This window comes from Cicer arietinum, chromosome 2 (genome assembly GCF_000331145.2).
Source record: "Cicer arietinum cultivar CDC Frontier isolate Library 1 chromosome 2, Cicar.CDCFrontier_v2.0, whole genome shotgun sequence".
Taxonomy (NCBI): Eukaryota; Viridiplantae; Streptophyta; class Magnoliopsida; order Fabales; family Fabaceae; genus Cicer; species Cicer arietinum.
Window position 1 is genome coordinate 43,132,624 of NC_021161.2, and position 70,753 is coordinate 43,203,376.

Here is a 70,753-nt window from a genome sequence, read left to right on the forward strand (position 1 = left end):
TTACAAAAACAAGACTAACACCAACATATCACTCAAAATACAAAAAAAACAACGAATGTTAATAGAAACTCAATTAGCTATTTAAGTCAGGTAGAATTCCGTCAACACAAAATTCACCCGCCAACCCTTTTTATTACTAATGCATTCAACACATCAAACTTATTTAATTCATCTATATAAGGATAAAATATTATTTTAATTTATATTAGTTCTTAAAATTATAGGACATATCACTTTAGTCTTTTATTCAACCATAAATTTAGTATTTCTCAAATCATCAAATTAAACCTTAAAAAAAGAGAATAAGGAATGATTAGTAATTGTTATCCTTATTGCTATTAGGTTTGTTGTTAGAAAGAAAGTGAAATGATTGAGAGAGTAGAAATAGAGGAAAGGGGAAAGAGCAAAGGTAGATAGATTGAGCGGTTAACACAAAACTAGGTACTACTATAATACAAAAACAAAACAACACACAAACTTTTATGTTTTATGTTTATGCCGTTTAGTATCGGCATTTTACATTCCAAACATATTTTTCCTCCTTCCTTAAACATTCCCATTTATTGTTCCGCGAACTTTCTTCTTTCTTTCCTTCTACCCTATCACCAATTCTCAAATGGGTCTCTGGGATTCCCTTCTCAATTGGCTCCGCAGGTTATTTTTTACTTCTTTATTATTAACTTTTTATTTTTCTCTTTTTCTCTATTCAAATTTCATTTCTGCTACTACTACTATATGCTTTTTCTTACAGTTTTAATTATTAATTGATTGAGAGATTGAAAAACCCTTTAAACTTAAACCTCTAAAATCATTACTCTTTATCATATATCTTTGTTAGTTTAAGGTTTTTGCATCCAAATTAAAAAAATTTATTTAATTGATATATAAATTTGTATCAAAGTACCCTTAATAAGTTCTAATTTTTTTGATAATCTGTATTGCAAATTCTCACTTTTCAATCCAAAGAGGATGAACACTCTAAGGGTATAGTTGGAAAATAAATGATAATTATATCTTTGGTAGTTTTGGCATTTTATTTTTTGTTTTCTATGGAAGGAGTGTGTGATTTTTGTATGGATATAGGTTAATTGAATGATTGTGAATTTGTGTGTTTTTGCAGTTTATTTTTCAAACAAGAGATGGAGCTTTCTCTTGTTGGGCTTCAAAATGCTGGAAAAACTTCTCTTGTCAATTCAATTGCTGTGAGTTAATTAATGTTTTTGTTGCTTGCTCTCATGACTATGGTTTAATAGTTTTGACATTGATTTTTTATTATTTTGTTTTGTTTGCCAGACAGGAGGATACAGTGAGGACATGATTCCAACGGTTGGTATCTTTTCTTTTTTGTTAAATCTTGAATTGTAAATTTTAAGATTGTATTGTACGCGTTCATTGGTTTTATTGAAAAACGAATTTTGGTATTAACCTAGGTTGGATTCAACATGCGAAAAGTTACAAAGGGAAATGTCACAATAAAGCTTTGGGACCTTGGTGGACAAAGGAGGTTCCGAACTATGTGGGAGCGTTACTGTCGTGGTGTCTCTGCTATTGTGTACTGTCTCTCTTTTGATGTTTCTCTTACTGACATATGTATGCGTATATCGACACACATGCATATCTTTCTTTGTCAAGTTTTGGTGTTGGATCACAAATTTCATGTAGTTGATGTTTTTTTCTTTCCTGTTTATCTTTCTGTTAGTGCCTAAAGTTAGGTTCTGGATCATGCAGAAAACAAGCCTAAAATATGGCTTGTGTACTCCAGGAAAAGTAAGAAAATAATAAGGTTAAATTAGTAATATAGAATTTAAATGGTTGGACAGCTATGTAGTAGTTGTTTAATGTGCAATAGGGAAGATATATGATAGGAAAATTATGCAGAAATCATTTAATTATGCAGAAATCATTATAAGGAGGATTTGTGATTCTTATTGGTGCGCATTCTAATTTTCTTGGGTGAGCCCTTATAGGAGAGTCTTGGTTCTAACGCTAATAGGGAAGTTTGTCTACCATATCTGTAATCTGTGTTTGTGTACTCTGTGGAGTTCAACGAAGTTTGTTTGAAACCCTATCATTGGTCCAACTTTCACGATCCGAGAGGGGAGTGGTGTGAAATTACAAAGTAGTCATTATAAGGCCTAGACAATCTTAATTCCATGAGGTAGCTTCTAGGATTAAGTTAAACCTACTCCATACTTCAACATGGTATCAAAACTTATTCTAGATCTAATATTGGGCCCACTCGTATTTGTCAACACTTCACCTGTCCAATATTGGACGTGAGGGGGCGGCGCTGAGATCACACATCGACTTGAAATATGACCAATTTGACTGAACTAGCTTATGGGGTTAAGTTAAGCCTAGTCCAAATTATAAGAATGAAAAGTAGGGTTGATGTGCTAAGAGGGCAACATGGAGGACATATGTGGCACAATGCTGAGGGTGATGGATGAAATGCAGGGTTGAAACTGCTTCGGTTTGAGATTCATCTTTTGTTTGTAGGTCTTATCAACTAGAGTCAACAAAACCACAAGGTGATTATTCGGATGAGTATAAAACGATCCTTAAAAATGTGGAGTTTCCTATGTTTGCCTGAACAATTGGTCCAAATATCATGTTTGATAGAAAAAAACGTAGCATGAATCACTAGGAATGAAATTTATTTTCAAGTTTAAAACACAATTGAATAAGTCAAGGCGAGAGTTACCCAGAGGGAAGAACAACTCATTAGTATGATCATCTTAAAGGGACCGAAGAAAACTTAACTTGGGATAAGTTGCAGATGACACTTGTAGAACAGTATGGGAAACAGGTGCATGAGAATCCCTTTGAAGAATTGTTAGCTTTATAATAGTTTAGTACTTTTGAAGAGTATAGAGGCTTTTGAGTTGATTTCCTCCTAGGTACCAAAATTACCTTAACAACTATACGCGGGGAGAAATTATAAGTTCTGGGGATTGGGGAACCAGTGGGGGTGGGTGGAGGGATCCAGTTGGTTTTTTGGCCTAATGATTTAGGTTAATTAGTTAGTACAATTAGGTCAAAACAAGGGTCAATTCGACATGGATTTTCTCAATTACATACGCCGGATTTTTAGAATGTAGAGCTAAAAGGTGGTGCTTCAAGTGTGGTGAAAAAAAATCCAATTCCCATCCACTGTGCCAACGCATAGACAAAAATAATTGAGGTTGTTAGTCTTAGAGGAGAATGAAACATTGAATGAACGATGGTGGTGAGATAGTGAACATAGAAGTAGAAAATGTCAAAGAGGAAGAGATAATTGAGAGTAAAATTATGGGGCAATTTGGTTTGAATTGTGGTAGTAGACTCGTTGTCTAGATATCCGTATGTATGTGTACATTGACAGACATGCATATATTTTTTTTCCTTAAGTTTTAGTTTTGACTTACAAATTACATGTAGTTGATGTTGTCTACTTTCCTATTTAATTATGCTTTTGTTAGAGCCTCCCAAAGTCAAAATGTGGATCAGGCAGAAAACAAGCATAAAATGTGGCTTGTGTACTTTGGGAGAAACAAAAAGAAAATAATGGCAGAATTAGTAATATGGTAGGACACTTGTGTAGTAGTTAATTAACTGTGTAAAAGGTAGATTCGTGTATTTTTGCGATTTCAACTAGTAATTAGGAGTGGCATTTTTTGGTGTTTATACAGCTGTGTTTGCTTTAATTGATGGATGCAATGGCAGGTATGTGGTAGATGCTGCTGACAGAGACAGTGTTCCAATATCTCGAAGCGAATTAAATGAGCTTTTAACAAAACCTTCCTTGACTGGAATTCCTTTGCTTGTTCTTGGAAACAAAATTGACAAGTCAGAAGCTCTTTCCAAGCAAGCATTGGTAGATCAGCTGTGAGTTCATTCTTATAGTAAATTGATCAAGAAATCATTATTATTATTTTTGTGAATGTTGTTGTGTGTATTTATTATCTAATTAAACCTTTGATTTTTTTACTTTGGGTGATTTCAGAGGACTTGAGTCAATTAAAGACAGAGAAGTATGTTGCTATATGATTTCATGCAAGGATTCTGTAAACATAGATGTGGTTATCGACTGGCTTATCAAACACTCGAAAACTGCGAAATGATCCGATCAACCAGTATTTCATCTTTGCTCATATATGCGACATGTCGATGAAATTACTTCCCAGTGTAATGCATTGTTCTTAATTTTAGTTTATGGGTCAAGTATGTGTATGTGTACAGTAATCAAACTTGGTCAAATCTTCCATGCAATGTTGTGTAAACTGCTATTACTTGATGTTGTACCAAGTTTTGGATGATTTCTGTTTATAACTAGATTTTAGTCCAGTAACTTTATTTGTTTAAAAAAATATTGAAAATTATTGTGATCCTTAAGTAGGGGAAAAAGTTCAATATTGAGGTTTGCTTCCCAAATAAAACTTATTCACCATTTGAAAGTGTAGTAATACTTGAAATACTTGGAATCTAGTTTTATGATTGATGAATTGCATTATGGTTGTGTTTGCAACTCTAATAAAAATGTTTTGATATTTCATTTCTCATAGTTCAGATGAACTAGCTTACAGCTGAGATTAAAAGATGAATGAAACTACTTTTACTCGATTCTGAATCTAATTGAAACATAGATATATTATAATTATACTTTCCTCCATCAGTTGTTGCATACTAGAAGTAAGAAACCTCATTTCAGTAAGACAAAATTCAAACGCGCATTCCGTAACAGTTGTGTTCAGTGTTCATTTGTAAACACTATCAAAACAAAGATATGTATTTAGCATTGATTATAACAGCTCAATCATATTTTATAACCCTGCAATTTTTCCTATAGTTGATAACTGCTCGGTTAACTACTTTACATATAACAATATATGCATTAATTGGGCCTCTTCTAGCTTAATTAGTAAACTATCATTTTTTTTCTTGTTACATGTGTGTGACGTTCTAACATTTATTAAAATTACAAATTTTGCTTAAATATATATTTTGTTAGTCATTTTGATAATCGAATATGTCTTTAGTTACTTACATATATTTTTCATTGATTAATTAATCAATAATTTTTTTTTATAAAAAAGACATTGAAGATATATTGGTAATTCTGATATATTTAAGAATTATAGTAACAACATTTCATACATTTAAGAATTAAAGTAGGTGTTTTTACTCTTTAATGAGAAATGTTAGTTTCAAATTTGGCTCTAAGAATGCAGTAGCTATACTGTGTTTACAAGAATGAAATAAATTGATAGTGGTCCACATGAGGGCCTATTTTGATTCCAGAACTAACTGGTAACTGTCATAGAAACTGGTATATATTATGACATTTTGGTCCCCTTTGAATTTGTGACACAACGCGCTTTAAAGTTTTGGTAGATGGAATCCAATCTTCTGTATAAAAGAAGATAAATATCATATAAATTGTTTGATTTAAGAAAATATTTTCTGTTTTTATATATAAAAAATAACATGTCATTTATTCTTACTTCAATAATGTTTGGTAAACAATTGTAAACATAAAATGTTATTGTTTGGTAAATAGTTTAGAACAGAACCCAAAATAATAGTTTAGAACAGAACCAAAAAAGTTGGTTGTAACTTTGGCGTTATATTAAAAAGCAAGATATGTCTATAAGAATTAAGAAGAAAATAAAAAGGTACATTTTCGTTTCATTAAAAAATCATAGAATCATTAAAAAGATGATTCTATCAAGAAATGCTTGTACAAAAAAAAAATGATTGAATCAAGGAAAACATAACAAAAAGGAATTATGTTATTCCAAAATAAATTCTTTTTACTTTTAAAGATTTTTTCTAGTCAACAATAAAAATAGATTTTTATTATCTTAACCTTTCTCCTATAATGAATATTTCAAAAACAAAATATATTTATTAGATGAATGTTATGATAATCATGATATGTATATTTACTAGTATCACTTAACTTGGATAATCCCTTCTAAAACTAACTGAAACAACTAAGTTTCAACTAATCAAAATTGCATTAGAAGCTAAAGCAAGCTACATTTCACTTTTATCTGTCCCTTTCTTTCTCTTTTTAATTAGATGGCCATGTAAGTTAGAAAGCATAATTCTTTACACCTAAGTATCAACAAATCGAAGTTGTGTCTAAAAGCAAAAGTAACTCAATAAACATTTACAAATACAATTAAATATACTTATTTGGGTATAGTCTTAAATATTTATAAAAAGAATATGAATGCCCTCCTTGTCACTCAAAAAGATGTGCAACAAAGATTACATGTCAATTTTCAAGATCAATATGCCTCAAAATAATCAAGAAACACTATTATTTTCCTTATATAATTGAAAGCACGTAGCATAAAATTTTCTATATGTTAACATAATAACTGTTTTTCTTAAGCCCAAGAAGATGTTGCAAAAGAATAGAACAGAACCAAAGGAGCATCGGTGTAAAGTCTTGCTATAGTGTTTAATTTTACTTTATTAATTAAAACACAAAAATGAAGAATAGAATAATATAAACAAGTACAAAAGAGAAAGAATAAACATATACTCAATGAATAATTATTAAGTTATTTTTAGTGTGACTTGAAATGTTAAATAGGTTAATAGGTTTAGACAAATGAGGTAATTTAGTACTAGTTATGAAATACTATAAACTCAATTTGAATGATTGAGTTTTGAACTTTAGCTTGTTTTTGTTGATAGTTTTTGTACTTTAGCAATCATCTAAAAAAACAAAAACCAAAAACAAACATTTTTTAAGCATATACTTCATTAATCATTATATGAAGGATGTGTGTTTTAGTAAAGTGTGCCAGGTGAATTTTTTTTCTTTCAATTTTTTAACATTTGTTATTATCTGAAAAAACAATCAAACATTTTTTGAACATATGCCCCATCATAGTGTGGAAGGTGAATGTGTTTCATTTTCTTCAATTTTTAGAAAATTTTGTGTAAGTTACCCACTAACACTTAAAAACTTTACTAACTTTATTTTTTTAGAATTTTAGGTCTAACTTATATACTAAACATTATACCAGATAATCTGAAAAATGATTGTTTCAATCATACATAAAATAGAAAGAAAAAAAAAACCTTGCTCAAACCCCTTATATAAAAAACCCACAATATTATAAAAATAATTGTGTCTGAATTATAGTTTGCAAATTATGATTTGATCCAAACTACACGTTTTTTTTAACAAAAATCATGTTTCAATCATATTCAATTATAACCAATGTGGTTGTGCCAAACATATTTATAGACAAAACTCAGTTTACAAGCAATTGGGGTTTGGAAGATAATATAATCATGCACTCAGAACTATGATATGTTGGACTTTGGGAAAAGTAGAAAACCTTGTTTCAAGGCTTAAAAAAAACTATGATAAAAATCAATCCCCTAAAGATAAAACTATAAAAGGATATAAATATCAACCAAGTATCCAAACAAATTATTCACATTTCACACATAATTCAGTAAAAATGAACAAAATTCATGAATATAAATGTAGCTATAATAATAATCCTTCAATGGATAAACAACCAACCATATAATATGCATGCAAAAAACATGCCAATGGTGAAATAATGAGGGCTCTCTCTTTAACTCTATATTCTAGATTATGATGCACCCAAATCAACAGAAAAGTACTATTGGGAAAATCAATTATCTCCATCTTTAGACAAATCACTCTTTCTCTAAACTAGAATGACAAATTTTCTCAATCCTATTTGCCACCACATCCATTGAAGGTCTCTTATCAGGATATTGAGCAGTACATTCAAGAGCAAGCTGCAAAAGATTCACCATTTCCTCCTCAACATTTTGGTACCTTAGAAGCTCCATGTCAAATACTTCAGTGTTCCACTCGTCTTGAACAACGGACTGGACCCATCTTGGTAGGTCTACTCCTTCTTCGTTCAGCGAAGAATGAGTAGGAGCCTTCCCGGTAAGAAGCTCCAATAGCATAATGCCAAAGCTGTAGACATCAGCCTTTTGTGATACTTTGCGGGCGTCGGTGACTTCTGGTGCACGGTAGCCGGAGACTCGGTTCGGTGTAGCGGTCGGAAGTGCGAGATATGCGAGGCCGAAGTCAGAGACACGAGGTTCAAATGATTTGGTGAGAAGGATGTTTGAGGACTTGATGTTTCCATGGGAAGATGTTGGACCTTGTGAGTGTAGGTATGCAATTCCATGGGCAGCACCCAAGGCAATGGATGACCTAGTTTCCCAATTCAGGGGAGTCCTTCCAGTTCCATTATTTGCTACAACATGAAAGTAGGAGGACAAATATAATAAGTAAACAATGTCAAAATAATGTGCCTAAATGTCAAAATCTAGCAATTTCATTCAACAAAAACTTGTAAAAGAACATAAATTCTTTGCAGCAGCATTTTATCAGATACTACTATAGAGCATAAACTAATCCAAATTAAAATATCTGAAGAACAGTCACTAAAACGAATTGGATATGTATCTTTAGATCAGATGGCGCAGGTTTCGACTTTGTAAGTTGGATGGGATCCAAATCAAATCCTAGAGTCTTGTGCAGTCACATTACTTCAGAAGAATTATGCATGCTAGAACAATTTAGAGTTCTGCCAAGCCTAAGAGGCAAATAAACTTCAGATTTCTCATATAATGCATTAGACATCAAAAGTCTCAACACTTGATGCTAAGATTCCGTCTCACATAGACATAGACATCGAAACCAGAATTCTATCAATCCAACAAACAGAAATCAGACAAACACAAGACATAATCAAATGAAGCCATACACAGTAACACAGTCAGTGGAACCCAAAAAACAAGAAACTAAAGCAAAAGCATCAAAAGAAGAAAAAAAACAGTAATTCCATAAAAATCCAACATGGAGTATACTAGTGTTGTCAATCGCTAATCGCGCAAAATAGTGGTTTGCCCAAATATCGCTATGACGCTATGCTACAGTGCCACTGTAGCTATTTGACAACACTTCATACTAAATAAAGCATTGTCGAACAATGGCAAGTTGTTCAAATTCTGCTATAACCTAAAACGATGTCATAGCGGCTATTTGACAACATAAGTAGAGACAAGAACAGCCACAATAATTTATTTATAAACAAAAGAAAAGGAAGCATACAAACATCACAGCACACACATCAAAGATAAAAAAACACAAACAATGTACAAAAAAAAAACGACAAAGAATTCAAAAAAAGACAAACACATACCATGCAAGAGTGCAGATAAGCTTCCCATTGGCATATAATCATAGACAATAAGTTTCTCATCTTTATTAAAATAATATCCCCTAAGTGGGACCAAATTCTCATGAACCAATTTTCCAACCTCCTCAATTTTCTCCCTGAATTCTCTCTCCATTGCTGTTACATCCTTCAACCTCTTCACAGCCACACTCATTCCCATCTCCAATGTTGCCTTATAAGTTGTCCCAAATGTCCCTTTCCCTAAAACCTCGGCAGAAGCTCTTAACAAATCATCCAAACTGAATTTTCTCTCCACTTTCCCAATAAAAATCAAACTTTTACTATCTAATGATGAAACACCCGAAGCCGAAACCGAAGCCGAAGCCATCGCCGAATCCGAAGCCAAACCTGAATTACCACCACCACCACCACCACCATTCTCAACTTCTCTACTCATTTTCTCACGTGACAACTCCCCTTCACCACTCTTGGCACGTTCCAATTCAACAGAATCACTTTTTCTTCTTTTCCTTAACAATAAGACCAAAAGAACCAGAATCAACAAAAAACCGAAAACAGAACCGATTACAATACCAGCAATGGCACCACCGGATAATTTATTGTTACCAGGACACGGTTGAAGTGGCTTCCCACAAAGCGAGTTTCCTTCAAAAGCGCTTATGTTTAAACGCGAAAATATTTTCGGAATTGACCCGTTTAACCGGTTAAACGAGACGTTGAATTGAGTTAAAGGTGGTACGTTAAGGTCAGGAACTGAACCGGTAAACACGTTTTCATCCAAAAAGAGTGTATCCAAACGAGTTAAGTTGTTGTAATTAGATGAAATTTCACCGCTGAAATTGTTTTTACCTAAATTTAACCGCACCAAGTTCTGCAAAGTGTACATAAATTCAGGAACCTCACCGGAGAAAAAGTTACTATGAAGATAAAGGTTACGAAGTGAAACAAGTTTTGCGAAATCGGAAGGGATTGGTCCGGTTAGTGCGTTGAACCGGAGAGAGAGTGTCTGCAGTTCGGTAAGATTACCTAAACCTAAAGGAAGGTTACCGGTTAAACCCATCGCCGGTAATCTTAACGCCGTTACTCTTTTGTTGTTGCAGAAAACGCCTGTCCATAAACACGGGTTTGTTTCCTTCGTGTTCCATAGAAGAGTTCTTCCTCCTACTGCGGCGCGTAGTGTTAATAGACTTGACCTGTCGGAAGCTAGATCGGCGTCGGAAACAATGGCGATTAAAAACGCCGTGAAAAAAACCAGAACGGTGGTTTTTTCCAGCTTCAGAGTTTTCATGTTATTGAGATGAATTTGGGGGATTGGAGTGAATGGTAGATTAATGAAGCAGTGTCATAATGAATATTTGATGAGGGAAAGATGGAGAGAAAATAGAGAGGAAAAGGAAAGAAAAGAGAAGAAAAGAATTTAGGTGTGAAGTGAGAAAATGAGAGTGGCGTGAAAAAGAGTGGTGGGTGTCACGTATTATATCAAAACCCTTTCTGAGGTTTGGAAATAGAGAATCAGATTCGATTTGTTAGAGGAATGTTACTCTACGGTTATGTGTTGGGAACTACCAATGTTCTGCAAGGGTGACCAATGCTCATTGGTTACTTCTTATAACTACTACCTCTTATTGTTTTTTCAACTCTAATTAATGAAAATTGGTAGGGTATTTAATGTCTTTATTTTATATGTAAATATTTTTTAAATAACATTTCAATTTTAATGTTTTAATTTTTTTTTATATTTCAAATCAAATTAATAGTTTTAATCACCTATTTGAAAAAATAAAATAAATATACTTAATAAATTGAAAAGATATTTATATTTAAATATATTTTTTTTTCTACAATGGACTTATAATTAGAGACATATGTGTATTAATTATTTCGTTTTTATTTTAAGTGTCTCATTTAATTCATGGAATTTTGTTAAGAAAATAATAAATTGTGTTATTTTTAATATTAAAATAAATTTTATTTGTTCAAATACATTTATTAATTATAATTAAAAGATAAATTTTATGAAATACAATACAATAAATAAATATATATTAGTAAAAAAATATTATTAATATTGTATTGATATTATAAAATAATAAATAATTTAAAAAAATAATAAATAAGACATTTATTGTGTGACACGAAAACTAAAACATAAATAACACATTACCTTTTCGGTGTAAATATTAACTATGAATATATAACATAAAATCAATCATGTAAAATAAATTTTCTTTTTCTTATTTTAAGTTTTTCAAACAGAAACATATACTAAAAATGATTTAAAAATAATTTAAAAGGATAAAATTAAATTTTTATTAAAATATGAAGATAGGAATATAAATTTGAAGATATAAAATAATTTTTATAATTTATAATCAATGACAGTTGTTATCTAAATAATTAAATCTATAAAAAATTAAATAATTAAATTTTTTAAGTTTTTCACACACAAATATATACTAAAAAAGATAAAATTTATTTTTTATAAAAAGAATAAAATTAAATTTCTATTAAAATATGACAATAGGAATATAAATTTGAATATATAAAATAAATTTTTTATAATTTATAATCAATGACAGTTGTTATTTAAATAATTAAATCTATAAAGCATTAAAAAGTGTTAGAAACACAATCTTAACATACATTTCTTTATTATACTTTTTCAATTGATTAAAATTTATAGATCTATTTGAATTTTAATGAATGAAATATTTGGAAAATATAGATTAACAATGTGTCCTTATTATTATACCAAAAAATTCAGTGAAGGTTCTTAGTGGACCCCACATGTTGTATTGTCCAGTGAGAAGGGCTCTGATTCGGTGGTGTTTCCCAGATTTTCTAGAAAAAAAACCTTATAATATTGATGTGGGTCCGATATATTTTTTAAAATATTTTTTATTTACAAAAAGAACGTATAATCCTTCTGGTGTTTAGAATTGAGAAAAACAGAAAAGAAGTGTCTAAAGGACAAAATCCCTTTTGCCGTTTCCTTTTGCCTCATGTAATGGGTCATATTTGAAGCAATGAGTTTTTTTATATGGTTATCTATTTTCTTTAATGAAATATTACTTTTTTTCTTTACCACAAACTCCTACCAACTAAAATCGTTTCATGTTTGCCTTTATTTTAAATAAATAATGTTTCATGTTTACTTTATCTTTCGATTTACTGAAAAGGTTAATTGAAAATGTAACTGGTATTCCATTGCTCCTGCATTATTGAAGTCTATGCACACATTAACTAATTATAAGTAAATAAATATACTTGAGTACCCCTCAAATAAAGTATCTTGAGTAAGTTAATTTTTTGTCTTTTTTTATAGATTTAAGTCCATAACATCAAAATTAATATCCAAATAGATATCTTCATTAATATCACCACAAAAAAAAAAAAAAAATCTTCATTAAGTCCAGGATTTAATTTTATAAGTAGTAAAATTCTAGTTGATATATATTTTTATTGGCTTTTTTTGTTGTTGAGTTTAGTATTATTAAATCAATAAATTATTTTCACTATAATTTCAATATTTAGAATTTTAAAATATATTGTATCGCAAAATCGATTGTGATTTAAAATATTTGATATATTGAATTATAAGTTAAGATTTTAACATTCTATTCTGTATTGAATTGTGCCAAATAAAATTACACCAATTATTTTTTTAGTCAATATTAAATTTTTATTCATATAAAAAATATTTGACTCATATGTTTAATAATAATATATGATTTTATTTAAATTATTATGTCAAATATAATAATATTTTTAAATGATAATGTAATGTTAAAATAATTCATTTTTATTTAGTAGTACAGATATAATATAATACTTTTATTTTGGTATAACTATGTGATATAATACTGATATGTATTGATTGATTCTCTTTAATATTCAATATTTAATTTCATATTCTAATTACAATATTTAATTTTATAGTCCAGTTAAAGTAGACATGGTCTAATAAGGAATAAAACTTTGTGCAAGAGTTTGGAAAATATAGTGGTTGTTAGGGTTTTCAACTCCTTCGATCATGAAGATGAAAATGAAAAAAGTAAAGTTAGTGAAGAAAGAAGAGTTGCTAATGATTGAAGATTTATAAAACAATACGGTGCTCTTTTCATAGTAAATTTTGTTAAAAATTATCTATTATGGAAATTTTGATTTATTAACATCATTTTTAATACTTCTATATTAAAAACATTATATCACATAATAGTCTCAAACTATGTCTTTCTTTTTCCTTTTAGAATTTTATTTTAATTCTCTTTTGCATTATTATTTGACACGCTTCTCTACTTTTAAAATCAAGGTTGCAAATGTCTCAACCTTAATTTGTATGATATTATTAAAACTTAAGATATATTATACTTTTTGATATGGTTTGAAATATAAATTTAATTATAATGCATTGTCAATGTAAAAAATATAAAAAAAAATTATATTATCAATATATCACAATTATCCATATATATGCCTTTAAAAGTAAATATTAAAAAAGTCAAACAATATTAATATTTAGAATAAATTTGACTTATACAAAAAATATTCAGAATCAATTTGACTTACACAAAAAATATTAATTTTAAAATTTGAAGCTTATGCAAATAACATGATTAATAAATAAATTATATACGTCCACTATTTTATCTATATCTTTTTTTTTTTGAATATAGTATCTTATTTTTTGTTCTCCTTAAATATATTCTATATAAAAAAATTCTGTTAACAAAAAATATGTGTTTTTAGGAAAGTAAAAGGCAAGTCCCAAGAAAAAAAATAAATCTCTCTAGAAGGAGAAATCATGAAGACAACTCATAATTTGATATACCAAAGTGTAATTAAGATTTTGAATACTACACTCATTGAAAATAAGATTAACAAATACTAAAGAGTGTCAATCAATCTCAACTTTAGCAAATAATCTATTAACAATAAGTTGAATGTCACAAAGAGTACTACAAAACACCACCATGACAACATTACGAGCAAAAATATCATAAGAGTACCCTACCAAAAATCTACCATAATCATATTGCACCACTCCACCACACACTGCAATAGAACAATGAGTGGTGACAACATCGTCACTATTAAGCTTCACACAACCACGAATAGGTACACGCCGCACAAAATACAAAGTACTAGTGGAGCTTAATGACCTAAAGGAACCATATTCCTGTTATAAGTATTACATGACACCAAAAAAACTAATTGATGGTTAAAACCAATGATGAACATATATATATGAGAAACTACATTCCGGAATATATACTTGTTTTATTGTGGACCAATTATCTTTATCACGAATACAAGTTTCACGAAAATTACTAATAATCTAGTTGAGAATATCATCAGTCTAAATTTAAGGTTGCAAATGACTATTCGAAATTGAATCCCAAACATATCAAGTGATCATAAAAAATCACTAAGAACGTGCATAATAGACTCATCACTAGTATCATAATAAGCACAAATTGGAGTAGATGTCATACCTCTTCGAACTCGATTGATACTAGTACGCAATCTTGTGCCACTTTCCACAAGAAACAACGAAGTCATTCCGGACCAACCCATTTCCAAATCAACTTGTAAACATCTTTGTTGTTCTTCCCATGCAAATTCTGCACATCAACATACACTTCTTTATATGTAAAACACCCATCAGGAGCTCCCACACAAGTAGTGCACTTATTCAAATCATAGTCCAATATCCTACCTCCATTTTTGACTCTACACTTCCAACCAGAAAATTAACATGGATGCCATTTCCAAGGCGTTGCCCAAGATTACCATAAAATTCGGTCCAAATATTACACATGCCCCTCCAAAAATTAAGCCCAAATTTGAAGGAATTAACATCAGGAACAATGTCATTCCCACACTTGTACATACGACGTACCACTTGGACCCTTAAGTCTTGAGAACGAGAAAAATATCCCAAGTCGCTTTCATCATACAAACTTTGTTAATATCCCTAGTCTTGTGAAACCCTAAGCCACCAAACATTTTAACTGTCTATAAACTCTAGTGACACCATGAAAATATATAAGGTTCCATTCCCCACGATTAAACCACTTCGTGCTGGATTTTTTAAACCACAACAAAAGTATGGAAAGTTTGTTTTGTTGACAATATTATTTATAATATACAAATGACTAAAGTTTAAAAGTATTTGTATAATATTGTTTAGGACTTACAAACAAATACTCCTGCAATAGAATTAAAAATTAAACTTTCAAAAAATTAAATAAATAATTTTTAATACACTTTCACATAAGTATCTCTAATATTTTCCATGTCATGTGTCAATTATGAATTGATGTCTTAATTTTGTATAAGTCATATATATTGATAATCAAATATAGACTATTTTTAACATAAAATATGTGTAAAAAAAAACTCATCATCAATTGTTTAAATACACCATTAAGTGAAATAAAATATTGCTGAAGAAAAGTAAAAATTATATAAGCATTGAAAAATTCAAAATATCCAAAACCACAATTTCGGTAAAAAAAAATCCAATACTTTATCCGAACATATAGCAGTAACATTAAACGCTAGCAAAAATGTCCATTCACCTATTAATATGTGAATAAGAGTGAGTTGGTGCTTTTGGTTTTTTTAAGAGTGTATGATATTTGGGTTAACACTTTTTTTCATAGAAAATTATTTTAATATAACAATTTAATTTTATGTTACATCTCTCAACCTAAAAAACGAGTGTGTTAAGTATATAATGTTTTTTTATTTAAATATATATGTGTGTGTTGCATATATCAAATGAGATGATGTGTTATAATGAAAGATGAGAGAAATAAATATTTGTCATGATCAAATCGTGAAAGATTAAGATTAAAATAAAAAATCATATAATTTTTTAAGTGGTATATGCTACTTAAATTAGGGGTGTATTAGATTAGGATTTTAAAAGACTTTTTTACATTAAAAAAAAAAGTCATGCAAATTTTAAAAGACAAAATGTAAGATTTTATAAGATATTTTGAAAGACTTTTGTAATTAAGAATTTGAAGTTTAGATTTTAATGGATTTCTATCATAAAAATTAGTAGTACTTGAAGAGACTTTGTAGATTTATAAAACTTCAAATTATCCTATAATTTTTTAAGAAACGTTCGGAGTTATCAAAAGCGAACTAAATAAATAAAAACGGTTAAAAAATGTAAAATCAAAACAATTTTTTTAAGATATTTAAAGTTAATTACTAATCTTCATTATCACATGGGTTAAATTTTTTAGGATGTATTGAGAAGGTTATAAACTCCTTTTTATTTTGAATGTCATTATAATATTTTTGGAGTTGCATGTCATTATAATGATATGCATTACTTTATAAATCATATCACACATATCAAATTATAGTATTACATATCTTAAATTAGAGCTTAAAAGACGACACATTCCGCTATTTTTTTTTTAATTTATTTCATATACAATACATATACATATAAATATGACACGAGTCAAATAATATAAGGTTAATAGTCACATTAATAATTATAACATAGATACTAATATATTATCTATAAAAAAATATTGGTTTGCTTGATAAAAAGTGAAAAGATTATTTTGATTCTTGATATTTTTTTTGTAATGATTTTTTAAAAGATTAATTAAAGTTTTAATTCTCTTATTTCCATCGATTTGTGAAATTGATTCTTAATTTAAAACTCGATAATTTTGATGCTTCATATTTTTAGTTAAAAAAGTGATAATTTAACATGTTTTAAATGATGTTGCATGTGATGTCATAATGTAACACTATCTAGATGCATTAATTATTATATTTTCTTAAATAAATTATAAAAATAAAAAATTTCAGAAGTTGAAACTTAAGTGTTTAGAGAGTTTTATTGCAATTTAATGAGTATTAATCATCAAATATTATCTCATCATATATCATGTTGTTTAAAATATGTTACATCGCTATTATTAAGTTAAAAAATATGATTGAAGAACCAAAACTTCATATTTTAAAATAATAGGATCAATTTCACAAATTGATGAAATTATAAAGGACTAAAATTACAATTAAATATTCTTTAATATATTATTTGAACATACGTTAAGCTAAAAATCATAACTACATATTTTTGTAAAAATTAGAAGAGGTAAAAAATAATAATTTTATTTGTGTTAGAGAAAGAGAGCGTACGAAAAATAGGAGAGATAGAGAAAGAATAGAGAGTTTTAAATATATTAAAGAATTAAGGAGAAATATGTGAAAATCTATAAACGAGAGATGATAGAGATGGAGAGGAGATGAAGGGATATATGTATGTATGTGTGAGAATAAAACAAAGTGAGAAATGACATGTATAAATGGAGGAGAGAGAGATGATAATTGATGACGAAATAAAAAATGAAAATTTATATGAATCTCATGTAGTAGAGAAATACTTTTTTCTACTAAAAAATCACAAAAAAATCTAACGAAAATAAATTTAGAAAACAATCCATAAAAATTTGAATTTTTTTTAATACCACACAACTTTTTATAAGTTGCAAAAAGTCTTGATTTAATACCACTAAATTCCATAATTTGTAAACAATCCTAGTTAAATACCCAAGACTTATTTTAATTATATTAAAATCTTGATTTAATACTTAAGAATTTTCCATCACAATTTTTAAAAAAATTATTTCTAACTTTAATCGAATATACTCTTTTACTTTTACTTTCAATCATGATTATTCTGATTGTATTGTATAAATTTAATCATTTCATCTGTCATTATAACACAACCTTTTACTTGATATCTGCTACATATATACACTTAATAATAATAAAATAATTTGGCGTCCTTAAACATTTGGAACTCTATGCGGTCATTCCTTCTGCACAACTGTAAAGACCTTTTGCACTTTCAATATAATACTATCTCTAGTTTTAAATATAATATAAAATTAAGTCTAAATTATACATCTATATTTATTGATACAACTCTCCCTTATGTTTAACGATGGAGGAGTATTTCTAAATACATATTCTTTTTAGATGTGATCTTAACAAGGTGACATTTGGCTATTTTTTTCGAATTTTTTATTTTATAAATTTGATTCATCCAAATTTAAAAGTTGATAAATGAATGAATAATTAATATTAAACTAATCATGAATAGTTATGTACATACACATATCTTCAACGGTTAATAGTATTCATTTTATTATCTAAAGTGAGTTGTTCAATTTAAAGAAATCAAATCTATATATAATATAAATTATTCATTTGATCATTAATGACTAATATTTTTTTAAAATTAAAATATAAATAAAAGTAATAGTTAAAATGACGTATCAGATTAAAAATTTAATTAAAATATATTATTTTTTCAATTATTATTTTTATTTTATTTTAAAGAAAATATTATTTATTTTATTTTTTAAAGTACATTTTTATTAAAAAATAATTTGTTCATTTTAAATGAGTTAATTTGTTTTTTATACTTTTAGTTAACACGTATAAAACACAAGTAATTATGCTATATCCTCGTTTTCCTTCCCCTAACAACTCCTTTCAAATTTCAAAGAAACAAAAGAGACCTTCACCGTCATATTATGACTGTTGAATCGGTCCCGCCGGCCAATTAATTATTAAGATTAGTTGCAATTTTTATGTTGGATTTTCATCCGTTCACAAAGTTGATATCTTTATTTTAGAAAAGATGATGTTTTTATTTATTTTTTGAAACTTTTGAATTAAAAAATATAATATTTTAAATAATATAACATATAATTTGAAAACTATATAAATTTATTAGTTACATTTATTTATATATTATTAATTAAATTATAAAATTAATAATTTAATACGTTTTTAAAAAAATTTATTACAAATTCTTAAATATTAAAATATATTACATCATCATAACACTATATTTTAATTAAAAAATTTAAAAGACGTCAAAATTATTAAATTTTTAAAAGGGAAATTACATTTATCTCTTATAAAATTATTTTAATTGACATTAATACCCTTTTTAATTTTAAAAAACATTTATCTTTTTTATACTCATTAAAACAAATTATATATAATATTTATTTTTTTTCACTTTTTCAATATTATCTTCTTTTACTTTTTCAATGTTATCTGTTATTTATCAAAAATACACTAAAATATATACTTTAATTATGCGAGAATTTAATTAAAATTTTTAAAATTGAAACGGAAATTCCAATTATGTAATATAATAAATAAATATAAGTATAACAAAAAAATATTTGACAATTTTTTAAAATAAAAGAGAAATTGATGTTTTTTCAAAATTAACCATAATACTTAAAAGATAAATAAATGTAGCTGTCACTGACGTATTCACGATCGATTGACATGTGTTAGCTTATATTGGTTTAGCTTGATAACGATAACTAACATCTTGGCTCCACCATTTTGTCAATTTAACAATAGGATCTTTTCATTAAATCAAGGTGGTCCAACAGATATAATATTTAAAAATAATTTGACACTTAAACGACGATGGACGATAATCCTCATAAGTGTATTTTTGTGATCTTTATATATAAAATAATTAGTAAATTAATGTCAATTTAATTAAAAAAGAACAGCTAATAACACACTCTCTATTATGATTAAAATTTACATAAATTTTATAATCTGTAGATCTCGTATGAATTTGTATAAGTTATATAAATTTTAACTAATAAAAATAAATATATTAAAAACTGTATGTCAAATAATACATTGTTAATATTATTTTTAATTATAATAAATAAAAACGAATATATTATTCAAAAACTGGACGAATCAACATTAATAATAATATTATTATCTCAATGTTAAAGACAATAATAGTTATTAATTTATACATCTCAAAAGCATTATTAACTATTGTCTAAAATATTAAATGTTGAAATGAATTTTTGACAGTCTGAATTTTACCATCTGACAATTTAACCACGTATTTTGAAAATAGCAAATTTATCTCCTTAATAATCAATACAGATTTGACTAATTTTTAAAAACTTGAACGACATAAAATTTAATTAGCAATAAAAAATATATTGGCATGTGACCTGCTATCCAACAACAACAATTGATCAACATCACATATATTTTATTATGTGATTTTTTCTTCTATCTATCAAGAATTTATTTCTATGGGAAGTCCTCACTGTGATTTATGCCAATATCTCTTAATATATTTTTTTCATATACATGAATCAACTCTTATATATTTTTTTTCATACACATGAATCAAACTCCTTACTAAATGGATAAAGAATTCAAATATTTATCATTTATGTCACTATGTTGGTACTTAGAAACATAATGTATTTATTTATTTATCTGAATATTCAATTCTCAATTGTAGTCAACCTCTTGACCATATAGATAAAAAAATCTAAACATTTATCATAATTCTGATAATTCCAATGTGATATTATATATATAAACTTCAGCACACTTTCATCGATAATACTATTCACCAATTTAATAAATATATCTAATTTATGCATTTTAGAATATCATATAGACGGCAGTTATTTCTATGGACGAAATTAATTTAAATATTTTTAATTATTTATCAATTGCCTTCCATACATTGGATTAGACTAAACAAATTTTAAAGTTAAAACCAATTATAATCAAATTATATTTACAAAAGTCAAAGAAATTACCCATAAGTAAATTAGTGTAAAGACTATGCATAAAAGAAGTTGATAGGACTGTAATTAGGATGTACAAATTGGTTTGATGCCCTTTGACTTTTCCACATTGTTTACACTAAAATAGTTACATTGTTCAAGTTTGTTTAGATAGACAAATATTAGTGGTAAATTTATAAAAGGGAGAGATAATTTATTAGCACCAAAATATAAAACTTTTTGTATCTTCTTCTCAATACTTTTTAAAATATTGTTAGAGTTGGCTCTTTAAATTAAATAAAAGTTACTTCTTGGCAGTTTTCTCTTTTTCTAGCAATTGAATGAAGTTATTTTCACGTTTAAAAAAAAGCAGTGTAAATAGATTGTAATGAAACACTATGCATCCCATATGGTTTATATAGTAAACCATAGTTCAATGTTCCATTTATTAAAATTTCAACTACTAGACACCAATTATTAAAATATATAATGTACTCAAATGTACTCCATCTTACCACAAATATAATAAAGGAAAATACTAGCATGTATCTTAAGAGCACATGTTAGTATACTAAAGATAAAAATCTACATTAAAAACTGTGTATTTTTTAAAAAAAATTGTATATTCTATGTGTTTAAGATACAAATACTATTTATGGAATGTTTAAGACGTGACCTTAAGACACATGTTAATTAACTTTTGTTTATATTTGTGACATGAAGAATTATGGGTTAAGAGTAAAAATAAAATACAGTATTCGTCTATTTAATCACACATTAATTATTCATCACATGATGTAATTGCTTACATCATAGGAAACATTTTTTTTTACTCTCCATTCTTATTGATATCAACACAATTATGATTTTCCAAAGCTCAAAGCCTACTAGTGATGTTAATGTTTCGGACTTTAGGCAATTTAGGTGCTGCATCTTTAGGCACAACAATAGTGAGGACACCATTTTCAACATGTGCCTTAATCTGATCCAATTTCACATTCTCAGGCAATTCAATTGCCCTTGAGAAATCTCCTTTTCCAGTCCCTCTCTCAGTTACATGCCAAATAGTGTCCTTACCAAAATTATCCTCTTTCCCACTTTCTCCTCTCACGTGTAGAATATTTCCTTCATCAATTTGCACTTTTATTTCATCTTTGTTCAATCCTATCCAAATGACCCAAATCCAAGTTATAATCAAGAACTTCCTTATTTTGACAAAAAAAAACAAACAAATATCACAACTCATTAATCATCCAATAAAAATAATTAATTAAAATTTTATATTTGTGTATATATTTATTAATCGGTCACTTAATTAACCACTTATTTGAACCGTATTAACTATCCAAAATTTGTCTGAAATTTGTGTGAAATTTGTATGCCAAACTATCATTTCTCTATAATCAATCAACCAATCCATTCTAATTCACAAAAGATAATATTTTTACAACAAAACATAGAATCGCAACTCAAGATTCCATAAGGGTGATTAAAATTAGAGAGAGAAAAAAGTGACAATGAAGATGGTACCTGGAACGTTGATTTTGAGGATATGAGAAGTTGGGGATTCAAGCCAATCCAAGAGTGCTGTTGAATTTCCCAAAATTGGAGGATGTCCTAAGAAAAAACGTCTAAAAGGGTGCCCAAAGATAGTCTCAGCCATTGATTTGATACTCTTATTCTAGTACAATGAAAAGAGACAAGAGAAGAAAAGTAGTTGAAGAAGTTATGAACTTTGTTGATGTTTATAATGTTGTAGTTTCAAATTTTAATGATATGTTTTGTGTTTGTGATGAGGGGATGTGGTATGGGTATAGACTCCAGAATGTTCTTCTTCGTTCACCGAGCTTCTGGGCTTTTCTAGATCTCAAAATGGGTTTTGATATATAGCAACTGGGTTTTATAACCCGGCCCATATAATTGGGCTTTGAGTCTCACATTTGAAATAGGATAAGTGGGAGCAAATAAACAAAATAAGCTAGTCACTTAAGTTGTGTTTGTTTACTCTTTAGATTTCATTATAAAAATCTCATTTCAATTTTGCATAAATTTTAAGAAATTAATTAATTGTGCTTATTGAATTTAATGATTAAATAGGTTTTGTTTAGTAAAATACTTCAGTAATAATAGTAGATATATGAATTGAGATATAAATAAATAAAAATATATTAGTTGAAAAAATAATTAATTGTTCATGGGTAATATTCAAATAATATAAAAACTAAGAGTGAACATCAGGTTGGGTACGATCGAATTCGGACTAAAAAGTCAAAACCGTTTTAATCCATGGGTGATAACTATAAACCCAATCTTGTCTGTTTTTTTTTTATTTCGGGTCGGTCAAATTCGGATTATCAGGTGATAGTTGTAAGTAGGTGGGTAAAACAGGTTGGACTATATTAGGGTCCTGTTTGAGAAAAAAAGCAATCAACATAGAATCAACAAGAGAAGTATTAAAAAAAAATATAAAATCAGCAGCACCAACAAATTTGCTTGGAGACAAAAAGATACATGAAACTCTAAGTTATTGCAGCAACCATAAAAAAAAAAAAAACAAAAAAAACAAAACACTAACCATTTATTTGTAGACTCTGTAGAGAAAGCAATATGTGGTTGAATAACTATGTATCGATACCTATAATAATATGATAAAATCAAATGTTAGTATCAAAATCAAACCCTAAACCAAAAGTGAATACAAACGACAACGATTGTTAAGGTTACAATTACATTGAAAATGGACGAGAGTGAGAGTGGACTTGAGAGATGAAAGCGAGAGTGAGTTTGAGAGACGAGAGTGAGGCTGAGAGATGAGCCTTGAAAAGGACGAGAGTGAGAGTAAGGGTGAGGCGGCGATAGTGTGTGTGAGGAGGGAAAGGGTGACGCGGCGAGAGGTGATAGGGAGAACGACAAGACCTAGCAAAACCCAAACCTCTTTTTCATTCATATTTTTGGTAACCTCAATATTCTAATTAACGATAATCATGGTAATGGAAATCATCTTCAATCACACAATTAACCTTAGCCCCATAATCGTAGAAATACAAAATCATATTCACTCGTAAACGAATCATACACAAATAATACAATCACATTGTATTATGCAATGCACACTTCATAAATGAGATGATCACTGGAAGCAACACTTCAATGTCATGCAGTACTCAGAACTATTTTGAAGTTCCTAGTAAGGAAATGTAGTAATATGCCACCACACAGGTTGACTTACGATCATATATGTAGTCATGTCCTCATAGACCCACCCGACTCATCACGAGACTCATATAAGTGGTCATCAAGATTATATTATGGTTATGCGATAACTATGGGGAATAAATTGCGACCTTTACACCACTTAAGAATTCCCTCCTAGAATATCCACAAGGTATGATCTCCTCCACATGCTTAATTGTAACCCTCATTGTCAAACTCATTCAGTTGTACTTACGAACATTGAATCAAATATCTTCACATTGCTAATAATATGTATGCATACTAGTTAGAACCCATCACAATAATCTTTCTCAGTAGTCACTCCTTATGCAAAGGAGACCGTCATAGACATGAGTCATGTAAAACACATGTTCACATTTTGCATAATACAGTATGTCACTTATTACAAAACAATCAAATCACAATTTAAACATAGCAATTTATATCTCAAAGAATATCCCAATTCACACAACAAAACGCGTTTACAACAATCAAATACAATCCACAACACAATTATTTTTGGCATATTCAGATAACCAAACAATCTCAAATAAGCATATATCACATATCACAACATCTTATTAAAATAAACATGACAACTTATGGTTATTTCGAACTCATTTTTTTACTCATCATTCAAGTGATTTATTTAATTCAGTTATTAACCTCAATATGGTATTAGCCTTTGCTAGCCCCATACATTGGAGACATTCTCGTTCATCACATCCCATTTGTACCCATGATTCAATCACATTAAACCCACATATACCTAAAAGGTTTCTAAAACACAATGTTGACAACATAATCATATCTCCAAGACACATCGATTCTACGATTAGGCAATGAGTGTTAAGACAAATCTACGTAAAATATGACGTATAAATTTACAGACAAAAAGAAAACAGTGAATTATTGGGTGTTACACTCATCTCATTCCTCAATTCATCGTTGTTCTAGTGTTGCCCATAGTTTTCATCCAATAAAGCTCTACTCTTTAATGTTTTGCCATAATTGTCGTCTTTGATTTTTCTCAATATTTTGTCTATAGTTTTTACCATTCTTTGTTACAAGGTAGTTCCTACTTTTACCTTAAAAACGGTAAAATGTTGCAATTATTGTGTTTATGTTGATTATTATATTCTCAACTCTATGTTAATTTTTTTATGTTCCCTTAAATATTGATTAATTTATGATTTTTTCGGCTTTTTCTCCAATTCCATAGGTTTACAAGCTTTTTGAGTGTCTCATTCATTTTTTTTTTTTGTTCTTACATCAGAGAGCATAGATTTTAAAAAAATTCAAAAATCAGTACAGATGATCTAAATGCTATATTTTTTTCTATACATACAATCTCACACATGAAATGTTTTCATTGGTGTTGAATTATTTTTCATTTTATTTTACTTCATTGTTCTTGGTTACTGTTTGTTGTGTTTCTTTACCTAAGACTTGTAATACATTATTTTGTAAGCTTCGGTCTTGTTCTCTTCAAAATAAGTACTTATAAGTTTTTTATTCTTTGAGTTGTTTAATTTGCACGGAAAGTATATGTCGCTCTTACAATTTAATATTTTTAAAGTAAAAATTTAGTGTAGAAAGTAAATTTTCTCTAAAATACATAGATCATTTGATCATCAAGCATGATATTTTAGAAAGATTAGAGATATTAATTAAGATGACATATTTTTTTATATCATATTTTATTTCCTTAAATTGAAGTTTTTTCTTTTAAATGCAATAAAATGAAAACAAACACTCACCAAAGGGTTAGTATTTTATTAAGATTATTAGACAAAGAAAGCATAAAAAATACGTTATAGAAATATTTAATCTTGCAAATATGCTAAAATTTCTACTATTGAATAAATTGCTCAAACTTTTAACATTTGATATTCACCTTGCATAATTAAGTTGTAACTTTTAAAGTTAGAAATAATTATGTAAATAAGATTATTTCATAAGGTGGACAAGAGAGAAAATGGTGAAGCAAAAGAAAATTAAACATTGTTCGTTCCAAGAATACCTAAAAAGATAAGATAAATAAAAAAAATTAAGGATGAAACAACTAATGTACAATGTTATTGAACGATACATCAATTTAGAAATGATTTACTAAAAAGAAAGTTTCTATTTGATATTCATAAAATATTCTACTAAGACGACCATGACATTTGTTGCTCATTATAATTTTTGGAGTTGCAAAAGGTGAATGCCAATATGGTGTTTCTAAACGAAAATATTTACGAAACAATATAGTGCAATCAAAGATTTTTTTTTTCTATGTCAATAGACACAAAGTAAATCATTTGCAAACCAGTGTACTCAATCACTAAGGGAGACTATTTAGTCATAATTTTTTCTATAGTAAATATGGAAATTTAAGAAATTAAGTCTTTCCATATGTTTTAGTTCTAGAGATTCTTATGTATAGTCTTATTTATATACATCCGAAAATGACTTATATAATAAAATTAAGTAGGTATGAGAACTGTACCGTGCACCCCCCCAATTGTACCTCCCACCCTATTTTCTCCTAAAGACCATTTTTTTTTGTATAAAACTATAAATATTAGAAAATTATAAACTTTTGAAATAATAAAAAAAATTAGTTTTTTTATATTTTCGAAAGTTTTGTTAAATTTGAAACTTTTGAAATTCTATTTTCCATTTTTCTTAAAGACCATTTTTTTTTGTATAAAACTATAAATATTAGAAAATTATAAACTTTTGAAATAATAAAAAAAATTAGTTTTTTTATATTTTCGAAAGTTTTGTTAAATTTGAAACTTTTGAAATTCTATTTTCCAGTATCCTCTGAAACTTTCGAAACTTTGGATAAATTTGAAAGTTTCGAAGTGTGATTTTTCAGAAAACATCAAAACTTTCGAAAGTTTTAATGAATTTGAAACTTCCAAAATTAGATATGAAATTTATTACTATAAATATATTACTATTTACTACTATTAATTTATTATTATAAATTTATTACTATTTATTACAATTAATTTATTACCAATAAAAATGCATTTCGCAACTTTTGTATTGTTCCTAAACTTTCTTGTTTTAGAAATTTCATTGAAGACCAAACTTCCAAAACAATTTCGGAACTTTCCATGCATATCAAAGTTTCGAAACTGAAAAACTTCATATTTATGAATTTTATATTTCAAAACTATCAGATTGTTAGAAAGTTTCGAAGATTTGTGCATTTCGAAAATTTCATGTTCATGGAAACTTTCAAAAGTTTCATGTTAATAGAAACTTTCAAAAGTTTCAAAATTTTAGGAAAAAATCAACTTTGAAAGTTTCATGTTCATGGAAACTTTCGAAGATTTAGAAAATTAATATTTCGAAAATTTCAAAATATATCTTATTTTTGGATTTCGAATGTTTCAAATGTCCGATTGTTTGCAAATATGTGATTCGAACAATTCAAACTTTCGAATAAAATGATTGAAAAAAGAGAAGATAATTTTTTTTGAAATATTTACTAATAATATTAGAGGTAATCGGGTATTTTCCATAAATATGGGAGTGGGAGGTACAATTGAAGGGTGCAAGGTAAAAAAAAACCCTCTCCATATTAGGAAGATCTGTTTTGGATGGTTTTTGAGTTGCCACACTTCTTTCCAAATGTGAAAGTTGGCTTTTGTACCCCCTCAATTAATCCTATACCCCTCATTTAAAAATAAACAAACTACCTTGATAAAACTGTAAAAATTTAAAAGAATTTTTTTTACTGGAAATTTCATTACGAATGAAATTTCCAGTAGTTATAAATGAAAGAATGTTGTTTACCGGAAATTTCAGAATGAATGAAATTTCCGGTAGTTATAAATGAATACGGGAAATTTTATTTTTGAAATTTCCGGTTGATTTATAACTACAAGAGGAAAATTTCATTCCTCATTGAAATTTCTCCACGATGCCATCATGTATTAGGCTTACAAATTTTTTTTCTTCTCATTTTTACAATTACAAAATTGTTTATTAGTAAAACAAAATTAATTATAATATTTTAAAATACCAAATATTATTTATAAATTAATTAATAAAATAAATAATAATAATAATAATAATAATAATAATAATAATAATAATAATAATAAAAGTAATAATAATAATAAAGTAAAGTAAATTATATTATTAAAACTTTATATATTTTTTAAATATTTTTTTTTATTTTTTAATTATATTAACAATATTTTATTAATTTTTTTATTAGATCGAAATAAAAATAGGAGAGAGTTGTTAAGAAAATAAGTTGTTATTTTATAAAATATTCGCAATAAAAATAGGAGTGAGTTGTTAAGAGAATATGTTGTTATTTTATAGGCAAAATATTAGGGACACGTTTTGTTTGTGGCACATTTAGTCAACCATTTGATTTTAGGATGAATGTTTGTGGCAAAATATTAGAGACACGTTTTGTTTGTGGCAAAATTTTAGGATCTATTTTTTTTTCTTCAATTTAATTTTTTTTATTAATAGTTTTTTGATTTTTTAAATAAATTAAAAATAATTAAAAAAATCAAAATTCTATTATTAAAATAAAATAAAATACATTAAATTAGAGAAAAAAATACAGTTAAATAGATGAGTTAAAACAAACAACTTGTTATATTATAATAATTTTTTTTATAAATAAAAATTAATAAAAATAATAATGATAATTGCCAGAAATTTCATTCATTCTAAAATTTCTTTTATAACTACCGGAAATTTCATTCATTCTAAAATTTCCGGTAAAAAAATTCTTTCATTTATAACTACCGGAAGTTTCATTCATTTTGAAGTTTCCGGTAAAAAAAATTCTTTTAAATTTTTACAGTTTTATGAAGGGTATTTTGGACATTTTAAACATAAATTTTTTAAATGAGGGGGTATAAGATAAATTGAGGGGTTCAAAAGCCAACTATCTTTTTCTAAACTTTGGATCCGGCCCAAAGCATCCTGGCCCAAAAGAGTTGTCATCCACACGTGTGAATCTGTGTTGCTAAAACAACAAAATATTAATAAATTGCTATGATATGGGAACAATGCATAGACATCGGCATCAAAATGTGACCAATCTTTGATGTGTGAACTTATATGAAGATATACAACATTTATAAATATAAGTGTTCCAAATTCTACAGACACATGATCCACTTTCCATGTTCACATGCACGATGCCCCTTGGAGTTCACAGTTTTAGTTTTATTGTATAATACATGTCATGTGATTCCCTAGTTAAATGTTGAGGGGTGAATTGGGAAGCATTGAGCATACATTTTTGTCATACCACTAGTATAGTTTAGTTACATGTGTTGTTTCGGTTGATGAATGGTTCTCATTATCATTATTTGTCTCCTCGTGTAGTTCATGAGTTTCATTTACTATAAATATCCAATTTGCTAATATATATTACATGACTTTTGAAAATTAAATTGTTGAGTTGGATTCTTCCTGTTTGAGAGACCAATTGCATTAAATATTATTTGATTCCTTTGCTTTCTAAACCCACAATATAATCCATGAGATTATATTATATGCCTCTCAACCAATTTGGGTGTCAAAGTAGTTTCCATTATCAATATGATCTCCATGAGATTAGAAAAGGCTAGGTGCATGGAAAGCATTGCAAGGCACAGGCAATGCATCTTTGAGAAAATATTCTTCTTTTTTTATATAGAAATAAATTAATGGAATTCAGAAAGAAAAAAATAAAGATAAATAAATTAATGGTAGTTGGAAGTTCACATTAAATTTACCGAGTTAGTTATATATTATTCAATCTTACACAAATTAATAATTTCAAATCTACGTTTGTTTTCAGATATAAATCAAATCCTTATAAGTTAAACCATAATTAATTCATATCTTCTTGAGAAAAAAGTTGCGTCGCTCAAGAATTACACATAAAGTATCCAAGCCTACACATTAAACAAAATAAACCAGTTCTTCAATAGAAGAAAAAACAAAACAGGATAATTTTTTTTCTCATACTCATGGGTTTGACTTAACTTATTATAATCTGTTTTTTGATCCAAGTACACGTGTATATCATTTTCTATACTCTTGCAAGATTTGTAGTATATAGCCTTATTATCAAACCATTACACAAAACAGCTCAATTAAGTCCCCATCTATGTTAATTATATAAGGGTGTAGCTTTATATTAACATCTATAAATATATATAAATGTGATATGGAAGCAGAGTAATGTGATTCTTGTTCCTCCAAGAGAGACATAACTAGCAGAACAGTACTACACAATCGTTGTTTTAGCATCACAAAAGTATTTCACACGTGCATCAGCGTTGAAAATGTAACAATCATGCAAGTGAGAGAGACAAAGTATGAGTTGTAGAGTTTCCATGAGGGAAACACTTGTTTAACATTTATGCAATTATGTTTACATCCAAATCTCGATTAGTTAGCCTCATTGATACGAGATTCCTTATGTCTCATACACTCATTATTACTTACTATATATTGAGAACATGCCAATGGAAATAATGAAGCACATTCAACATCAAGCCTTAAGTGATCTCTTTCTCTTTTCTTAAGGAATCAAAATGGCAACATCTTCTTCTTTGAACACAAAATCCAGTTTCCATGGTCGCTCAAATAGTTTGCCCTCTAGACCACATCCACTTATTCTTAAATGTAATCAACATTTAGACACCTTATTAAGTTCTTCCAATGAAACCTCTTCATCATTTCTTTTCCATAAGATAGGAAACAATAAGAGAAAAAAATTACATTAAACTTATTTAATTATTTTTGCAAACAAAAATTTTCAAGAAAATATCATCAGTGAATTTGTATGTAATATGGTTCACAAATGTATCCAGGATCCTATAACAAAAGATTGGTGGGTGACAAGTGAAAATGAAAATCTTGGATATTTTCCAGCATCTTTATTCTCCAACATGACATCTGCTGATCAAGTCGGGTGGGGCGGTAGAGCAACAACTACTTCGGGCGCTCCTGGTCCTCCAATGGGTTCAGGATACTTTCCTGATGATATATTTGATCATGCGAGTTATTTTAGATATATTACATATCAGAATAACTCTAGAAAAAACTTTTCACCAGACAAATTTTTGATACAAAGATTCACTGACAAACCTCAATGTTATAATGCTAAATTCTATGATAATCAAGGAAATGAGATTGGACCTGCGGCTCTCCAATTTGGAGGACCTGGTGGTAATTGTGATGGTTAGGTCATATTATAAGACTTTTAAATTTAAATAAAACTTTATATTTATATCATTGTTCATAGGTACTGCTTGTTTCCTATAAAATCTTGTTTATTGTTACCTTAAATTTGCTTCATGTGTTATTTATTATTAGTAATTGAAACTCAAATATGTAGTAATTGAAATTCACAAACATTGTTTAGATAAGTAGTAGTTGTTAAAACTACTGTCATCGTCAACGTTAGTATAAAGTTGAAAAAAATCTAAAACTTTAAGCTGTTAAAACAATTTGAATTAGTTAATAAAAAACATATTTGAATAACTAATTCTGTTAATGATCAAAATTTTGTCTTCCTCTTAATATCTTTTATCTCACTTCCTTAGGAACAACATGAAGATAAACATGTTATAATGCTACGCAATCACATTACTTAACAAATTACTTAGTGACTATGACTAATAGGTCATTGACTAGGTGCCACCAATGTTATTTTCCCATCCACATGCTGATACTGATCATGTGATTTTGTAATTCTAATTCTATTACATTTACACATTGAACTACTTCTATGTATTTATCAAATTCATGTGTGAAAATTTCCTATAAATTATACTTATTTGAATTTGAGAACAGCATTTTTTATTCCAGTGCATTGAACTTTGAACGCTTCAGCTCCTCTAGGAGTGGTTGGTTATTTTTAACAATGCGGCGAGTATAAAAATTGGTGACTTGTTAGCTTTCATTATATGTATCATTTCAATTTTCGGAATATATTCATTTATCAATTCTATCTTCACAATAATACTGTACAGCTTTCATTATATATATCATTCCAATTTTTGGGATGTTTTCGTCTATCTATTCTATCTTCTTACAAGAAACATTGAACATAATCCGCAAGCCATTGTCCTTTTTATATGATTTAAGCATGGCACACGACTTATTGTCCTTGAAAATACTTACAACAATAGTTTGTTCGATTCATCCTTCCTCGTTATTAAACTTGTCAACTTAAATGATAAGCACTAACACAATTTCACAAACATTAATACAGTTGCTAGGACTAGGAACATCAATACAGTTGCTAGGATATGAAGCACATATTTTGAAACAGAAACAACAAATAGCTAATATAGAACATATGCCAACCATTCTTTATTGAGTCATATTAATAATCATATAAAAAAAAACGACATGATAGTGGAGCTTTTGACACAAGAAACTGCTTTTTTCTAGGTACTGCATAAATACCATATGTGAATTCATAAACAATACTACTTCCAGTTCTTTTTATTAAAGACAGTTAGGTCAATATTATAGATCAAATACATCAATTTTTGTTGACCCGATTGTCTTTTATAGAAAGGACAGGAGGGAGTACCATTTTTATGTATATATCATTGAGTTCATAAATTATTGAATTTCCAAAACAGGTAACTAACTACATATAAAGACATTTCTTGTGCTTAAAAATACATGCTTACCGATCGCAAGTCCCAACCAGGTAACTTCCCATATATCGAATCCTTGCGTACCCTTTCTTTCTTTGCATCCCAAAGTTCACCAGACAAAGCATCACTGGCCTTAGGAGTAATTCCATTAGCCTGTTAGGAGGAATCATGTCATACTACAACTCTGCAATCTTAAGACCAAGTAAAAACAAACTTTAATAATTACGTCTTACCGTCGGTTGTGCATCTGATGAGTCTTGGCCAGCACCTTTCAAAGGGAGTCCGAGAGGCGCTTCCCCTTTTGCTGCGGCAGCCTACCAAATGTTCAAGTGTTGACAATAAAAATAAGATTCAATTTAAGAAACCATTTTTATATATAATTACAATGAGGGGGAAAATAAGAGCACAGTAGTTATTTTGTCCAATAAGTTTATTCATTCAGCAGTGATTATTTGTTTCCTTATTGTAACCATAATGAACAAAAGTAAATTTCAACGTTAACTGGTAAGTGCCTAACAAAGGCATGAGAGATAAATATGCAACTCGATATAACCCCAAATCGTACCAACATTGGCTTATATTATTAAATTAAATGTCATGGTGTTGAAGGTTTTTTGCTACAACACACTATTGGGTAATATCGTTATCCTATGTTCTTCTTATTGTATATGCTATCACATTATATGATCCATGACACAATATATTTTAAATCTTCCATTTACCAGTAATAAGATCGCCACAAAAGAAATTATATTCTAAATTGCTGCATGCTCATAAAGGGTATAACATTACAAATCTTGCATGAAACATCTGAGAAGTTAACCAGTACATTTAAAGGTGCAATGTTCATAAAGCATTGTTAGTAAACCTCTTATCAAGAATGTGCATGTGAGGTGCAATCCCAATACACAAGGTCCAATCTAATTTAATTAAATAGAATAAGCATGGCAGTAGGCTTGCCATTCAGTTTTTTATGTTGGTTTTAGGCTTGGGAGAGACTAAGCTCTCTAATTCCTAGAAGATTGATTAGTTTGTAACTTTCCTGTGAGCAGCAGTTTGTATTTCTTATCTTTGTATAAGTATAACCGCATTTGCAGGAAGTTAATCCTCAGCGCAGTGTATTAATACCAGTATTCATATATTCGTCCATTCAATTAGTTAGCCACATATCAAAAGATCTATCAAGCCTCTATTGTACCAACAACCAGATATGAATGCATATGCATTGAAACAGTGTACTTTATTACCTTTACTTCTTCTATTGCCACTGTACTTGGAACACGACGATGTTCCTTCTTCCGAGGTGGTGCTTGATCCTCAATATCTTCCAATCTAACCCCAGGATCAGCTGTCAACACTATTTGTACCCATTCCAGATCACTGTCATGTTCGGCTCCTACTGCTTCACGTACACCCTCTCTATAAGTCTTCCCTGCCTGACCATTATATCATGTTTCCACCGAAAGATTCAAGCTAACAAATTTTGTTTTAGGCTGAGATACATGAGTCATTGCCTGGTCAATTGCCTCAGCAGTTGATCTGGACATCCTATCATTGCTATTACGGTAAACCTCTTGTGCTGTCCGTAATGGATATGCCCAAGGGGGTGGTTTTTGCAAGAAAGCATCTCCATTTGCCAAAGGAATTCCACCTTGAGAAAGCTTCTGAGAACTGGATGTCTCCTTGAAATTACTATATCAAAAAACATGCAGAAGGAAAATATCAATAGTGTGTTTCTCATTTTACAAACTACTAACTCTTCACAATACCAATGAATATTATCCAAATTATACCTTGGCATTTCACATCTCAAAACTTCTAAGCAGATCATGTACGGTGCCTTCTCCCTAGAGTTCAAGAGAACAGCTTCATCTACTGGTATATGAAGCACACGATACATGCCCTTTCCCAGCGGAAAACAGACTCCTAGAAATTTATGACGGGCAAGATTCATATAGAAGCAACAGATCTACAAATCATAATCAATGGAAAAGTGGTAACTTGATCGGCAAACATAAAAAAGGATACATGTTTACAGTAAATGGACTGCCGGTAAAAACCAAATAAGTAGTTTTAAACATAATTCCTAGATAAGTGAAAAACTGCATCATCAACAGGTTTCTGGGAAATTTTATCATTTTATCTGCATAAAAAGTTCTGCTTCTTGAAAAATAAGCCGTTATTTTGTCATACCTCCAACGGAAGAAGAAAATACACATGCATTGGAATTGGGAAATTTTACCATTTCTTCAGGAGAAAAAACTGCCGCTTAACAACAGGTTGTTTATTGTGTTATACATTGAAAGGAGCAGGAAAATATAGATATAAAACCTGAGACTAAACCAATAAATGTGGCATTATTGCTACTGAAAAATTCCAGACCACACTTCTAAAACGAAAATTAACCTGCTCATTTGAAATATACAAAGAAGTAGAGAAATTCAAAGCCAAAAGGACTAGGAACCACATGAAGATAAACATGTTATAATGCTACGCAATCACATTACTTAAAGTACTTAGTGACTATGACTAAGAGGTCATTGACTAGGTGCCACCTATGTTATTTTCCTGATACTGATCATGTGATTTTATAATTCTAATTCTATTACATTTACACATCGTTAATGTGCCATGGACGTACAAAGAGAAACTTGGTTCAGCAACCTGCACTTACACATTGTTACTGTGCCATGGAAGTACAAGGAAAAACTTGGTTAGCAGATAAAGATTGTAACCTGCAAATTTTCACAACACAACATCCAATTATAGGTATGTTATGTCAAAAACCATTATACACCCACTATAAGAACAACGGTTATATATCGCCCTCCTCGCTACATAATACAACAAAATGAAGTATTATAGAGAAAGAAAGAAAACTTACTGAGCCTCCAACCGTGCCTTTTTGTTAGCCGATCCTAGGTGGAGAAATACCAAGTCTCTTTACTGGCTGACTTACAGCCGGGAGGCCGAGGGAGGCGTTTGGTCTGCTTGTCGCATACTACTAACAATGGCTAAATCTGAAAAACTCAGACAACTTGCTGATGTACTCTTCTCCCCCGTTGATGAATAAACTCAAACTCTTCTTCTTCTTGTTATATATAAGAAAGCCACCTTCTCAAACTCACATTCTCATTCTCAAAACCAAGCCACTGAACCCACCGCCGTTCCTTAAACAACTTTTCATTTTGTGTTCATATGTCTTCCAAAGCCACTGAACCCATCAGCAAGTTGTCTGAGTTTTTCAGATCTAGCCATTGTTAGTAGTATGCGACAAGCATACCAAACGCCTCTCTTGGCCTTTCGGCTGTAAGTCAGCCGGAAAAGAGACTTGGTATTTCCCCTAATAGGATCCCAAATAAAATTGCTTTAATAAAATGAAAGATCATATGAACACAAAAAATGAAAAGTTGTTTAAGGAACGGCGGAACCTTAGCCAAACCCACGTCCCTCTCTGATTCCAATTTGGGTTATGTTCATTTTAATGGCTCTCTCTATTTTTGGGAGCTTCTCACATGCTTCCTCAGAACTACTTAAGCACGTGAATACAAATTCTGTTTATATAATAATATTATATTATATATGTATTAACATTCTGTGCAGCTGTCACTTGTCTGGATTAATTATTGATCTGTCTAAGATTAAATAATAATTTGCATCAAGAGTTTCATTATACTTCAATTTATTTATTCTCTTGATCTTGGTTTTGTTTTTAAACTCTCTAATCTTTAGGGAAAAATATCTCATAATTTAAAGTTTAATATTTATGTAATAATATTTTTATATTTAATGATTTTTTAATTGGACGAGGTAAAGAAAGTGATTAATTAAAATAAAATACAAAAATTGAAACTCAATTTATAACTAAAATTGAAAATTAAAAATTGGAAACTGAATCTAACTTTAATTTTTTTAAATTTAGTTTGTAAGTAGATAACAACTGGGGAAATAAAGAAACGAACCAATATGATTGTTGTAGGTTTAAATAGTTCAGTTACCGATTACAATTCACTTATGACAAAACCAACAAAAAAAAAAAAGTCAACATTCTCTCTAACAGATTCAATGAATTTTTTAAAACAAAATGAATTCCTGTACTACACACATTTGTGGCTTTCCTAGATTAGATGTTCTTTTCTAAGGATTATCTTTATTTTATGCAAAATTAATTCTGGATGCTCATGAAAGACAGTTAAGTGTATCTTTTGCATACACAAAAAAGATTTTTTGTAATTACAATTTTCATTTTTTATTTTTGCCAATTTACGAATTCAGTCACCTTATTTTAAAAACTGAAAGTTTTATTTTTTTATTTTAATTTTTAATTAAAAAATGACGATATGAAATATTTTAAACTATGTGACATATGATACGTTGATGTAAAATGACTACAACCAATAAAATTATCTAAAAACATAATTTTCAACTTCAGAAATTTTTTATTTTTGTAATTTAATTAATGACATATAAATAATTAAATTATCTAGATGATTCTATATCATGAAATTATATGTTAAATAATTTAAAATATGTTAAATTGTTTTTTTTTTTTAGTTTAAAAATATGAAAAAATAATAAAAATTGTCGCATTTTAATATAAAAGCAATAATTCTATGAATCGGTGAAAATAGAAGAATAAAATTACAATTAAGTTTTAATTATATAAACAAGCAAATTTGAAGCACGGAGAAAATCAGATATGACGTTGAAAATGATGAATTCCTTTTTCCTTGTCTTGTGTTAACTGCCTAATTGTTTCTAGCATATAACTAACTTATATAAGAAGAATACATAGTTTATAGAAAGAAAGAAAATACATAGTTTTGGTGTGTGTGTGTGTTTTTTCAAATTTATCCTTCATTTAAATTATTATATTTCTATATTTAATTAAATAATTAAAATATTTATATCTATATATAAAAAAATACCGAGTTTTGATATAACAATTTTTTCTTTTAAATTTACTTTTCGTTTAAACTATTTCATTTAAAAATTTATTCTTTTTTAATAATTAAATAATTGAATATTTTAAATAATATGATCTTTATCGAGACAAGAAAATAGATTAATGCTTTGGTGCACATCTACGCACTAATATTTAAAAATAAATTGTTTCTAACATATCTTTTTTATATACCAATGTATGAATATATAAGAATTAATATTCTAATACAAATGAGGCATGAAAAAAAAAAACTATTACTCTCATCCAAAAATATTTATAAAATTTTGATAGAATGTCACTTTTTTTTTTTTCCTCTTAAAACCATCAAATTTTAGGAGTTACATTTGAACTCCAATTGAGTGGAGTTAGAGTTAGTCTAAAGCCCTAAGTCACTAAAATAAGAGTTGTAGAGCTTAAAATTTTACTTAATTAGTTTTATAAGTTAGTGCATGAAAAATGCAGTAACACAAATGCCGCTGAAGAGATTTAAACAAGTATTGAAGTTTTATGATATAGGCAAGTGCCTCTACACCATAAAAACATTATAGTTAGGAATATTTATGACAAATAAAATATAGTACTATAATTAACTTTAAAGAAACTTCACCTTAAAATTTGTTATAGGCCTCACCATATGTTAAACTAGTTCAAATAGGGGTAATTTGAATGAATCCACTTAAAAGTCCTGCAATCACAAGACTAAAATTTAATGTCTTCCTTGAAAGAAAATTAAATTTTTTCCCCACTTGGACAAACAAGCATAGGGAATTTGGTGAAGTACTAGTTTAAATTTTAATTGGGAGATCACCATATTGAATTTCAATATGAAAGGATTCAAAGCTGTCATAGTACATTTTTATCAGAAACATTTCTGGTGTCCATTAAATTAAATATGATGCTAATTTCAAAATCACTTTCAACAAAAGCAACATGGTTCAAATAAGTAGATTAAAAAGAGAGTAACTGCAGTATCCAACCAATCTTGGGATAGTGGATAGCAAAATTTTGACTGCATCCATGGAGTGCTGATCTTTGAACTTGATAAGATGATTGATGTATGACAGTATGCAAAATTGCTTCTTCTTTTCTGACTCATCCTATAAACATAGACAGTAGATAACGGATATAATAATTTTTTATCAGGAAAAACAAATCTCAGAACTTTATTCAAGAAAGCACATACCCAGATTTCCTGCAGTTAGAAAACACAGAGTCATGGTATCACAATCATGAATGAAGATTGGATGGTTTTAAAGTACATTTTGAAAGTCAAGTCATCCAATCTTCATCGAACAGCAGAGGCTGACTACATGATTGTTTAATACAGGAAACAGAATCACACAAACACAGAACATACTACCAAATTTAAAACTCAAACACAACTATAACACAGCGCAAAATATAAAATCATAAATCTTAAATAGAGAAAGTCATTGTTTTAAAGTTGACACAAATCATTATATTGTAAGCACAATAAAATGTCATCATTAATCAAATTATGGTGGTATTCCTATTTGTATGGCAATAAAAGTTTTTATAAAAAATAATAGGAGGTAAGATATTGCAAAAGGCACAGAACATTTGTAGACTGAAGGGTTTCGGGTTTGGTGTCCATGAACAATCAGACATGTATGTGTGTATGATACAAATATGACAGGACAAAGAAGCCATTTTGAAGTGCCCATTCTTCCTTTACTTTTTTAGTATTAGAAAAAAGACATTTTGTACATAAATTAGTACAAAATAATAGCTTCAGGTCCAGAATCTACCACAAAAGCTTAGAGCTAATCAGTTTAATTAATATGGGTAACTTCAACAGACAATCTCCGTGGGGGTCACCGAAAATTGCTGGCAAATGACAACATCCCCTAAATTCAAGAATGTTCATGATAACATATATATGTTTAATTATCGAGTGAGCAGGAGTCTAAGCATTTCTTCCCCTTACATAATATATGTCACAGTTAAAGCAAAACTATTTTTTTCAAGTAGGACGGTTCAAAATGAGCAATAATTAGGAACTCTAAAGTTATATTTTTAAGCAAAAAAGGGTTATATTTGTATAAATACCTCAATCTTCTTTAATCTGCCTATCCTGTTGCGAATAAATATTGGGTAAGCACCGACGTTCGCTGCTTCTCCCTGTTCCAAAATATAATAAATGTCTTCAAGATAGTTCCATTCTCTCTCAAGGATGATTTTGTCCAATACATAAGCCTCCTGAGGTGTAGTCGCAGAAGCATTATACGGTGGTATATTGCGAGAAACATTAGCTTCTGTATTTGCAAGAGCCGCTTCATTTACAACAACATTTTTCATTTTCTCAACCAGAATTTTTTTAGACTCAGGTTCTTCATCTTTTCTCATATCAAGAATCTTATTACTCTGCAGAATAATACAAATTCCGAGATCAATTGAAAACAATTCCAATAAAAATAAGGTACACCTTGTTGAATGATAATTAATAGGAAACTCAATCAATTAACAGTAATATCCTCACCTATAAATACAACCTAAAAGGTTATTTAAAAATAGGTTAACTGATAAATTTTCATAATATCATAATAATAGAATAATGGACAAAATATAAAATAGGAACTCAGTACTCAGGCTCATTCTTTTAAGACGATATATACGAAGTATAGAAAAGCATCTTAAATGATTTACCAAATTGCAGCATTGGTGTAAAATAAGAATAGAATCACTAAGTGGGAGCTAGCATCTATGCAAAACCCTATGGAGAGACACAGTGATATACCATTAATCCATTATACAGAGCAGAAACCGCATGCTCCAGACACATAGGTAAGCACAGGAAATCATGTCAATGACAACAAAGGCAAATTAAAGGCTTCTGAAAATGCCCTTGCACAGCTCTGTTCAACACGTACACCTATTTCTTGTTTATTCTGTTTTAATTATGTTTCTTATACAACGTACACCAGCGTCTTCATATAGTGATTATTTAAAACCAATTTTTTTCTGCATGTTTTGAATTTCTTGCCTTGTTTTTTCCTAGGCTGTCCTTGTCTAATGAAATTTGTATTGACCAGAGTTTGGGAGTTTCATGGTATAGATGCTATGATTTCAACCAGAAGTTAAGTATGATCAAGTGTCATACTGCATTGGTACCTTTGAATGTTTTAGTTGAGAACAAGTTGATCCTTTTGTCTGCTGATTGGATGTTGTTGAGAAGAAGATAAAATATATATTCTTGGACGGTTTGCTTCCTCAAAGAAATTATATAAGTAGAAAAACAGAACTAGTGGTTGTTGCCCAAAGTTAGAGTTGTAGAATTCATGCAAATGAACTGTGTCATATAATGAGGCAGGTCTCATTTAGAAAGCTAAGAGGTGGTACTCTTGTGTTAAAATTAAATAATTTGTACTTGTCTTTTCAGAATTTAGTTTAGAACGGGTAAGGTTCCCTAGAATTTAGTTTTGGATAGCTTGTCTTAAAGGCAACAAAACTTGAGGTGTAGAGGTCCATTTGACCTGATTCTAATGGCTTGTAAAAGTTGGGATGCATCTCTTTTTAAGGAAAAAGGCGGGGAATTTAAGAAAGCTACTAGGTTATGAAATTGCAACTGACACAGAACAAGCTCAAGAGCAGAACAAATTCTAAATATTGAGATCCCATATTGACTAGAGATATGGCCAAATTAATCCTTGTAACAGTAAGGCTTGAGCAATCCTAACTTCTCGAGCTAACTTTTGGGATTTAGTTAGATCTAAGTCCCAAATTCAAAAACTGAATGCACACACACACACATAGAATTAAGTCGCAGAGTACGAGGATAAAGATATCATTTTCACTTGGGATTTTAACATTTTATGTATAGAGAAGTTTACAATGATTAAATGTTAAAAGTAGCAAATGAAATAAACTGCTTGCAAGTTTACAAGAAGAGTATCAGAGATGGGAGTAGCAACTTTGCTGAGTTAGGTATTACACAAGATAGACGATACTTATAGTTGGTGCTTCTAACTTTACTCCCAAAGGAATTTGAAATATAAAAAGAAAATGCCAACAATGTATTTACTTATTTCGTTGCCTAGGATTTATTATAATTAATATATAAGTTGTCTAATCTCAGTGTCTTGTTCACATCTCAGAAATGAAGTACAGTACCAGTAGGAAATTGTATAACTCAGATCCAAGATTCCATCTCACTTTATCAGGGAAATGAATGGACTTATTAACTAAGAACAAAAAAACAGCTCCTCGGCTTGAAGGTGCTTTCTATGTAGAAATTTGTGAAAGAGGTCATATAGCTAAAACTAATGTATCTGCTACTTGTGTTTTATTTAAGATTTCGCTAATAAAATGATTACTAAACTGTCAATAGTATGTCTTATTCCCTCGTTTGATTGCTGATATACTGGTTGCTTGCTAATATGACTAATTATACTAAATAAATATTTGTCTAGGTACACTTTCCAGCAACTCTTGAATTAAGGTAAATCATTTTAAACATGTTTATGTTTATGAAGGTTTCTTTATCCGAGGATACTCTATCAAAGCTCTGTACAAATTTTGTAATTATAAAGTTCACTCCGCAGTGGCCATATGAAATCATATTTGATTTGAAGAGCATCCAGGGAACCATATCATTTACTCATGTTTCAAAGACACAGCTATGTCTCATGACAGAAAAATTACCCTTCTCCAGAAGAAAATATAATTAACATCAATGAGTTCAATAATGATACAACTACCAAAAAAACAAGCATCACAGTCACAGTGTGGTCATATAAATAGTATTTGATTAGAAAAACATCAAGGGTGTCATCACATCATCCTCTCATGTCATGTTTTCATAAACATAAATATGTCTCAGGACTAGAGAAATTTTAAAATAAACAATTTGGTTATGATCAAGATGGGCAGGTCAAATCATAAAATAAACAATTTGTTAGCAGTGTTGAAAATGAAGTCCAATGATTTTGAAATTTAAAATGTTTTTCCAACCATAAACTTGTGGTACTGTATATTCTCTTATTTTCACCTCTAAGCTGCGATTCATGCATCACTCACTAAATATTCAAAATAAACCACACTGTATTAACAATTTTGTCATGTAACTACTTATTAGCACAGCTAGCAAAAAGGGATAAACAGTAATCAAAACATACTGACTCAATATGCCTCTTTGTTCCCAAAAGAGCAGTAGAATGCCGCCTTTTCGCTGCCCTCTGCTCTGGGCTCAACTCATCTACCGTCCCATTCGCAGACTCCTTATATAAGTTATATTCCACGCCTTTAACTTTGGGATCCAATCTGAATATCTACACAACACACACAAATCAACACAACACATTCAAAAATTCCAAAAACATCAAAGGAACTTTTTTCCTCTTCTCACTTCTTCACAATTTACCTTATTAGCACCAATAGGCACAACCTTAAGTGTCTGAGATTCCTTATCAAACACACCGAGAGCATACATTGATCGGTGTGAGCCCGTAGCCTCACCCATATAATTTGTTCCGACGAAATCAACCGACGAACCAGTAGGACTAACAACAAGCTCAAGCCTCTTAGTCATAATCTTGTTTCGATATACTTGGAAACCCGTTGAACCGGAAGTTGATTTCACCGGATCAAAACCAGAAGGAAAATAACCCATATATGGAGGTATTTTTTTGGATACTCACGGACAACTTCAACTTTGGCCTGAACCAGTTCAGGTTCAGGTTCAGTTTCCTTTTTCTTTTTGTTTTTTGTTTTCTTTTGGGATTGTGGTTCAGAGTCCATTATGCTGCAAAATTATATGGAGAAATTTTTTAGAATCAAGCTAGGGTTTACTTTTCACATATATATGCAACAAAAAAATCAAACACCTTATATGCAACAAAATATCAAACACATTATATGCAACAAAATATCAAACACTTTATTTGCAACAAAATACCAAACGCCTTATATGCAACAAAAAAACTTCATATAATAACATGCATTAGAATTTAGAACAAAACAATATCAGTAAGGAGTCCAGGCGTCCAGCACAGATCGGAAATTTAGAACAAAACAATATCAGTCACTGAAAGCCGAACCTTTAGACGAATGGCCGAGGCGACGCGACGCGACGAAACAGAGGCGAGGGCGCGAGGCAATCGCGAGCAGTCAAGAGGGAGAGAGAGGAAGATGGTTTTAGGTATTATGGTAGTTTTCTAATTTTAATAAGGGTATTTTTATCATTTTGATTATAAATTTGTTTTTAGTGGCAAGGAAGATCCGTCCGTTAGGTAGTGTATTTATCATATCAGATGCAATAATCCGATAAAATAATTTAAAAAAATGGTGAATATGCATCCACCATTTATATTTTTCTTTTTCACGTTGCAGTTATATCGTGCATGATAATATTGTGTCATAATAATGGTTGGTCCAAGTGGTAAAGAATATAAGTTTCTTAACTAGTTAGAAGTTCAATCTCTGATTGAGAGTGGAGGACCCACACCGTATGATCAATTTCTGACAAAGATTAATTACTATTTAATAATATTATATATTACTCATATAATTTAATATTTACCCAAATCAATATTATCAAGATTAATACTATTTGATAACGGTAGATATTAGTGAGAATAGGTTAAACCGTTTTATAGAAGCCTACAACTCAATTATTAAAAATTTAGTTTGGTCGGATTCGTTTAATAAAAAAGTTAAATTTAAATTTTTAAAAATAATTTTATTTATTTAAATAATTTAGATTCAAATTATCTAAAAAGTCTATTAAATCCAACATACCAACTCATATACTAAACTATATTATCCGACATACCAACTATTGATATATAGTAATAATAAAATGAATGACTTCTCATGTTTTTGTTACAATTATTTATTTCCTCATTTTAAGAAAAGATTATTTATACTTATATAATAAAAAACTCTATAAAAAATCTCTAATTTTTTATTTTCACTTCTCGACGTCTATACTTATTATTTTCTCTAAATAATTATATTATAAATTTGACATTTGTGTTTTATTATTTTATTTTATTTATAATTGTTGTTTATATATACATCAAGTTTACTACAAAAAAATGTTATGACTGTACGACTCAACAAAATTTACGTTTTTATTAGTCTATTATTATTTTTAAAGATATAAATAAAATATTCTATTTAAAGATTTTAACACAAAATAGATTTTTCAACAGAATAATAGATTAAGTCAGATTTTAAAAAAGATTATAATAAAATTTAAAATAAAGTCTTTAATAAATAATATGTCATACTCAAAAGTTAATTTAATTTTTATAAATAGGTATAACCTAATTAAGTGAAGCTATTCTAGAAAAAAAAAAAAAAAAAAAAACCTCTAAAACAAAATAATGAGTAAATCATACTGTATTCCTTTGTTTTAATAAGAAATGTTCTTTTTTAAAGTGGTTACTTATATAATTTAATGTCCACATCCAAATCAATATCAACAGTTTTTTGAAAGCATATTTATAATACAAAATACAAAATTTTAAGAAAGTTAAAAAGGTTTTTCAGTTTAATGAACCTACCTAACAAAGACGAGCAATATAAAAGTTTTTTATAATCCATTGTAGGTAAGGTTTTTCTACTCATAGCAGAAACTCAAAAGTGTGCCAATGGCATAGGTTTTTTTTTTTTTTGGACTATTAAAAATTTTAAATTCAAGTTTTCTAAATAATTTGTTTTAAACTGAAAATTATTAACCATTTAAATTTAATTGTTTGATTAGATCAATTTGAATTTATATATATTATTGCATTATGTCAAATTTATTATTAAATTATTGTGTAATTAATAAGTGGAAATTAGAAATCTTACATTATTTAAAAAATAGTATAGTTGAACAATATATAAGGTGTCTAATTCATTTAGGTTGCTGCTCTTAATTCAAATAAATGACTTATGAACTTCTCTTTACGACTCAACAGAAATAAACAACCATTTTTTTGTTTAACTTTTATTATATGACTATATAACTTTTATTATATGCATCTTATTTTGGGCAGTACTAATTTATATTTTAACTAAGCTTCTAGTTCTACCACTTTCAATATTATTTTTATTTTTAAATAAAAGCTTTACCCACTTTATTGTATCACTGTCATGTGTATACTTTATTGTATCACTGTCATGTGTATATATATTTAGTGTATATATGTGAATGCCTGCATGGTAAGCGTTTCCTTAACCTTTAAGCTTTGATATCGTGGCATCCATTCGGAAAAAGACAACCAATGAGAAAGACTCTAAACATCAACTGATTTGGTTTGTAATTTTCGATATTGAAATCAATTTGATTATTTTGTCTTCCAATGGAGGGAAAATATTTTATACATGTTTTATGTTTTTGCAATTTCAAGAATATAATATATAAATCTTAAAATTGGATTAAAAAAAAAAAACACTCTTGTACTTTAATGATAATTAAAGAGTATTATTTTGTGAAATTTTGTACAATAATTTTCAATACAACCACATTTTTTAAAGTAAATATTTAAATGATATCTCACAACACTCTAATAAAATAGTATAAAACAAAACATAAAAATTATATACAAAATTAAAAGTGTTCCTTTATAATACTAGATAATTAATATGATACTTTTTCAAAATATTTTAATTTCATCCAACTCCAACGTGTCTTGAGTAGGACTAGGCAAGATGATGAATTTTAATAAACTAGAAAGAAGTTTTTGATGCAAGACTTAAAATTATAAATATTATAGTATTAATGGAGAGTTGGCTAATGGAACATTTCATTAACTTTAATGGATTTTCAACTATCCCCACAAATCAATAAAAAAAATTATGTTTTTTTTTATAAAAAAACGTGAGCTTTTTCATCATGTTTTGTTCTCACTCACGTATTATTTTGAAAGATTTTACAAAATGTCGCGTATTTAAAAAGTGTTCTATATTAAACACGTATAATTGTGAAATTTTTATATTTTGGACTCTCGAAAAAAAAGACGCATTTTGTTAATATATATAGTATCAATCAATCTTTATAAACCATGATTCAACTATATAATCTCATACTTATACGACTTTAGAAATGATCATTTCATTCTTATGTAAATTTAGTTTATTTGTGCGCTTTTTTTTACGTAAAAGGATATCATGAACTCTTCGTTATTATGTTGTACATTGATGATAACTCCTTGCCCTAGTGACACTAAAGCTCATAGCCAACCACTTATGTAAATGATAAGTATTCACTAATACAAATAATAGTCACCTACTATTCTCTCTAATAGATGAAAATATTATTCATGTGTATATTTAAATAGTTATCTAAAAATTATGTTTACAAATATCCACAAGTATTTACAAATATAATTAGTTCTTAAAAAAAATAAAATTTTGTTAAATATATTATTTCTTAATGCAATTATTGTAACTATGTATCAACTAGATTATGTTCAAAATATTTGTTCATTCACAAATATTAATTCTTAATATAAAAAATTAATCGTAATATTTATATATCACATATTGATTAATGGAATTAATGATAAAAATTATTAATTTTTTGTTGTTGCAGAAACTAATTATATTTTTATAGTGTAATGATAAAATTAAAGTGTAAATAATAGTTAAAGTGGTTTATTCTTAAATTAACTATATATTCAATATACATAGGTATAACAATCTTTTATTAAAAGATTTAAGTATCCAAAAAGCTCAAGGGTCCATATACCAACGATGATAAACAAAAGCAAAATTACTATTGAATTTTACAAAAATAAATGAATAATAATATAAGTACTTTTCTTTGCAAAACATGAGACATTAGAAAACACACAACTTTGTGAAATTAAAGCAGCTAGATTCTCTTAGCTCTTTTTTTTTTTTTTTTTCCCCCTCTTTCCTTCTGTATTCAAAATAAAAGCACCCCTTCTTGCACATTCTTTTTTGTATCCTCCTCCTCAATGTTCAAAGTCCTCTTTTGTATAATTTTAAATTTGAAACATAAAAAAGGATAAGTAATAAGATAAAGAAAGAGAGAAAAAGAACAACAGAAACAAAAGAGACACAAAAGCAAACTCATAGAGGATGGCCATATGGTGATAATTGATCGATCAGTGGGAATGCCACTAAAAGTGTCACAAACTTATTTTAATTTATTTACCTGCACATAAAAGATAAGGTTACAATGTTTTATTTATATTTTTTTCATAAAGTGAATATTGAAAATAAGCTAAGGAAAAATTAGAGAAACACAAAAAGCATAACACTACTTACCCTCTTTCCTACAAATCTTGCTCAGGAAAGCAAGTAAAATAACAAGTATAGCTACTCCTGCTAATAACCCAATGATTATTGCAAATCTCTTTTCACCTCCTAATTTCCCTGCAATCCCTGAGCCACACCCATCCAACAAAATAAGTTAGATAATAGTTATAAAGATAACGAACTAATTATCAATTTGGTCAATTTTTTATTTTTTATTTTTGTATAAATCTGTTCTTAATAATATATTGACATTTAAATCTTGAAAGAAAATATTGAAACCAAAGCTAACTTTAAATGACGTGAATATTATAAATCTTGAAATAGATTATTAAATTAAAACAAATATTATACAATAAAAAAAATGTGGACAGATAACAACATTAGTGTTCATCTTTTTCTCGTATAAAATAAAAAATATGCACATTCATTTTTTTTTTTCTGAAAAAACTTATAGGAACATGTTTAAATAATTAAATAAAACTTTTGTGTTTTTTTTAAATTAAACTACCTCATCCTCCAATCAAGTAACTTTTACCAATTTGCATGGAATGGGTAAAATGGTCTCCAAAAAAACCGTTACATAACATGTTAGTGAAAAAAAAAATCACATGGATATTTGCATCTTAGCAAATGAAAAAAAAAAACAAAAGAAAAATGATCTTGAACAAATTTACAATCCAAAATTAATCCACACCGCCATTAGTCTTCAGTTAATTCATTCCATTCCATTGATTAAAAAAGTAGTAGGAGCAGCATCGGTAAAGCGTGAAAAAACCCACGATGGGCCTTACCATGGGCCTTAGAAGTATCATGGGCCCCACCAGTTGAGTATCTCGCATAACATTTCCCCATGAACAAATCTCCGTAATCCGCGGTACCACAATCGCTTTTCAACCGTCCGATCGCTTCAGACACACAATCCTGACACTCGCTAAAACTAAGATCCCCAGTACACTGGGCCACACCACGAACACTACCCGACCCACCAGCCCGAAAAGGGCCACCTAATCCCACAAGCCCACCAAGCACTGCATCCCTCGAGCCCATAGCTTCCGAATTATAACCCACAGAAGGCCCACACCTTTTCAACACAACAGCCTTATCCTCCACGCCCAAAAAAGTAGCATTATCGTACTTCACCAAACAACCGTCGAGTTGGACCGTTCCACCGCACGTGTCGCGGCACATGTCTCCAGCACGTGTAACGGCACGTGCGATGCAGGACGCGCAATCCGGCATGGCGATGTCGCCGCGGCATTGGTAGAGTCCGTAAATTACGTCTTGTTGGGTGGACCCCATTACGGTGAAGTTGTTGTACGAGGAATATGTAGCTGAGTTGACTAACGAGGCGAGGAGTGAGTCGAGGTTTGACTCGTAGGGTGATTTTGGTGTGTACATTTGTTGTGAGCAACCACCATAAAGGTAAATGTTTATGGTTGATGAGTTTGTTAAGGAAAGAAAAAGGGTCATATAAATAAGAAAATAAATGAAGAAAATCGTTTTCACCATTTTTTGTTGTTGTATTGTATGTATGCAATATGTTAAATGCATGAAATATGTGATGCTATGCTATATGAAAAGTTTGAAGTTTGAATTATGGGGCAAGATCTATGAGTTATGGGAATGGAGTTGCTTTAAATAAGGGAATTCAATGATATAGCTAAGTCATCGTTGTTTGTCAAAAAAGAAAAAAAGCTTATCTTCGTACATTTTAAATGTTGTGGGATCTATATGAACCTTTTTTTTCTTTTTGGGTTAAGTTGATCATTGTGCTTTAGTTGCTTTTCTTTTTTTACAACTTTGATTTTTTATTGTTGAGAAATAGTTTTTGCAATATGAAATTATAAAATATAATATAAAATAATTTCATTCTTGAATCCAATTTGAGTTCTTTCAAAAGATTCATGAAGTTTGTTGAATAGTTTGATTTTAATCAATTTTTGTGTTTTTTTTTTAATACTTTTATCATTTATTATTTGAAATGATTGAAATAATTATAAGTACTTTTTACTCTCCGCAACCACACTTAGAAATTATGTAAAGGAATCGGGGTAGTATACCCCTAAAATAAATCATAACATATTTTAATTTTAAATTTGTTAAAATTTATATCTTTAATACAAATATATACCAAAAGGTATATTAGATCTTAATTAAAATTTTATTGCTGTATATTTTCTTGTGTAGATCCCACACTAGTAAAAAAATAATATTTTGAAGTGCAAGGTTTCACGACATTGGGTGCTTGTATTAGAGATGATAATGGCGCTTTTCAAATATTAAGGACACTATATATTACAACACTTTTGGAGAGCACTATGAGTAGAAAGAAGGGAATTTACACATGCAACAAAATTAGTTGTATAATGTGGAAATGGTAGGGGAGCAACAATACACCACAATCTCAAATACAACTATAGGAGTTTAGTTTGATAATGTCAATTATAACACAATTTTTAGTTGGTCACTGTAATGACAAATATGAGTTAAATTTTGATATTTATTCTCGAGATACTTGTAAACATCATTATTAACACACATCAATTAATTAAAATTTAATTTTTATTTTCAATTTATCTACACTTATATTTTATTTAGATTTTTAATTTTCAAGATTTTCATCATTTTACTTAATGTTTGTTGGAGTATTTAAGAGATTTATAGTTCGCTTAATGTAAAATGAACTGATTTTGAGAGCTTTTAATTGACAATCTTGACTAACTTTTAAGTTTGAAACTAATATATATATTATACGTGGATGACAATAAGAATTTGTATTTGCAGTCACAAACACAAAAGATTGTTTAAAAGATATATGTGAGTAAAATAAATGAATAATTTGTTAAATGAGAGTGTAAAAATAACTGAATATTTTAAGCATATATATACCCTTATATTTTTATAAGGGTAAATTTGAAAATTATGTTATTTAATTTTTTTTTTTACATATGTTATTATACTATTTTGTTAGTTATTAACCTTGTCTCATTCGTATGGTAAGATTTTTTAACTAGAGAGCTAATATAAATTAGATGATATGATTAATTTATTATTTCATACTTTCTCTTCAAATATTAGATTGAGACAAAATATTATAATCAAATTTGCTATTGTGTAATGGAGACATCACACGACATGATTGTGAAAATGAATACAAACGAGTTAATAGAAAAGGAATCAAAATACAAGAATGGAAAGTGATATATTCAACAAAGCCAAGGAATTTAAAAGCTGGACTAAAATGATTCATTTGAGAATATTCTCTTTTTTTTTCATCCCTACCTATTCTTAAAAAATGCACATAAAAAATGGAAATTTTTATGCCTTCTGAAGATACTTATGTAAAAACATGGAGAAGTTCTGGATTTTACAATCTAGTAGTAAAAAATTGTCGAAATCTGCAATTCAATAGTGTTTTTGGGATGAATAATGCTACCCGATGCACTAATCTGACAGTATTGTTTATACATATGAGTAAATATTAGAGCTTGATAAAAAAAAAAAAATCCTTCATCTAGGGGTTTTGTACCGTGCACCCCCCACATGTACCTCCCACCCCCTCATCATCAAGGAAAATTCCAAATTGCCCCTAATATTATTAGTAAAAACCTCCAAAAAGATTCTCTTCTTTTTTATTTCATCCATTTTATTCGAAAGTTTGAATCGTCCGAATTATATTTGCAAACATTCGAACCTTTTCGAAATCCAAAAGTAAGATAAATTTTGAAACTTTGAAATTTTCGAAATATTAACTTTCTAAATTTCGAAAGTTTTCATGAACATGAAACTTTCGAAGTTCATTTTTTCCCAAAAATTTGAAACTTTCGAAACTTTCGAAAGTTTCCATGAACATGAAACTTTCAAAATGCAGAAGCCTTCGAAACTTTCTGACAATCTGAAAGTTTTGAAATATAAAATTCAGAAACGTAAAGTTTTTCAGTTTCGAAACTTTCATTTTGTTTTGATATGTGATAGCACATACAAAACAAACAGATATCGGTTACCATTACTTGAAATAGTCGGTGTCACTTCTACTAGTTTGACATTTTCAGTTGGGTTTGCTTATTTGGAAAAAGAGCGACAAGATAACTTCATCTGGGCATTTGAGAAGGTACGAATGTTGTTCAAATCTGAGTCTTTGATTTCTAAAGTTATTGTGACTGATAGAGATCTTGCCATGATGAATGCGATTAGTGTTGTGTTTCCTACTTCAATACATTTGCTATGTCGTTTTCATATTGAAAAAAATGTTGGGGCAAGATGCAAACAATATGTCAAAAAGGATAGACAAGAAGAAGTAATGGATTTATGGAAAAAGATTGTCTATTCGACTAGTGTGGAAGAGTATGATCATCATTTGCAACAATTTGAGATATTGTGTGCCGATATTATTCTTTTTGTTGATTATGTGAAAGATTCATGGTTAACACCTTACAAAGAAAGGTTTGTCAACGTTTGGACCAATAGAGTGATGCATTTGGGGAACACAACATCTAACAGGTATTTTTAAAATATGAATTGTGTTGTTTTAGCAAACATGATTTACTAGTTTATGTGATTTGTTTTAATTTGTGTTATTTAATTTATTTGTAGAGTTGAGTCTGCTCATTGGAGATTGAAAAACATGCTTCAAACTAGTTTTGGTGATTTGTGTAAAAGCTGGGATGCAGTGAATATGATGTTGAAGAACCAAATATGTATCATTCAGTCTTCTTTTCAGAAAACCATCAAGGATGTTGAGCACGGGTATAATTCACAATTTTTTCAAAATCTACATCACTGTGTATCAAGAAAGTGTATGAAATTAATTGATAACCAGTTGGAAAGGGTGAAGATTGTAGGCACTAACAAAACAGAATGTGGTTGTTCAATTAGAACAACTCATGGATTACCATGTGCTTGTGAGTTGGCTAAGTTGCAGATATATGGTAATGTTATCCCTTTAGATAGCATTCATGATTTTTGGAAACAGTTAAGCATTGCACATGAATTAGAGGATGAAGAATCTTTATCAGATTATGACTTTTCTGAAGAGTTGGAAGCAATGAAAGCGTACATGAAGAAACACGATATTATAAGTCAAAGGATATTCAAGGCAAAGGTGCGTGAAGTTGTATTTCCACATACCACATCAATACTTGCACCACCAGAGAAAGTGAGAACCAAAGGAGCTGGTAAAAAGAAAAAATAATTTGATACTCCTCGTGATCCTTCATATTGGGAGTATGTTGATGCCTCTCAAGAATCTGCAAAGGCAAGGCAACCATCTCAATTATCTCAACGTTCTGCAAGGCAACAATCTCAATCATCTCAGGATTCTTTTAAGACACAATTTCCTACTTATATACGTCCGTATATTTAGGACATAATAGATGTTGTGGCTGATGGAAATTGTGGGTTTCGTGCAATTGCAGCATTGTTAGGTTGGACCGAAGAATCTTGGGCTTTAGTTCGATCACAATTGGATAAAGAGATTGGTCTACATAAAGATGTTTATTCTAATGTTTTTGATGACAATGTTGAATCAGAAATATCATACAATGTCATCAACAATATGTGAGGTTAAATATGATAAATCTTCATCCTAAATGAGCTTCAGTACCTTATATCAAACCTTCTCTGATTCACAATATCATACCATAAAAGGATCAAACAATTAGATTCTCATCTTGTTCGTAGAAACTTAAGCAAAAACTCTTTCATCTCCTTCTAATTTCATCATCTCAACAACAAGATAGTTTTACTAAGCCATTAGACCCTTACCTTTCTATAGTTTCATTTCCAAGATGGGATTAAAGGATATGTACTCTCCAGCCTGTTAGAAATATTACATGTTAATAATTGTAATTAGTTATGTTTATTATCCAGTTAGTTAGGTGGTTATCCCCTAACTACTTTCTGTTGGTGTAGTTGATAACCTATTTGTTAGTATAGTAGTTAGGTTGTATGTATAAATACTTGTACAATTATTGTTACGATGCAGTTTACATTTCATTAATGATAATGAGGTATTACCCAATATCCTCTCTCTTAGTTGTAATATTGTAAGCACACATCCATCGATCAAAAATCTTATTTATTTATATATATTGTATTTTGTCTTCAAATTATCTTGATTAATGTTTTATTTAGGTATTTAGTTCTCACAAATTATCATCCTCAGATTAGACGGTATTTGCAATAGTTAAGGAATTAATAGTCAAGGGACCACGTTCAATTCATTCTTTAGCATATTGCTTAATTTAAAGTGAATTATAGTTGAGAGCTTTAAGTCGATCAACTCAACAAATTTTTGAGTTAGAAATCAAATTTGACATGTCTAGTGGAACCTAGCGGCTAGTAGAATTGAGAAATTTAGTTAACCAAATCACAATTGTTTTTGACATATGCATTTGAAGTCTAAGTCTTATGAATCATATGTATCATCAAAGATGTCAAAAACCAAATGAGCCACAGTATGTGACACTCTTTACTCCAAAATCACTTATTTGTTGATATTTGCAAAAAAAAAAAAATATTTTTAAAATAAGTAAAAATTGAGAATAAATAAAAAATTTCATGTTGATAGAGTACCACGATATTTCTCAACATATACCAAAAATAACATTGGATTAATTTGAATATTTAATAACAAAATTCTTAAATCTCATACATGTGCTTTGAGTTTAAACAAACAAGTGTGTTCATTGCAACTAAAACTCTAATAAAGACACACTTTCTATGTTGAGGTTGCATGAGCGAGATCAAATCCGAATCATATTGTCCAAAAATTCACTAATTAGATATTTATCTATGATTAAATTTGGTAGACTTCTAATAAAATTAAAAATCATTAAGTAAGTATATTGTATACTGAAATTTAATTTGAACTTGTGAATAATAAGCCTAAAAAAGGGAAAATTAAACTTTAAGCATCTCGATCTGTATGTCTCAAATCTAAATTTCCAAAAACAAAAAGATGAATTTCAAAACATCAATTGAATGTTAGAGATACAATTTGTGTTCTTGTATGTGTGACTATGTATCTTTGTACAAGAGTATATTCTGTTTACAACAAAACTATACACAAAACAAAAAAGGGAAATAATTAAATGTCATCCACATGGATGAATCAAAATGGCTTCTTAAGGTGCATGAAATCCAATGATGATGAATCAACACACTCAGCTTTGCTCCTATAACCATTCAACAATTTCAACAACTCAGTAGCTTTCTCCTTTGTATTCTCACCACAACCAACTTGCAGTAAAACAAGCAATTTCTGAAACATCCCAACTTGAATTGCCTCAATCAAAACACCTTGAATTGCGCAGGAAGCTCCGGTGGATGAAGATGTTCCGGAGTCGGCTCCGGCTTCCTCTTTTTCGTCCGTGGATGGGGTTGGTTTGACGACACCTTTTATGGAGGGAAGATAATCCCACTGTCACAAATTTCAAAATTCGTCTGTCACCTTTTATGGTTTGACGGCATCTACTCTCGTGTGTTTGTTAATTTGTTCTTGTAGTGCTTTTGGGTTTTTTATTTGAACTGGGCCAAGTTCTTAGACTTGTTGCACCTCCTTTTCGAAGGTGTGTTTGTTAATTTGTTCTTGTCCCATGTTTATCCTAACTTTTCGGTTGATGCTGTTCCCAATTAAATAAATACGGTAATTTGTTGGATTTCAAATTTTAGTATTAAAAATTTGTGCGATCGTTGTATCAATGGCGTTGGTGAGGGATTTCGACCGTAGAGGATAGCCACTCCTCCTTTCTCAAATATGTCACTTTGACAATTTTATATAAATTAAAATATATTGTTAATGTTGTATAAAAATATAAAAATTATAAGTTATTTTATCTGAATTCCTTTTATTTCTCTGGTTACCGTGCGTGCGTGCGATTTCTGTTGTTGTTTTGTTTATTTGCATTAGGGATTTTAAATCTCTTTTTTTTTTCTTTTATTTTTTTTACATGGGCTAAACCATATAAACCATATTTTTTTTATGGCTATTAGTTGATGAACCCGAGTCTTTTTTATTCTAATTGTACTTAATCACAAACGCTAGATAGTGAGTTAAAAAAAAAAAGTTAAGATTCCTTTGATAGAATTATATTGTGTGCTTAGCACTAAGTGATGGAGTTTTGACTTGGAGAATTTTAAGTGATAGTTTAATGTTGTGACTTTATGATCAATGGGTTTTGTGGAAAGTCAACAGTTAGACTAAGATTTTCTTTTTGTTATGTGGTTTGATTTGGCCTTGTGGAGGTAGGTTTGAGCTCATGGTGGATTTTTTTAAAGCTTTGAAGAAAATTTGGAAGTGTTGTTTATGCATTAAATGAGTATGAAATGTGAAATTTGATAGCATGTTATTATATTGTAGGATTGCAAATTGCATACAGGACATGCAAGAACCCACAGGCATGATGCATATGATCATTGACTTCTATAAGCAAGTTGCAAGACGCTATCTCGTCATTCAGATTTACATTTGAAGCTTTTAAATATCAAACTCTAATCAAAAACAGTTTTTAATGATCAAATTGGTATTTTTAATTATTTATCATGACTAAATAGGTTTCTTTGGAGTTGGTACATCTAGATTTAATTTTTTGTGATGTGAATGAAAAGTTGGGTTAGCGATAATTACATAATGAGATAGTGTTAAAAAGTGAAATCTAGGCTGACTTTAGAAAGTTGTGAGTAAAATTACTCGTAACCAATTAAAATCAATTATGTATACTGTGTAGTGCACTTGTCATTTTAAAAGTGGAGCTTAAGTTGTGTTTGTTTTTTTGTAGTGTTTGATGTTCATCAATTTTGGTTTTGTTTTATATGTAGCCTTTGGTCTTGTTTTGATGGTAGCTAAAGAGAATCAAAGTAGTTGAATATTTTTTGGTACTTGATTCTATTTTTTATTACAAATGAGCGAGAGTTTATGAACAAGATGAGAAAACTAAAGAAAAACAATTAGCTAATTGTTTAACAAACATAAAAAATAACTAACTCTTATTTTGACTAACTAAATGACTTTGACTATTATTCTCTATTGAGCCCTTTGCAAACTCATGGGTGAATAATCATGAACTTTGAATTTGTGTCTACATTGTAAGAACATATCAGTAGTAGAAGGCTGGAGAGAACATATGTTGTTTGGTTAGATGACAAAACGTGATGAACAATGAGCCCTTGTTTTGAATCTTTTCTCTAATCATATAATGTAGGCCTGGTTTTAGTAACATATACATTTTAGTCGACAAACAATGGATCGATAAAGACTAGTATTAGGATTGTCAATGCAGAACATGTGACAAATAACTTTGTAGTAGTAGTCACAGGAGTTTTCATGGAATTGGCGGTAGTCATATTTTCTCACTGGAGTAAATTATGAATATATTTATCTTCCAATTTGAACTTTGGAGCAAGAAAAATAAAATAAAAAATTACTCCACTTTATTAAATTAAAAAACTTACTAAACATAAATTGTACTCTAGGAGGAAGGACTCTACTTGAATGAACGGACTACAACTTGCTAAACATAAAATAAAATAAAAATAAATAATTTCAACGGCCTCTTCTACATCTTTCATAATATCGAAAGAGAAACCTTCCGATTCATGGATGTGATGATGTTTTTTATAATTACAATATTTGAAAATCAAATTTACAAAGAAATTTAAATGATTTGCTGTGTTACTTCCAAGACTGGAGAATTTTTGTGTTGACTAATTAAATCTCGTTTGGGTACTCACAAAATATTTATACTTTGTTGGCTAATTCAATATCATTTGGATACTCACAAGATGTTTATGCTTTTCAAATGGTGTAAGATACCAAATATTCCTTCAAGTTATCATGCACTCCAAAATTTGGTGGTGTGCCTCGTTGATTTTTAGTTATTATCCTATGGTAGTTAAACATTTTATCTTTCTTCATATGCTTAGTTAAATATTTTTAATTCTTTGTGTTTCTATAGTAGTAAAACAATTATCATTCTCTTTGATCTTATATCTTCTTATAGTTAGTCATTTCTCTTAGTGTTTTCATCTTAATATGGTTAAGCTTGTTAGCCAAATTTGACATCTGAACATCCAAGATTGAGGTTTTTGATTCTACATTGAAGTAAATATTGCGGAGACATTAGAAGATTTTCAAGTTATCTCAAAGTAAGTAGAATAATTAAACGAAAGTTATGCACCTCAGTCGCTACCACTTTCTACATCAACTTTCTTGTTTTGCTGATGTGATTACGACATATTCTTTTTCTTATAATTTTATTTTATCAATTATATTGTATTTTATTTGTTCTGATATTGTACTATTCATTCCAAGTTAAAAATGTTATTATACACTTCCAACTTGCAGAAACTCTTATATATTGTTAGATTTAGTTTAATATGATTTAAGATAGTTATATTTAGTTATGGTTAAGTGAAATTTTATTAGATTAATTATATTAAAAACACTATATATCTTTCATAGTGACAACAGTAAGAGTGACAACCTATCATCTCTTATTCGTCATCTCAATCTAAATATCATACAATGTCATCAACAATTTGTGAGATTAAATATGATTAATCTTCATCCTAAATGAACTTCAGTACCTTATATCAAACCTTCTCTTATTCACAATATCATACCATAAAAGGATCAAATAATTAGATTCTGATCTTGTTCGTAGAAACCTAAGCAAAAACTCTTTCATCTCTTTCTAATTTCATCATCTCAACAACAATGTAGTTTTACTAAGCCATTAGACCCTTACCTTTCTATATAGAGTTTCATTTCCATGTTGGGATTAAAGGATATGTACTCTCCAGCCTGTTAGAAATATTACATGTTAATAACTGTAATTAGTAATGTTTATTATCTAGTTAGTTAGGTGGTTATCCCCTAACTACTTTCTGTTGGTGTAGTTGATAACCTATTTGTTAGTATAGTAGTTAGGTTGTATGTATAAATACTTGTACAATTATTGTTACGATGCAGTTTACATTTCATTAATGATAATGAGGTATTACCCAATATCCTCTCTCTTAGTTGTAATATTGTAAGCACACATCCATCGATCAAAAATCTTATTTATTTATATATATTGTATTTTGTCTTCAAATTATCTTGATTAATGTTTTATTTAGGTATTTAGTTCTCACAAATTATCATCCTCAAATTTGACGGTATTTGCAATAGTTAAGGAATTAATAGTCAAGGGACCAAGTTCAATTCATTCTTTAGCATATTGCTTAATTTAAAGTGAATTATAGTTGAGACCTTTAAGTCGATCAACTCAACAAATTTTTGAGTTAGAAATCAAATTTGACATGTCTAGTGGAACCTAGCGGCTAGTAGAATTGAGAAATTTAGTTAACCAAATCACAATTGTTTTTGACATATGCATTTGAAGTCTAAGTCTTATGAATCATATGTATCATCAAAGATGTCAAAAACCAAATGAGCCACAATATGTGACACTCTTTACTCCAAAATCACTTATTTGTTGATATTTGCAACAAAAAAAAAATATTTTTAAAATAAGTAAAAATTGAGAATAAATAAAAAATTTCATGTTGATAGAGTACCACGATATTTCTCAACATATACCAAAAATAACATTGGATTAATTTGAATATTTAATAACAAAATTCTTAAATCTCATACATGTGCTTTGAGTTTAAACAAACAAGTGTGTTCATTGCAACTAAAACTCTAATAAAGACACACTTTCTATGTTGATGTTGCATGAGCGAGATCAAATCCGAATCATATTGTCGAAAAATTCACTAGTTAGATATTTATCTATGATTAAATTTGGTAGACTTCTCATAAAATTAAAAATCATTAAGTAAGTATATATTGTATACTGAAATTTAATTTGAACTTGTGAATAATAAGCCTAAAAAAGGGAAAATTAAACTTTAAGCATCTCAATCTGTATGTCTCAAATCTAAATTTCCAAAAACAAAAAGATGAATTTCAAAACATCAATTGAATGTTAGAGATACAATTTGTGTTCTTGTATGTGTGACTATGTATCTTTGTACAAGAGTATATTCTGTTTACAACAAAACTATACACAAAACAAAAAAGGGAAATAATTAAATGTCATCCACATGGATGAATCAAAATGGCTTCTTAAGGTGCATGAAATCCAATGATGATGAATCAACACACTCAGCTTTGCTCTTATAACCATTCAACAATTTCAACAACTCAGCAGCTTTCTCCTTTGTATTCTCACCACAACCAACTTGCAGTAAAACAAGCAATTTCTGAAACATCCCAACTTGAATTGCCTCAATCAAAACACCTCGAATCAAAACACCTTGAATTGCGCAGGAAGCTCCGGTGGATGAAGATGTTCCGGAGTCGGCTCCGGCTTCCTCTTTTTCGTCCGTGGATGGGGTTGGTTTGACGGCACCTTTTATGGAGGGAAGATAATCCCACTGTCACAAATTTCAAAATTCGTCTGTCACCTTTTATGGTTTGACGGCATCTACTCTCGTGTGTTTGTTAATTTGTTCTTGTAGTGCTTTTGGGTTTTTTATTTGAACTGGGCCAAGTTCTTAGACTTGTTGCACCTCCTTTTCGAAGGTGTGTTTGTTAATTTGTTCTTGTCCCATGTTTATCCTAACTTTTCGGTTGATGCTATTCCCAATTAAATAAATACGGTAATTTGTTGGATTTCAAATTTTAGTATTAAAAATTTGTGCGATCGTTGTATCGATGGCATTGGTGAGGCATTTCGACCGTAGAGGATAGCCACTCCTCCTTTCTCAAATATGTCACTTTGACAATTTTATATAAATTAAAATATATTGTTAATGTTGTATAAAAATATAAAAATTATAAGTTATTTTATCTGAGTTCCTTTTATTTCTCTGGTTACCGTGCGTGTGTGCGATTTCTGTTGTTGTTTTGTTTATTTGCATTAGGGATTTTAAATCTCTTTTTTTTCTTTTATTTTTTTTACATGGGCTAAACCATATAAACCATATTTTTTTTATGGCTATTAGTTGATGAACCCGAGTCTTTTTTATTCTAATTGTACTTAATCACAAACGCTAGATAGTGAGTTAAAAAAAAAGTTAAGACTTAGACTTGTTGCACCTCCTTTTCGAAGGTGTGTTTGTTAATTTGTTCTTGTCCCATGTTTATCCTAACTTTTCGGTTGATGCTGTTTCCAATTAAATAAATACGGTAATTTGTTGGATTTCAAATTTTAGTATTAAAAATTTGTGCGATCGTTGTATCAATGGCGTTGGTGAGGGATTTCGACCGTAGAGGATAGCCACTCCTCCTTTCTCAAATATGTCACTTTGACAATTTTATATAAATTAAAATATATTGTTAATGTTGTATAAAAATATAAAAATTATAAGTTATTTTATCTGAGTTCCTTTTATTTCTCTGGTTACCGTGCGTGCGTGCGATATCTGTTGTTGTTTTGTTTATTTGCATTAGGGATTTTAAATCTTTTTTTTTTCTTTTATTTTTTTTACATGGGCTAAACCATATAAACCATATTTTTTTTATGGCTATTAGTTGATGAACCCGAGTCTTTTTTATTCTAATTGTACTTAATCACAAACGCTAGATAGTGAGTTAAAAAAAAAAAGTTAAGATTCCTTTGATAGAATTATATTGTGTGCTTAGCACTAAGTGATGGAGTTTTGACTTGGAGAATTTTAAGTGATAGTTTAATGTTGTGACTTTATGATCAATGGGTTTTGTGGAAAGTCAACAGTTAGACTAAGATTTTCTTTTTGTTATGTGGTTTGATTTGGCCTTGTGGAGGTAGGTTTGAGCTCATGGTGGATTTTTTTAAAGCTTTGAAGAAAATTTGGAAGTGTTGTTTATGCATTAAATGAGTATGAAATGTGAAATTTGATTGCATGTTATTATATTGTAGGATTGCAAATTGCATACATGACATGCAAGAACCCACATGCATGATGCATATGATCATTGACTTCTATAAGCAAGTTGCAAGAAGCTATCTCGTCATTCAGATTTACATTTGAAGCTTTTAAATATCAAACTCTAATCAAAAACAGTTTTTAAAGATCAAATTGGGGGTTTTGTACCACGCACCCCCCCATTTTTACCTCTCACCCCTCCAATTTTTTTAAAGACTATTTTACCCTTATTTAATTTGTATAAAATTATGAAAAAAATTTCCATTTCAGTTTTCCACCCCAACTTTCGAATGTTTTGTAAAATTAGAAACTTTCGAAATGTATTTATGCAGAAAATTTTAAAACTTTAGAAAAATACCAAACTTTCGAAATGAAATATTCCAGAAATTTTGAAACTTTGGATGAATATGAAATTTTCGAAGTATATGTTTTCCAGAAAACTTCGAAGTTTGGATGAATTTGAAACTTTCAATGCACATATACTTCGAAAATTTCAAACAATCGAAGTAATTCCATTTCGAAAATTTTAGAAGTTTTGAAACTTTCGAAACTTTCAATTTTTTTTTAAAAATGACTGAAACTTCCGAAATTAAATATCAAATTTATTATTACTATTAATTTATTACCATAAATTTATTATTATAAATTTATTACTATTTATTATTAATAAAAATGTATTTCGAAACTTTCCATTAATACTAAATTTTCGAAACTTTTCGTTAATACTAAATTTTCGAAACTCAACGTATATCGAAAGTTTTGCAAAATTTTGCATTTCGAAACTTTCATATTTTTCGAAAGTTTCGAAAGTTTCTATATTTCGAAACTTTCTTGTTTAACGAAACTTTCGAAAGTTTCATTATTTATGGGAAAAATATACTTTGAAAGTTTCATCATTCGAAACTTTCATATTTTCGACTTCTATTTCGAAATTTTCATTTCTTCGAGCATCAACCATTTCGAAACTTTCTAATTCCATGAAACTTTCGAAAGTTTCTATGTTTCTAAACTTTCAAACTTTCGAGACTTCCATTTCGAAACTGTTAACATGATACAAACTTTCGAATGATTTGGGGTTTCATACATTTCGAATATTTGAAATATTTGAATTTTTACTTACTTTTGAGATTCGAAAGTTTCAAATGTTCGAGTGGTGGGTAGGATCAGATTCAGATATTACAAACTTTCGAAGAAATTGGGTAAAAAAAGAAAGTCAAATTTTTTTTGGGTTTTAATGGATGAAATTGAGGGTAAAATGGTCTTTTACACATGATTGAGGGGGTGGGAGGTAAAAATGGGGGGGTGCGTGGTACAAAACCCTCAAATTGGTATTTTTAATTATTTTCTCGTCATCCCATTGGGTCTCATTTAGAAGTCCATTCTCTTGTTTAAGCTCAATATTCAGTATACACACTCAAGTTCATATCCTTCTCCTTGCATACCAAGTATCATATATAATTACGGATAATTAATCATTGTATGTGTATATAATATCAACAATTTATTTTTATTTTTGTTTTTATACATAAAAAGTTTCTACTTTTAATTTATTAGAGCACTTATTAGCAAGACCTTTGACAAAATGCATGGTGCAATCATTTAAGTTCTACGTAAATATTAAATTAATCCTTTAACTTTATTGTTTATATTAAGTTAGTCTTTTAAGTTTGTAAAAATTACAAAGTTAGACTATTTTTAGTCTTAACCTTATTTCAGTAATTTTTAGTTATAGGTTTTTAAAATGGTACTATTAGTTTTTTTATCAATCATATAATAACAACATAATAAATTTTCATATGATTTCATGATATAGAATGAGAGAATTTTGCATTTAATTTCAAGAACTCTAAAATCTATCTCACTCAAATTCTATCTTGTTTATTTATTTTTCTAACATTTGATTGATGATCTATATTCTTATAATTATTGCAATCAAAATTCCTTAAAAATTACACAAGTTTATTGAAAAATTGAAAAAAAAAAAACATTTAATTTCAATTTTGGTGATTTGAAATTAGGATTGCTGGTGTAACATTTACAAACATTAAGGTCAAACTAGATACTAAGAGAAAGATCAAGGACAGACTTGTTAAACACATAGTTTTATGTAATAAAAATTGAAAATTTTATCCTGAAACTAAACATTTATACTTCTACCCTCTATTTTTATATAAACTACTTATTTTAATTTTTTTTTTCTACCTCACTAAATTCAACTTGAGTTTCAAAAAATTTAAAAAAAATCTGTTTGAGAACTTTAATTTTTAAAACAATTTTTAATTAAAGAGTTAAAAAAACTGAAAAATAAAAAATAAAATATTATTTATCTGTTTTGTTTTTTTTAATTTTAAAATATATAATATTAAAAATAGTTTTACAAAACTGTTTTTAAAAACAAGTAATTTAAATAAATTTTTTAATTTTAAAATATTAAAATAAATTTTTTGAAATGTAAATCAAACGAACACTTATTTTATATTTTTCGGATTTATAACCGGTTTACTATGTGATTTACTAGTTGAACCAGTAACTCAATGATGTTATATATATTGCTCACGTCAATCACATTTGTGAGTTTTTAATGGCCTAAATAGACGGCTCTTCAGTTTTATGTTTGGACACTTTCTCTCAAGCCCACACTTTGCTGGTCCAAATCTTTGGACCAAGACAATTTCTTTTTATCATCAACAAAATTTTACATTGACCAAAAAATAAAATAAATACATCTAAATCTTTCAATTCTCAAATTCAATTCCATAGTTGATCTAAAGTCTATATTTAGATACTCTTCAAAATTGTGTTCCATGCACTTTTGCTGTGATTTTTAATGATAACTTTAAATTTATCTTGTGTTTAATGTCAATGTACCGTACAACAAAAACAAATAATAATATTTCTTACAAAAGGATATATATGAGCCTTTGGTAAACTTTAGAATGCATTGTACTAATTCTTACATACTTGTTTGAAATTTGTGTGAACTTCTTGCTACTTACATAAATGATTTAAATAATAAAATTACATATCTATTTTCTTTTTATTAAACTCCTAGATTTCAATATCATCTGACCAAATTTTATTGTATTTTCCATGAGAAAATGAAAGAAGGAAAGATTAGTGGAAGAGTATATTAAATAGGATGATCAAATTTAAATTAATCTAAATAAAAATAAAAAATCGATTAAAAAATTGAGGACCATATGATTATAAAAATTAAATTAAATTGTAGGTTTTTGAATTTCTTTATGTGAAATTGCTTGAATATAATTTCATATTCCTATTTTAAAATTGAACTAAACTGAACAAACCTTATATATAAAATTAACACTTATTTATATTTTAATAGTATGTGATATTGTATTGATCGATTTTGTTTTATATTGATTTAATCAATTTTTTTGTTTATTTAAAAAAAAAACTTATTGATGTAATATAATATTTTTTAATAGTGCTTATTGATTTAATTATTATTTTTTACTATTTCATACGTTTTATGTATAATCAATCATTCTTACTCTATAATATTCTTTTAATATATTACATGTTTTTTTTTACATCAAACATATACATTTATCGTGACTTTCTAATATTAATATTAACATAATTTTTTAAACTTGTAATTAATCTGTATCAATCGAAAACCCATTTAATACTCGTAATATCAAGTTGTGGAGAGAAAAAGAATAATGGTAATATATTCATATTAGTAAAAGTTTTTCTTTCCAAACAGAAAAATACAAAATTTAAAGGGATATTAGATAATTTCACTTTTAAATTTTACACATATTCATATCTCCTATTCACATAATCTTTGTCAATTGATGACTATATCGAACAGTAATAAATTGGAGGACATCACTGTCTCAACAAAAAACAAGGCTAATGGTAATGCAATATTTTATCATATAGCAAGTTATGCATGCCCCCCACCCCACCCCTAACACTTACGTGTTATCCAAACATCAAAACAAAACCAAATCTTTAACTTTATCTCACAAATCAATGGATTCCCCCAATTGATAAAGGACCCATTTATTTAAGATTTTTGTAGTATTTTATTTTCTGTTTATAACATTTCTTTGAATTTTTTTTTAAAATAAAACGTAAAATGAAAAATTGATTTAAATAGTTTATTTAAAAAATATAATTTTAAATATTTTATCTATTTAGTATAATTTTTTTGGATAATAACTTTTAAAAAATAATTAAAAATAAAAGATATTTTGAGAAGTTCTTCATAGAAATCATTTTTAAAAGATACCTTTAAAAAAATGTGATTTTAATCATGTTAAAATCTCTAGTAATAAATATCTAAATTATTCAATATCAAAATTATTATTTTTAATCAATAGTAAATGAATCTAAAACAACTTTTATTATTTTTTAAGTAAGTTCTTATTAGAATCATTTAAAAAATATAAAATCTCAGTTATTTTTTAAAAATCTTAAATAAAGGAAGAAAAAATAAATGGTTTCCCAAAGTCTTACTTTAGAGATGGAGTGAATACATTTTCATAATTTACATGCATTTTTCAAATCCCTATAGCTCTATTTAATTTTTTGTTTTGGGGTGCAATCTCTATATATTATTTTTTTCAAAAGATACAATTATCTCCATTTATTTGGAGGTGGAAGTGAAGAACCTTTTGTATTGATAACAATTTTTATGCTAGAGATGTTTTGAACTTTAGTTTTATTGATGAAAAATGAATTAAACGTTATCATTGCACAGAAACGTTCAAATTCAAGTCATTATACTAACGTATTAATCAAATGTTTATGCACACTTAGTATGTTATCTTCGTGGTTATCAACTGTGGTGACTGGTGATTAATGTAATTTATTTTTTTTGTAATTTAGATATTCCTAATTTATTTGTGGGGTTACTTTTTGCTGATTAAAACATGACAGTTCTATCTATCAATTACCTTATTATTTTTGTTCTCAATAATAGCTAAATATAACTCATTTTCAGTTTCTTTAAAATCATTATATATAACATAAATTATAATTCGATGTCTTTTACGGATATTATATATATATATATATATATATATATATATATATATATATATTCTCTCTTTTTTTTAAATTAATTAATATATCTTACATAAAAAATATAACATAAATTTTAATACGACTTCAAAAAAAATCAATCATCCTTCGTGTGATCGTGGAGATGCGATTTTAAAAAAACAATTTAATATATATATTTTTAAACATAGGATATATTAGTTAGTTTTAAAAAAAATATATAAAAAATCCTGCTTTTACTGATTATCTTTAATAATTAATTGAAAAAACAAATACATCAACGACAAGCTACTACAAAAAAAATGATCTACTGTGACACTCAAGTTTTAGTGATATTTTTTTACCGTCACTATAATTTCTTTTAGCTACAGACAGAGTGTCACCTATTCTATATAATAACTTTTAAAAAATAAAATAAAATATTTAAGTCCAAAAAATATTCACTTATTTTATTGTGTTTCTTTCCAATTTCCATTTCAGAATCCTTTTCCTATTCTTTTTTTTCTCCTTCTATTTCTTTCTCAAATTTTCTTCTCCTTCTATTTTCTTCTCAAATTTGTTCAAAAGGTATTCTCAATTTCAATTCTCCATTTCATCTCACAAATCTCAAATTAGGGTTTTTCTTGTGACTTACAAGACTTTTCCCCTATTCTCGCAATTTAACCTCTGCGTCAATTAGGGTTTCTGCATCATTTTCTGCGTAAATTGGGCCTAGCGGTGTTGAAAGTCCAACTAGCTAATCGGTACTCGATATGTCCACTGACGATAGGATCTTACATTCATCGATCGGTTTGCATAATACGAGAGCGAAAATGGAGAAGAGGATCACCCTACTTCAGACCGTTGCCACCGCCGGTGTTTTCTCCGCCGTTTCCTTCTGGTAACTATTTCTAAACTCTCATTCTAACTAATTTGCTACGAACCTAATCTGAATTAAATTCGCGCTGTTTAGGTATGGATTCATGTTTGGCCGAGAATCCTCTCGCAAAGAGCTCTCTCAGTTAATTGAAGATCTCCGTCGTGGAAATCCAACTTCTCCTCCTCCTCCTCATTCTTGAAGGTCTTTCTTCTTAATTGTACTCGTTATGATTTTTCGACGCTTACCTATATGTTATTTATTTTGTCGATAATAACTACTTGAAACTCTCACACACAACTTCGTAATCTTAATTTATACACTGTGTTCAACATTCACTATGTCCTCTTTTTCTACTCCTACATCTGTTACTATTACACAAATTCATGCTATCTATGATGTCATAGGTGGTTTGCAAAACAGGTTTTTGCATCCAGATATAGTTGCTGACTACAATTATATATTTCTTTGGGATGAGGACCTTCTTGTCGACAATTTTAACCCGAAAAGGTAAAGCACTTGTGCATGTCTTATTAAATTTAAAATTGTCCAAAACATGATAATTTTCACTGGCAATCAGTTGCGGTAAGGATAGTCGGATGATACTAAATTAAAGTTTTTAGTTGACTACATTTGATATGTTATTGTTAATTCTTTTTTCAAATGGTGATTATTTTATTCCCTGTGTTTTGATTTGGTGATTATGTGGTTAGGTATTTATCTATTGTTAAAGAAGAAGGACTAGAGATATCACAGCCTGCACTGGATCGTGATAAATCAGAAATTCATCATCCACTGACAGCACATATAGCAGGATCAAAAGTGCACAGGTTAACCTCATTTCCTCCCACCTCTAGCTGTTTAGCAACCGTGTTCATTTGGTAGATCTACATCCTTATTATGATATAACCGACACAGTACTCTACTAATGAACTAGGTTATTACATTGTTCCTTGGACACACTCACACAGACATAAGAAGCATCTCTGTAAAGTGTGCAAGTGTTGAAGAACATGTCAGCTCACAAATTTATCCTTATTATTGATTTTCTCCATGTATATTCACCAAAATTTTCCATATTATTGAAGTGTACTTCTGCGATGAGCTTTTTTATCAGTCATTCAAATGATTTACAGTTCCCTTAAATAATTTTCATGTTGCTTTGGATTTTTTACTAGTTAATCTTTTGTTTGCAAACAATTGCTAAAATTTACTGTTGGTATTATGATGTCTCTTTGCAGAAGGTATTATAAGTTAAAAGGTAGTGGAAAGTGTGATGACAGTAGCACTGCTCCTCCTTGCTTAGGGTAAACAGCTGCACCGTCTAGTGTGATTTTCTTTTAACTCCATCATTAAACCATTTGTGATGTTAAACAGAATTTTCCATTTAAAATGTATAGACATTGTTTTGCAGGTGGGTGGAAATGATGGCACCAGTGTTTTCTAAAAAATCTTGGCAATGTGTGTGGCGTGTGGCATATGATCCAGGTATGGATAAGTAAAATGTGAAAATTAAGATAAACAATTTCTGTTTGAGAACATATATGATATGGCATAATAGTTTGTGTGTGTGTGTGTTGTATTTGAAAAAATGTCAACCTTTTTTGGTTACTGAAGTAAGGTTGTTCACACTATGTACTTAAGAAGAAGCCACTGTCTATGGTAAGATCAAATTGAATGAACATTTTTTTCTAAGTGGAAGGTTTTTATGTTTGGTATGTTACCGTTAAGGTTCTAATTTCTTTTATACTGTATTCTCTTCTGCATCACCATCTGAGGTGGTCTGAATTTGATATTTTTATTCATAATTTGAAGTTTGATATCAGCTTATTTATAGGAAAGTTATTACCTAGTTACAGAGAAGAATGTTTTTAACTTTTTATTAATCATGTTACATGTATGTTCAACCATAGGGTGGGATAAAATATTGTTTCTGTAGATGATTGGTGAGCTACTTGTATTTTTAATATGTTTGTTTTGGATTATTACACAAAAAGTACTTTTTAAAAATGCACCTCATTTATTTTATTTTGAAATATCAGCAGAATCTGTGGAAACCATATATTTTCAGCTTATTGTAGAAGTTATTTATGAGTGATTTTGCAAAATAATTTTCTCGAACAGATGAGAGGGAAAGCAAAAAGTGTTTTTTCATTGTTGTAAACCAACACAAAATAGCTTTTGCTTTACCAAAAACTCTAAAAATCATAAGTTACTTTTTACAAAATTCTATATCATATCTTTTTCTTATATTGTAAGTGCTAACAAACATGCTTGTCCAATCTTTTGATTCTGCATGGTCTAATCATCTTTCTGCCTACAGAATGACTTAATCCACGCATGGGGACTAGATAGACAGCTTGGTTATTGTGCACAGGTAACTTGCTTATACCATAACATCATATTCATGCATGCTAAAATATTTTTCCAGTGTGGTTGTTCATCTCTTAACAATATTTCAGGGCGATCGTATGAGAAATGTTGGTGTGGTGGATTCTGAGTACATAGTTCATCTTGGAAATTGCTGGCAGAACAATCAAGGTAGAACTGTTTACATTATTTTATTTTTTACTTTTGTATGTGTGGGTTTATTTGCTTGTCCTTATCTTTATAATAACTAATGCTCTTAATCAACCAGGTTTCGTCTGTGGCGGACCATGTTGGAAGCCAAGATACGACATCAAAATCTGCAGACTTTGATGATGATGAAGGTGGATTGGTAAGTTTTATATATATATATATATATATATATATATAACTAAATAAATAGCTTCCACAGGACAATGTGTTGTTTAAATCTTTATTTCATCATACAGTACATTTGTTTAGGTGGATGATTATTTACTCAGCTTGTTAGGGTTGATTGACAGTAAGTTTTGTTTAATTCAAATTTTCAATATTATTTTAGTAACTTTCGATTTTGGCTTAGGTGTTTTTATAGATCTTATAACTGTATTGAAGTTTTAGTTCTATCGAGTGTTTAACCATTTTTCCTCTTTTCTGGATGTTTTCGGTGTTGATTTTTTGTAGATTCGCTAAACTTAGGTTAAACATGGTGCTTCCCACATTATGTATTTCATGATCTGAAGATTTTATTTTCTTTC

The 70,753-nt window shown here is 28.9% G+C and overlaps 8 protein-coding genes and 1 pseudogene across 13 annotated transcripts; 4 read left to right on the top strand and 5 right to left on the bottom strand.

Moving 5' to 3' along the window:
- Positions 1–478: 478 nt before the first annotated feature.
- On the top strand, positions 479–4,298 carry LOC101500290 (ADP-ribosylation factor-like protein 8c). Its single transcript, XM_004490764.4, has 6 exons — positions 479–654; positions 1,121–1,202; positions 1,294–1,326; positions 1,431–1,552; positions 3,706–3,867; positions 3,986–4,298. The coding sequence occupies exons 1-6, from the start codon at positions 617–619 to the stop codon at positions 4,101–4,103; spliced, it is 555 nt and encodes a 184-aa protein (XP_004490821.1). The 5' UTR covers positions 479–616; the 3' UTR covers positions 4,104–4,298.
- Positions 4,299–7,426: 3,128 nt separating this feature from the next.
- Positions 7,427–10,637, bottom strand: LOC101500604 (probable inactive receptor kinase At1g48480). Its single transcript, XM_004490765.4, has 2 exons — positions 9,204–10,637; positions 7,427–8,252 (listed from the first exon to the last, which is right to left on the bottom strand). Exons 1-2 carry the CDS (start codon positions 10,486–10,488, stop codon positions 7,675–7,677), a joined length of 1,863 nt encoding a protein of 620 aa, XP_004490822.1. The 5' UTR covers positions 10,489–10,637; the 3' UTR covers positions 7,427–7,674.
- Positions 10,638–21,519: 10,882 nt separating this feature from the next.
- On the bottom strand, positions 21,520–22,649 carry LOC101500914 (15.7 kDa heat shock protein, peroxisomal). The gene is made up of 2 exons (XM_004490766.4): positions 22,361–22,649; positions 21,520–21,994 (listed from the first exon to the last, which is right to left on the bottom strand). The coding sequence occupies exons 1-2, from the start codon at positions 22,491–22,493 to the stop codon at positions 21,708–21,710; spliced, it is 420 nt and encodes a 139-aa protein (XP_004490823.1). The 5' UTR covers positions 22,494–22,649; the 3' UTR covers positions 21,520–21,707.
- An 8,212-nt stretch (positions 22,650–30,861) lies between these two features.
- On the top strand, positions 30,862–31,257 carry LOC140919451 (protein neprosin-like). Its single transcript, XM_073365469.1, has one exon. It carries the CDS (start codon positions 30,862–30,864, stop codon positions 31,255–31,257), a length of 396 nt encoding a protein of 131 aa, XP_073221570.1.
- Positions 31,258–32,362: 1,105 nt separating this feature from the next.
- On the bottom strand, positions 32,363–36,216 carry LOC101501244 (phosphatidylinositol 4-kinase beta 1-like). 6 transcript variants are annotated; one of them, XM_073365214.1, is made up of 6 exons: positions 35,570–36,216; positions 35,360–35,420; positions 34,479–34,611; positions 33,933–34,377; positions 32,919–32,999; positions 32,363–32,838 (listed from the first exon to the last, which is right to left on the bottom strand). In XM_073365214.1, the coding sequence occupies exons 3-4, from the start codon at positions 34,583–34,585 to the stop codon at positions 34,134–34,136; spliced, it is 351 nt and encodes a 116-aa protein (XP_073221315.1). In that variant the 5' UTR covers positions 34,586–34,611; positions 35,360–35,420; positions 35,570–36,216; the 3' UTR covers positions 32,363–32,838; positions 32,919–32,999; positions 33,933–34,133. The 6 variants fall into 6 exon arrangements, with proteins under 6 accessions (XP_073221315.1, XP_073221311.1, XP_073221317.1 ...); XM_073365210.1 differs by having other exon boundaries at positions 34,479–34,654; XM_073365216.1 differs by lacking the exon at positions 35,360–35,420.
- Positions 36,217–38,429: 2,213 nt separating this feature from the next.
- LOC101501554 (DNA-directed RNA polymerase I subunit rpa49-like) lies at positions 38,430–43,391 on the bottom strand (annotated as a pseudogene).
- A 3,942-nt stretch (positions 43,392–47,333) lies between these two features.
- On the bottom strand, positions 47,334–49,473 carry LOC101501869 (plasmodesmata-located protein 7-like). Its single transcript, XM_004490768.4, has 3 exons — positions 48,655–49,473; positions 47,873–47,989; positions 47,334–47,759 (listed from the first exon to the last, which is right to left on the bottom strand). The coding sequence occupies exons 1-3, from the start codon at positions 49,412–49,414 to the stop codon at positions 47,752–47,754; spliced, it is 885 nt and encodes a 294-aa protein (XP_004490825.1). The 5' UTR covers positions 49,415–49,473; the 3' UTR covers positions 47,334–47,751.
- A 2,255-nt stretch (positions 49,474–51,728) lies between these two features.
- Positions 51,729–53,121, top strand: LOC140919452 (uncharacterized). Its single transcript, XM_073365470.1, has 2 exons — positions 51,729–52,363; positions 52,457–53,121. The coding sequence occupies exons 1-2, from the start codon at positions 51,729–51,731 to the stop codon at positions 53,052–53,054; spliced, it is 1,233 nt and encodes a 410-aa protein (XP_073221571.1). The 3' UTR covers positions 53,055–53,121.
- A 14,152-nt stretch (positions 53,122–67,273) lies between these two features.
- Positions 67,274–70,747, top strand: LOC105851647 (uncharacterized). The gene is made up of 9 exons (XM_073365016.1): positions 67,274–67,673; positions 67,746–67,853; positions 68,057–68,159; positions 68,363–68,664; positions 68,891–68,956; positions 69,050–69,125; positions 69,968–70,026; positions 70,112–70,190; positions 70,288–70,747. Exons 6-9 carry the CDS (start codon positions 69,074–69,076, stop codon positions 70,347–70,349), a joined length of 252 nt encoding a protein of 83 aa, XP_073221117.1. The 5' UTR covers positions 67,274–67,673; positions 67,746–67,853; positions 68,057–68,159; positions 68,363–68,664; positions 68,891–68,956; positions 69,050–69,073; the 3' UTR covers positions 70,350–70,747.
- The last annotated feature ends 6 nt before the right edge of the window (positions 70,748–70,753 follow it).

Bases quoted from the DNA above. Each gene is read 5' to 3' on its own strand.
- LOC101500914 (XM_004490766.4), bottom strand. From the start codon at position 22,493: ATGGCTGAGACTATCTTTGGGCACCCTTTTAGACGTTTTTTCTTAGGA. The intron at 21,995-22,360 runs GTACCATCTTCA...TCATTTGGATAG, and splicing joins CCTCAAAATCAACGTTCCAG to GATTGAACAAAGATGAAATA.
- LOC105851647 (XM_073365016.1), top strand. From the start codon at position 69,074: ATGATGGCACCAGTGTTTTCTAAAAAATCTTGGCAATGTGTGTGGCGT. The intron at 70,027-70,111 runs GTAACTTGCTTA...ACAATATTTCAG, and splicing joins AGCTTGGTTATTGTGCACAG to GGCGATCGTATGAGAAATGT. The intron at 70,191-70,287 runs GTAGAACTGTTT...TTAATCAACCAG, and splicing joins TTGCTGGCAGAACAATCAAG to GTTTCGTCTGTGGCGGACCA.
- LOC101500290 (XM_004490764.4), top strand. From the start codon at position 617: ATGGGTCTCTGGGATTCCCTTCTCAATTGGCTCCGCAG. The intron at 655-1,120 runs GTTATTTTTTAC...GTGTTTTTGCAG, and splicing joins CTTCTCAATTGGCTCCGCAG to TTTATTTTTCAAACAAGAGA. The intron at 3,868-3,985 runs GTGAGTTCATTC...GGGTGATTTCAG, and splicing joins CAAGCATTGGTAGATCAGCT to AGGACTTGAGTCAATTAAAG.
- LOC101501244 (XM_073365212.1), bottom strand. From the start codon at position 34,639: ATGAATCTTGCCCGTCATAAATTTCTAGGAGTCTGTTTTCCGCTGGGA. The intron at 34,378-34,478 runs GTATAATTTGGA...TTTTTGATATAG, and splicing joins TTGAGATGTGAAATGCCAAG to TAATTTCAAGGAGACATCCA.
- LOC140919452 (XM_073365470.1), top strand. From the start codon at position 51,729: ATGCAGAAGCCTTCGAAACTTTCTGACAATCTGAAAGTTTTGAAATAT. The intron at 52,364-52,456 runs GTATTTTTAAAA...ATTTATTTGTAG, and splicing joins GGGAACACAACATCTAACAG to AGTTGAGTCTGCTCATTGGA.
- LOC101501869 (XM_004490768.4), bottom strand. From the start codon at position 49,414: ATGCATTTAACATATTGCATACATACAATACAACAACAAAAAATGGTG. The intron at 47,990-48,654 runs GTAAGGCCCATC...GGTGTGGCTCAG, and splicing joins TGATACTTCTAAGGCCCATG to GGATTGCAGGGAAATTAGGA.
- LOC101500604 (XM_004490765.4), bottom strand. From the start codon at position 10,488: ATGAAAACTCTGAAGCTGGAAAAAACCACCGTTCTGGTTTTTTTCACG. The intron at 8,253-9,203 runs GTATGTGTTTGT...TTCATGTTGTAG, and splicing joins CTTATCTGCACTCTTGCATG to CAAATAATGGAACTGGAAGG.
- LOC140919451 (XM_073365469.1), top strand. From the start codon at position 30,862: ATGGTTCACAAATGTATCCAGGATCCTATAACAAAAGATTGGTGGGTG.